Genomic DNA, 72,089 nt, shown 5'->3' on the forward strand with positions numbered 1-72,089 from the left:
ACTTCGAGTGCAGGGAGGTCAGAATCCAACAACATCTGCAGTCCTTTTCAGTCTCTGAATCAGATTTTTGCTCAGGACCCTCAATTTCAGCCAGAAAATACCTGAAATCACAGAAAAACACACAAACTCATAGTAAAGTCCAGAAAAGTGAATTTTAACTAAAAACTAATAAAAATATACTAAAAACTAACTAGATTATACTAAAAACATACTAAAAACAATGCCAAAAAGCGTATAAATTATCCGCTCATCAGTGTCCCTCTTCAACTTCGTTATTCAAATTGTTGGGATGAAGGCCAATTAGCTTAGTGTTACTAATTTTCTTTTATTTTGATTTTTTATGAAATTTCTTCACACATCTTTGAATAGTTTTTAGTGGAGCAAGTTTCAATGTCACCTCACCTCTACCCAACTTGAAGCATCTGATTTTTGTTAGAATTCCTTTTTTTCAATGAAGTTTTACAAGTAATAGGTTACACACAATTTAGTTGGACCTAGCCCATTGATAAATTGGACCTTGAAGATATAAGATCTATTTATGAGTGTATTATTTAAATCAAGATGGCCCTTTAGGTTTAGCACAAGAGAAAAGTTTAAGTTATCACACAAAATAATTAATTCGTATAAGCATAAAATTCTAGGTATTAGATTGGCCTGGTTAAATTATAAATCTGAACATGAACCTTTTTGTTAGCAAGTTCAAGTTATATTGAGTCCAGACCTAAAATAAAAGTTATATATTTTGAGTCTAGTATAAAAAGAAAATTGATTAAAATGTACTACGAAAAACATATTACAAACAAAAAAAAACATGTTTAATTAAATTGAATCTCTCTTAAATAATTGACTACAAAATATCTATTAGATTTTATGTTTAACATGTAAAATTCATATTCATGTGCATATTTTTTTGGTTAGGGAGTGTTAGGTAGACAATAATCATCTTGAATAATATGAACAACGGGCCTCAAATATTGGCCCAATTAAACTAATAACACAGTGCACTCGTAACCCCCCTCCCCTCACCCAAATCCTAATTTTAATCATCCTAATTACTAACATCATAATCATCCCACCCACTCTCCCTTTTTTTGACCTAACAATAGAAACTTTTCCCTTACCCCTAATTGAAACGGCGATCACGAAGAAGATCCTTTCACAGCCGACACTCCGTCTGTATTGCTTGCCGTTGTCTAGCGTGCTTGTCGCCGCAGCAACCATCCTCCGGAGCGCCTCCATTGGGTAGAGGAGCAGCGGCAGTCATAGCCTCCCGTCGCCGTCGCGTGGACCTCGCCCAGCCGCAACCCGCGTCGTCTTCTAACGGCTAGCTCTTGAGCTTGAAGTCCCAGCTTGTTCGCGTCGCCTGTGGTCTTCTGTCGACAAACCCAGAGCAACCGTCGTGTGTGCATGTTCGCCCGCATCGAAGGTAAGTCCACGGTTAATTATTCCTTCACGGATTAGATGTTCATAGTATTTTTTGTTATGGTTGCATTGAACTGTTTTGCTGCTTGTGGGCATTGTTGGGTCAATTTGACTTCTGGAAGTGTTTGTTAACATAAGGAAAAGGAAAAGAACAATGACTAGTTAATATTGTTCAGAAGCCTATTTTTCTCATCTTGTTTTTTAGTGGTTAACTGAATTTGGGTTTGTTTTGTCTCCGTGTATTAGTAAGTTAGCAATTGGTGTGAAGCACGTGCTCTAAATTTGTTGCGTTATGAGTTGTTTATTCATTGTAAGTCGGATGGTATCTCTACATAAATGGATGGTTGAAATTTTTCACAAGTGTTTGAAATTTGGTTGAGTCTGGTGAATAACCGTTAGCTCACCTAACAGGGTGTCACATGTGAATAACCCTTCAATTTACTAATTAGGCATCTTTGATTTTGAAGAAATAAGGTTTAATTGGTATCATGTCTGTTTGTTTAAAAAAAAGTGCAAGTATAAAGTGACAACACTTTTGTTTTTTAATATCGGCTGAAAGTGTAATATACTTTTTCCTCACATGTCTACTTGTTATATAAGAAGATGTTGATGCATTTGATTGGATAGGATGTAAAGGAAAGTAGTTTTGCTATTGAGTTTGATTACCTAAAGTCTTTGTTTCCATTCTGATGACCATCTTCATCTACCATCGCAATCCTTTTTTTGGTACATTCTAAACATAACCGCTTTTGATTTTTAAAAAAATTAATAAATTAATAAGAATAGTCCTTTTGACGCATCAGATCAAAGTCAACAGGGCGTTGCATAGAATTTGCAAATTATTTGGTCAAATGCATAACCAACATCACTTATTAGTTCTTTCATTAATGATTTGGTGATTATTCTCCCCCAACAGCTCAATGAAACAAATTACCTTTACTTTCTTTCTTTTTTCTCCTTTTTTATTGTCACAAGTGGTATATTTTAGAAAATTTAATGACTTTAATTCAAGATAAGAAAAGTAGGCAAGGAACTATGTTTATGGTTACATGTGTAATCAATAATTGCAAGATCTACAAAATTAGATAGCGAAGAACTTTGAAGTGCCCTTTCACGTCTTATCAGACAAAAATATTACAAAATAGTAATGCTATGAGTTAGTGAACTATGACTTTATTATTTTGGATCATGAATGTTTTAAAGACACATATTAAAATTTTAAAAATAATACGTATTTATGTAGAAATAATGTTTTTATGCGTGTGATATTTTTAATACATGAGAGGGGACAATTATACTAGATAAATGTTAAAAATTTAGGGTTATAAAATGATCTAAAGCATTTATGAAGCAATTTTTATTATTACTAATTTCTAGTGCCTATTAAGCAATTTTTATTATTACTTGTTTTGGTTTCTTTCGTCATCGGAAGTTCAATTTTGACTGCTTCCTTTCCAAGAACCTTGTTACACCTGATTTTTGGTTTTTTGCCTGTTTACTCGCATTGCGCATGACTGTTGTTGTTCCGTCATTGATTTCCATTTTTTTTGAAATTACAACACAGTTAGTAATATCATGGTGCATGGATGATTGGATTAAAGCGAATAGTATGGATTTTGTTGGAGTTTGGTGAATGATATTTTAGAATTCTTTTGTTTATGTATATCTGGTTCAGGTGATTGACTTTGAAATTCTATGCATTAGGGATGTTTAATTTTGTAAGAAACCTTCAAACCAAAAGGAGAAGGCTTTTTGTGGTGGCTTAACTAGATATGAATTAATTTGGGCGTAAATACTACGGTAGCATAATTGCTTATGGCAACATATTTATTGGTTACTCCTTTTAGTATCATGCTGTTGTGTGTGTCGAGCTCTTCAGATTGATGGTTGGGTTTGAAATTATAGTCCTATGATTATGTGTCATTGGTGTCAAGACTTATGATTGAATGTTTCCTGACAGGCAAGAACCTGCTCTGAGTTTCAGTTGCTGAATAGCATTAAGATGGGGAAAAATGTAATCTGCATTTTGTTATTATTGTCTTGATTCTATTTTTTTAACTTGTATTCTATTTCTTAATAGAAATTAGTTGAGACGCAATGTTCTCCATGCTACATCAATGGGATGATTATCCGCTTGGAAGAAATTAATGCCGATGCGAAGCTAGCTGAGATTGATGTAATTGGGTTTGGATTTGTGAAGAAGATTTCTCACTGGGCAATGAAGCAGAGAATAATGATTCAATTGGCCAAGGCATATGATGTGGAGACAGACACACTTATAATGGATGTCAAGAACATCCGCGTTAATGCTGAGTTGATAGGGAGCGCGCTAGGGATATGCTCCGGTGGTAAGCTGTTGCTGTTTCCTTTTGATTTTTTTTGTTATATATGGTTTAGTGGGTTTACTCTTAGCTTTTGTAAAATTTATTCTAGATACTTGTTTCACTCTGAAATGTAGGTGTTGACATTCCGAAAATAGACAAAAAGAATCCCGCCCTCCTGGAAATCAAAGCGCAATTTAAGAAGAAAACAATCACTCAGCTGTGCGACTTTGTTTATGCCTGCCCTTTGGACACAGAAGCGCATAGGATGAATTTTAGGAGGCACTTTATATTGGTGGTCTTAAAGATGTTTCTATGCCCAACTAGTCAACAAACCATTTCTCCGTGGCACATACCTCCGATTCTTGATGTCTCAGATCCCAGCAAATTTAACTAGGCACATAAGACATTCAAGTGGTTGGGGAAAGCGATACAAAAACACCAAAATAAGAAGCTTGAAACTTGTGGTGGCTGCATGTTTGCCCTGCTGGTAAGTTTAATTGTTAAACTGTTATTTATCCTACTTGCGGTTATGTTGAACTAATTAACCGTTCAACCTTTCCATCCAATTGTTGTACTTTCAGCGTTTGAGGTATGGTCCACTAGAGCACTATCGAGAACTAGAGCCATGGGTGACTGCATGGATTGCCTCATAACTTAAAAAAGGCAACTAATGTTGTTGATGAGGTACTAAGCTGGACAATTTATTCTCTTTTATATTCTAATCAAATTAAAACAGTTAGAATTTTCCAACATGGGATTTCGGATGATTACTTTGTAACCTCAGTTGACTTTTCCATATTAGGGTTGCATCGGAAATAGAGCAACAGTTTGTGAGGAACCCAAATTTCAAACCAGAAAGAAGGGTACAGAATTTGCATAAAAAAAGAGTGGAAAAAGAGAATGCAGGACTAGACCGGTTCACAAGGTAATGTGTTTGTTGGAATGTAAAGTACGTGCAACATTAAAGACATAGGCGGTTAGATCATATGCTAGTTTAAAGTGTTTATTTGTAATTGCACAACTGGAGGCATGCTCCTATAGTGTTTGGAAGTTTTCTAGGTTTAACATTAGTGTAATTATATGTCGAACTCAGTAAAATTGTTACATGAATTTTTCGCTAAATGTACACAGAATGCAAGGAGGGATCTATTACAAGCGGAGACCGTAAGAAACCAGCACAAACACCATCAAGGCCATTTGAATTAAAACTTCCTGAAAGCATACAGGGGCACAAGAGGTGAGTTCATATTCTTGTAGATATAGGTTGGCTTCATGAATTAATTACTCTAATTTCATGTAAATGTTGTTGGGGTTGGATGCCGAATATTTTTTTGTGCCATGTTAGATGTATTGGATGTTCAAATCTAATTGTATTTGGAATGGATATTGACATAGTGATGTATAGTTTCATCTAGGAACCAAGATAGCCTTTTATGAATTGAATTTTCTATTGTGGTCATTGATTTGTATACGGAGTTTATAACATTGTTGTTTCTTTCTAATAACATGATAACCCGGTCGATATTCCATACCCAGGAAAGTAAAATAGGCATGCGAAGAAAGCTGCCCGTCGTCAGAGGAAAATCCAGTAAAGGCAGCAGTACAGCACGTGTTGCCCTGAGGCGCAAGGAGAGACTTGTAGTTGTTACCGACTTCGACGATGACGATAACGTGCCAATTGCTCAAAGAAGGCGTCGGCTATTTCAAGACAACTCAAACTCGCCTGGCGAGCAGCTAAATAAGGATGCCAAACCGTTAGATGTGCAGTAATTGGATCCAGTTACACTTTCTACAGCACTTGTGTAAGTTACTGAATATGATTTTGACAGGCAAGTTCTATCAGTTAACATCTGTTGTAGATATAAATTGGCTGTATCTTGATCTTCGTGTGATTTCAATCTGAGTACTAACTGTGTTATCTAACTTTGTTACTTTCGATGCAGAGACTTTGACTTGAACTTTGTACAGTATCCAAAAATGGAGGAAATATTGTTAAAAGTTGAACAGAGTAGGTTTACCAAGCCAATAAACATGGAACCCCTGAAGACCGTGATGTCGAAGAAGTCACGCTGTCAAACCCCGAGTCTTGGAAGGCTTAGCTTTTCGCTTGGCTTGACACAGCTTGAGAAGTCACCGACCACACCCTCTATCATAGCAGTACATCCGAGTCTTAAGGATGTCAAGTTAGGAGAGGATAAGGAGGACATAGTCCGAGGTTGGATTCTGAACTCTTCCCTCAACAAAGAAGCGGCGTTGGCAACCTACGAAGGTAGGCCGCATTTTCGGCTGTTGAGGAAGGATCTATGGACATTAAAAGCACGTGGCTGGGTCACTAATAATGTAAGTGATTAATCTCCATGTTCTAGTTTCACTCATTGTGTTCTTCGTACATTTTATATCGTACTTCTTAATTTTACATCGCAGATCATTCAATGGATGTGTTATACATTCAATGATGCACTGTCGTGAGATTCAAATGTGATTTATACTACATGTGTCTGGGAATATTGGTATGAATAATATACTTTTTTCGCATCTTAATGTTGACACTTTATAATTGACTGATGCTCTGACAACAGGAAACAGTGATACGATAGCATAACCTCGATTCATTCCATAACGGGCCAGTTCTGGTGTATGAGGGCTTGGGTCCAAACTTTGGAGAGGATACCAGATTCTTTAAGAAAGTAGACATAGCCAAAAGAAAATGGGTGAGACATTGTTGTATTTTATGTCTTCCATGGTATAGCATATTTAGACAAGAATGTATTTGTCCGTGTGAATTATTCTGCATACTTTGCTAGGTATTAGTTGAATATGTTGGACAATTCCTCATATGTTTTCGTCACTGGCTTATTGAATAGTATTTATTATAATTGGGATGACAGTTGTATCTTCTATTGGTTCCCGTAAATGGGGATGATTGTTTCAATTGTGAAAGGTTTGATCTGTTTGTCATGCATGGTACACCATGCGGGTAATATTTGACCCTGTTGTTATTCGTGAATTCTTGTTGCAGTGGTTTATTCCAATGTGTTCAAAAGGATATTGGTGGTTGTATGCGTTTGACGTGGCAAAAAAGGGTTGTTGGTAATCGATAGTATTCATGATGAGGCACCCGTCGATGCACGAAGGAAACTAGAAGCATATGCGGTAAGCTAAAACACCCCCTTAAGCACTATTTATGAATACACGAATCACATAAAATATATGCTAAAGAGATATTATTGAGTGGTTTATAGGGACGACTAATTGAAGACATGGCTAAAGTGGCCATCCCGACATATGACCGAAGTACGAACGGCCCAAGATGTGCATATGCCAAAGTCCCCATGTAACCAAACTGGTAAGTAGTACCAAACAACAAACCCAACAAATGTATCCATTAGCAGTGGCTTTAAAATTGATATTTTAGTGATAGCATCATTTTTACTTGATTATGTAGTTGAGATTGTGGCATCTATGCCATTAAATTCATGGAGACATGGACAGAAGATTGTAACTTAGATGAATGGAATGATGTAAGTTAACCGGTCGGTCTCTTTCTAATTTGTTATTACCATTTCATGTTACTTTGACACATTAAACGACGCATTGACATTGTAAACACCATATAGGAAATGCTTCTATCAATGAGTCGGGAGCTGATGTTGAATATTGTCATGGGAGCACATAATGAATCAATTGAGCAGGTGCGATCTTTGTTGGAACAAAATGATAGACATATACGTCGCAACCATCAAAGAAACAAGAAAAAGGTGGTTAAATCACCGTATACAGCACTAAGCACAAGCACATTGATGAAAAGAGTGGGAGGATTACCTGTAAGAAAGAACCGAAAAGGGAGAAAGCAATAGATGTACTTAGTTTTTAAACCAGACATTCATTTTTTGTCAGATTGTTTTTGTGTCTATAGGGTGGAGTTTTGTTACAGCAGACAGGGTAAATTTTCATAGCAAATAACATTTATATGGTTTATTAGTTTCTCAAATCCTCTGATTTTCTTGCATGATGTTAACGCTGTCTAAAAGCTAATAGTAAAGAACAACACAGTTAATAAGAGTATCCATCCACATACATGTTGAATCACTACAAATAATAGAAATAACCATCCGCTAACCTATTAAATCGAACATCCACCTTATAGTACTTGTAGCTAAATCACACAAACTATACTAGGCTTATTAGAAATAACCATCGGAACACCAATAGAAATAACTATTTGCTAACCTATTGAATCGAACATCCAAATTATAATACTTGTAACTAATAAAACACAATATGCTAATCCTGTTAGAAATAGCCATTCGGATACCAATAGAAATAACCATCATTTAACTTATTGAATTGAACATTTACCATTTTACCTCATACTACGTGTAAATAATCACACACACAATGCTAAGCCTATTAGAAATAATAATCCAAACACTATAAAAATAACCACTCGTTACCATATTAAATCGAGCATCCAGCTCATGCCACTCATAATTGATCACACACACAATCTCAATCATATTACAAATAACCTTCTAAGAACCAATAGAAATAACCATCCGCTAGCATACTGAATCGAACATCCAGGTTATACTACTTGTAACTAGTAACACACAATATCTCAAGCATGTTACAACTAACCATCTGAATACCAATAAAAATAATCATCCAATTACCTACTAACGACCATCCAGACATTACTACTTGTAAGTACTCACACACAATACATCGAGATTGTTTCAAATAACCATCCAGAGACCAGTTAAACTAACCATCTGATAACCTACTGAATAGAACATCAAGGTTATACAGCATGTATTCATTCAAACATTATTCTACAACCAATCAAACCACATCAAAAAATATAAAAACGCTGGTCACGTACACGTAGCAAGAAGCTAAGGCCACAGAATACCAGTTTCAAAATTTTTCACCATAGACAACACAAACAAAAAAATAACTATCAAACATACATATTGAGTTGTAACACCTAACAAAAGAGACCTCTAATTTAACATAATGGATTCTGTATCCTAAACACTCTAGGTATTGTTGAATGAATTTAATAGGGACATGAATCCACCAACTCCTTGCTGAGCAATCTGCAGAGCGGGAGCATCCAAATTTATATTTCCCACCAGATTCTACACGATTATCTTGAAAGAAACAAACTAAAACAAAAATAAGTCACTATCGATATAATCAAACATATAGTAAAGGTGAACTTTTAATTTAATTCCGATACATACCTTGCATGAACTCTTCCGCTTTCTCTGCATGGATTTCCTAATCGATTTATCCAACTCATATCCGAGCCTTTTACCTTTTGGACGACTCTTTGTGGTTACCTTTGATGGACCCCGAATGTCCTCTGTGTCCACCACGGATGAAGTCTTTGTGGCGATGCTATTGTGTGCATTAGCGACGGTCTTATTTCGCATCCTGCCACGATAATCTACTTGCTTGGCCCTTACATCATCCAGAGCAGTATGCAAGATATCTACTTCATCATCACAATCCACAAAATCCTACGCAACGTTGTAGAAATATGCACAGAACTCTTTGAATATGTTGTGGCTTTCATCTGAATGGCTAACGTCATAGCTACTCTTAATGTAGGTGTGCTTGTGCTTTATGTTCTTGCTGCAACGAGGGAGAACATAGCAGGAAGGCACCTCATTCACTTTGTAAGATGAAAGTACTATAAGACAGTGGCAACACAATATACCTGCACTCTCGAACAAGTTGCAATCACATCAAACCGCATGAGTGGAATGGTCAAAATGGACGTTGTACGTAACATACCAGGTCGTCTTATAGACTAATATTTCCTCTTCCACCTTTACCCAAGCTGAGTCACCCTGTTTGTAAACGGCACAAATACTGCAATCAGCCTTCTTGCCAAACTCTGTTTGGACATCCCTAAACATATCGTTGATGTACTCTTATTGAAATCGTCTCTTAATGGCTGATCTAGTTGCACATGGAATTAGACCTCTCGAGTCTGCAATATCATCCTCCAGTTCCTTCTGCTTTTTGGTTCTTAGCACATTGTCGAACTCGTGGATGAACTGTACTAAACTAGTCTTGCAATTTAAGAATCCACCAAAGAATGAATGCGTACCCTTACTCCTCTGCGTACTCCTCATGGAAGCCCAGAATTGACCCCTGAAAAAGATCGGCACCCACATGTGTCGTTCCTCAAACAGATCTAAAAAAAACCACCAAAAACAAAACCATGCATAAGGAACATATTCTCAAAACAGAATACAAGAACACTACAACATCTAAGCACTTATCACACATGATTTTACTTAAAAGACACGAACCTGATAGCTATCTGTTGTGATGTAGGTTGAACTCATCGATGAACTCAGCCCAATGATCCTTGAAATCCTCAACCGACCGAGAGTTTCATATAATGTGATTTAACTCAGCATTCAACTCTCTGAACCTAGCATAACCTCCAAGCTTATTCTGTATCTTTTTTGTTATATGCCATATGCACCAAAGGTGGCGTGTATTGGGGAGGACCTTCTTAATTGCATCAAACACAGACTTGCCTTGGTTTGTGATGATGCCCTGCGGTGCAATCCCCATGCATTGCAGCCATTGTGTGAATACCCACTCAAAACTTGGGATCTTCTCGCTATCTAGTAGAGCACAGCCTAGCAAAGTAGACTTACCATGGTGGTTCACACCGATGAAAACGGCGAACGACAATCCATGCCTAAAGGAAGAACAACCACATTTAGAAACATCCAACTAATACAAAATAACAAAATAATTAAATAATGTGAATGAAAATATATTTTACCGGTTCGTGCTATATGTGGTATCAAATGACACCACGTCTCCATAGTATTCATAAGACGCCCTACACCTTGCATCCACCCAAACTGCACTCGTAAACTTATAATCGTCATTCACATTCACTGCATAAAAGAAGTTCAAATTTAACTCCTTCATTCGCATAAAGTAATTCAGCATCTCCTTGACATCTACATTGACATACGTGGATTGGAGTCTTGATGAAATGCAATTCCTGACGTCCTTCTCTGAGAAGTCCAGGTTCGAAGGCCCACCAACTTCATTAGCCAATGCTAGAAAGGTCTTGTTGGATTGAATGTCCGCCTCATCATTAACCTCAATGACACACTTCACATGCATTGTCAACTCCCTATTCTCGTGGTAGTGCACCACCTTTTTAGTTGAACACGGGTTCGAGTGTTAGTTCAACCTTCAACAAGACCCAATCTTGCTTTTCTCTGTCAAACTTTGCATATATTGTTGCTCTACACCGCACAGCTGCAATCGTGTCCTTCCGTGTTGGTGCTTTGACACGAGACCTGCGGAAACCCTCCCAATTGCAATGAATAGATTGATTGATCGGTTGCTTTGTCATACTGTCAAAATTTGTGGCTCGTATCTCACTTATGAAGCTAACTTTAATTTCTTTGCATAGCTCGCATAAAAATCCTGGGCTAGCTTCAAATGCTCAAACTGCATCCCAACTCTTGGTATTTCGTCTTGAGCAAGGCAACTATGATCCGGTAACTGCGAATCAGTTCAAAACAGACATCATTCGATGAACACGACGATTAATGGTCATTTCAAACATGTGGTTAATGAAAAAACAACAACAAACTAGAGTTCAAACCTCATCAACAAGATCCGTGTCATCACATCCCAACTCAGTAATGTCTGTACATTCTATGGCATACAATCAAACATACACAAACTAAATAGATTCTATAATAAAATATCAACTAAATAGATTTTATTAATACTCTATCTAAAAATATCATAATAAAATTTATTACTATACATGAATTAAAAGAAATCATAACAATGAGACATATACTAATACAAAGTGCCACCTAACTAGTTAGGCTTATATTAATTATTTATATAGAGAATGCATAAGTCCACCACATATAAAATATAACTACACAAACTAAAAGAGAGTCTTCTATTATGCTGTGAAAAGTCTCATTATTAGCTCATATAGTTTTCTTACATATTTAGCCACATTTGTTAGTGCATGCATAGAATGAGAGTATACGGGTGAGGATTCTTAACATTCTAATCGCAACCATGGGCAGAATTTTCTCATTTAACACTAAACATATATTGAAAACATTTCAGGGTAACATATTAAAAAGGTAATGTAACAATTTATCAGCTCTAGTAAATAAATTTTCATCTTCTATCTTCTTTAGAACTTGAAGTATGGTTCATTGTAACAAGTTATAAAAACCTAACAAGCAAGCAAGCTGTAGCTAGTAAGTAGTAACTACTGACTAGTACGTAGTATTACGACATCCCACCATTCTAAAAATGTAATTCTTTTTAAATAGAAAAAATTGAAACAATTTTTTTAAGGGAGCATCTAATTATATAATACACTTTCACAAATTACTACATGGACGGACAAGAACACTATCCAAAATTTTGTAAAAGAATATCATTATGGATTAAGAATGTTGAGCTTATAATAACCATCTAATTTATATGAAAATAAACATACGTCCAAAAGAACCAACATACATTGGCTACCTTGTTAGACTGTTCACCTTCCCCGTCGAACGAATTGAGAAGGTTGTCGACTGAATGCGTGGTAATGTCATCAGTGAAAGAAGCTGGCGCGAGACAAATAGGTTCAACAGAATTGGCCTCCATTGAAATAGCTGTGAGAGGTCACGTACGTATGAAACAGCAGCCGCAACTCTCCCGTGTATTAAGGCGGATCAGTCGGAGATGACGATGCGGCAATGGTGGACGCCGTGGGCTGCAGGGCCTGCACAGTGCGTGAACACGCTGACCTATGGGGGGCTGCACGGTGCGCGGGTTGTGGGCTGTGGAAAAAAAATTTTTGCGTGGCTTGGGGGGCTGGTCGGACGTTGGCGCAAAGGGAGGCGGCGTCGGTTGTGGGTGTGCGGCGATGGCTGGCTTTGTTGTGGGGAAGGTCCACCGAGAGTGAGAGAAAATATGGTGAGAGCTGAAAGGAGAAAAAACGTGTAACTGATCAATATTGCAAAACTTGATTTTTTAAAATTTGAAAAATAGTTATTATTATAATTAAATTAATCAAATCATTAATTAAATTTAAGATTAATTAACTTTTTTAACCTCATTATTCATATTGTTCACCAGTATTGTTGTTCGGTTATTTTTTTTGTTATGGAAGTAAAAGTAGCGATATTCCTTAATATTGTAATTTTTAGTATTTTTTAAAATTGTAAAGAGTATATAAATTGGAGGGTCTAATTTCTGTATCTCAAATTTTTTAATTTTTTAACACAAATTAGATGGTCTGATTTATATTCCTCTAAAAAAATAACATTCTAACAATTCATATTTTAAAAAATATCATTATTACTCCAATATTAAAAATAAAAAATTTTTGTTGTCACCTATATTTTTCCTTTTTTATTTTTATCATATTCTCTAATTCGATGGTCCAATAATTAATTCATCTTGAATTTAAATTTTATTAAAAGTTTATTCGTCCGTCAATAAATTACTGAAGATAGAAAAAATATTCTTGTGTATATTGCGCACCAGTTGATTTGACCGAATTGATTCAACCACTTTTGAGTTTGGTTGCCCAATAAAAAAAAAGGGTTCTGATTTAGCTTGCTAAACCAAGCAAATGTTTTACTTTTACGGTTTTACCCTTAGTATGTTAGCTAATTAGCTTAGGTCTTTAATGAACGAACTCCTTGTGTCTTGGGGAGGCGGTGGGGTCCACATTTCATTGATCCTCTTCATCCATTCCCCGTTCTCGAAGCACTACAAGAAGGCAGATCCGCACCCATTTCTCCCTCGCCTCGTGCCTACTGCCTTCCTGGACAAACCCTGCCTGCACTCTTCCGCTTCCGCTCCCGCTCCCCTCCCCTTATCTTTTTATTTTTTAAAATTAATTTTCATAGATTGTATTTACTATCAATTTGTTTATCATAATTTCGTTACAATTCGGTTTTGCTTTCTTCCTTTTTGGATCCAAAGTTTCTCTGTTTCCATCTTTTCTCAGCTCACAGGGTTCGGAATTCTTATGAGGCGGCTGTGTCAAATGTTATGCTATCTCAGTTTAATATACTCTCACTGAATTCATAATACACCAGAATTACTTCACTTCTTTGATCAATATATAGCGCTTTCGTTGGAATTAATTGTTCTACACTGATTGCCCCCTTCCTTTTCGAATCGTAGATTTAGGGTTTCTATAATCTAATATTCTATTGTTGCAATTGGAGTTAAACCAAAAGGAAAAAAAAGAGGCGCGGCAAGAACCGCGTGGATTTTATTTTTTATTGGTGTGTTTGGATCTTCGTCACAGAGTAGGGTTCAGGTAGTGGTATATTAAATCGTTTTTGGGAGAATGGATAAGAAAAAGGTTGCGGTTCCTCTTGTTTGCCATGGTCACTCTCGCCCGGTGGTTGATCTCTTCTACAGTCCTGTAACTCCCGATGGATTCTTTCTCATCAGTGCAAGCAAGGGTACACACTCTCTCTCACTCTCTTCCACCATCACCTTCCCGTTAAATTCATTGTATTCAATGATTTATCGTAAATTGTTTAGAAATGATCTCGTGTGTGTAAATTAAGTTGTAATTTATGGATCTGACTTGTGAAATCCGTATTAGTGTAGCTGAATGAACGGATTGTTATGTTTCCTGATTTCTCTACCTTTTTTTTGGAGTGTGTTGATATTATTAGTTAGTGTCAATGTTGATTTTGTCGTGTATGGATGATGATGATGATGTGATGATATGTGTGCTTTGCCTGTGTTTTTCAGATTCTAGTCCTATGCTCAGGAATGGAGAGACTGGGGATTGGATTGGAACATTTGAAGGGCACAAAGGTGCGGTGTGGAGTTGCTGCTTGGATACTAATGCGTTGCGTGCTGCTACTGCTTCTGCTGATTTTTCAACGTATGTTATTGTTAAGCTTGTTCGTTATTAAGCTTAGTCACTGCTCGTTTACATTTTGGTCTGCCTATAGATGGTTTCTTTTAAGCTCAACCTGCATGAACAAAAAGGGACTGATTGTTAAATTTGATTCAGTGCACATTAGTTACATCCTATTTAGTTGAACAAAAAGGGACTGATTGTTCCCCCTGTTCTGCATTCGCCTTCTTGCCAGTGCACACTGTTATGACGCACAGACACAAACATATACGTAACATACATATGAATGAAATTGAAGATTGAAAGAAATAAAGATTTATTAATTCGTAATATCATATATATAAATGTTACCAACTTTATCATTGTTTAAGATTTGAAAAGCCAATGTTGGGTTCGTTTTATCTTTTCAAATTCTAAATATGCTAGTTGATACTGGATTTCACTCGTATAGTTGAGCTTTATGAAGATAGAAAATTGAACCCCAAATATATACAGTTGATGTGTCATATGAGATCCAGTAGAGACGTTAGTCCAAGATGTTTACATGACAAAATGTTACACTCCCTCCGTTTCATAATAACTGTCACTTTCACTTTTTTGGTTCATTGAAAAATTAATATATTTAGTCAATGCCAAAGTCTACATACATTAGTTTTTCAGTGAACCAAAAAAGTGAAAGTGACAGTTATTATGAAACGGAGGGAGTATTTGTTTTTCATAAGTTGTTAGCTATTTATTACCTTAGAAACTTGATCATAGATTGAGACAGTTATGTTAATCATTGTGCTAGCTGCTAGATTTCTTGTTCTTGTCTTGGCAAGTTAATGATTGTATATAGGCGAATAATTATTATATCTTGTCTTTTAGTTATATGTGTGAGTCAAAGCATTTGTGCTTTTTCTTTTATTTTTTTATCGGTGCTTGCTATTTGCAGTGCGATTTAGACCCAACAGTTTCTGGCTTTACACTATGTTGTAGAGATTGTTGCGGATTTATTAAACATTTACATATCATCTTTGTTCCTCATGCAGGAAAGTCTGGGATGCATTAACAGGAGATGAGTTGCATTCTTTCGAGCATAAACATATTGTTCGAGCATGTGCTTTTTCTGAGGTAGGCTTGGTGACGTCATTATTTTCATATTGATTACTGTTTATGTTGATATACTTTTCTGTATAAGGAGAAATGATGTACTGGTTATAATTTACAAAATGATAAAACTAAATGGACATAAATGAATCATAAAAAAGGGAGATTGGATAATGATTTTTGAAGCATCAACACACAATAGTTTATTAAATCTAAATACCAATATTATATTTAGACGGATGGTATCATTACTTCCATTCCTAGTTTCAAAGATCTACTTTTCCAAATTTCAAATGGATATTCTACGGTGGTTTTTGTCAAATCCAATCTTGTCATGTCAAAATAGGTTATGTGTAGTTAAAATTCTGTTCCTGAATGCCTATACTTAATATTATAGATAATTTGAATTTGGGGATATCATCAGGGATATCATCAAGTGTTCAAGATCTGGGTCTTGCCTTTAAGTGCTTTGTTTTCATATGCATTGATGTGTTATTTGTATACTTATCAGGATACACACCTTTTGCTCACTGGAGGAGTTGAGAAAATTCTCCGAATTTATGATTTGAATCGACCTGATGCACCACCCAGGGAAGTTGATAAATCTCCTGGTTCAGTGAGAACTGTTGCATGGCTTCATAGTGACCAGACAATATTGAGTTCTTGTACTGATATGGGTGGAGTCAGGTACATGCCCATTTACCGCCCATTTGATTTTGAAGACGTGGTTTTAATTTTTTTTTTCTTGTTTTAACTTATAAATCTAGCAACACTGCTGTATTTTGCACTGAATCTAGCTGATTTGACAGGCTATGGGATGTAAGAAGTGGTAAAATAGTACAGACACTTGAAACCAAGTCATCTGTTACAAGTGCAGAAGTGAGTCAGGATGGCCGTTATATTACAACTGCTGATGGTTCTAGTGTGAAGTTCTGGGATGCTAATTAGTAAGTTCAGGTGTTGTTGACATCTTTTCATGAAAATATGTGTAATGGGTACATGATGTTACCTTTGTTTTTCAGCTATGGATTAGTAAAGAGCTATGACATGCCTTGTACGGTGGAATCTGCATCCTTGGAGCCAAAGTATGGGAACAAGTTTGCTGCTGGAGGAGAAGACATGTGGGTTCGTGTGTTTGATTTCCATACAGGCAGTGAGATTGGTGAGTTACTGACCATTAGTTTTCTTAACCTTCTTGTGTTATGTGTATATAAATCTTTTGATGATCTATTTGAATGGCAGCATGCAACAAGGGCCACCATGGTCCTGTCCACTGTGTCCGTTTCTCTCCCGGAGGAGAATCATATGCCTCAGGATCTGAGGACGGAACCATCAGAATATGGCAGACAGGTCCATTGACTCAGGAAGACTCGGAGGCTTTACCTGCAAATGGATCAATTGAGAAGGTGAAGGTAACTGCGGATGAGGTTTCACGCAAGATTGAGGGATTTCATATTGCAGATGAGGGGAAATCCAAAGAGAAGGAAGAGGCAGGGGAGGAGTAATGCTCTAATAATAAGCACATTTTGTTTGGCAGAGTGTCGGTTTTCTTATATCAAGAGACCTACTTTATATAGCTGATAGTAAACTACATTTTGTAAATTTTTAGATTGTATTGGACATTTACTGAACGGAACGATCTTGTTCTAGAAGCTTTATGGTTGCTTTCGTTTCAACTCTATTTTGGGAGTTTTGGGGATATAGGAATGGACGTGGTATACTTGTTCAAAAATCATGACCATTGAAGTGACTTTAGAGTTTAGTCTATTTGTGTTTGGATTAGTTTTACAAATTATGGAGTTTTGTTATTTTATTTCTTCTTTCATCTGCTTAGATTAAGTATAGGAAACTCAGAAAAGCTTATAGACAATTAATAAATGATATATAGGTTTTAGTGGTTCGATAGCTGAGTATCATATGATAGAATATTATCACATTTACCCTGCCTTATTATAGTAATTATCTCAATCATCATATTAAACGAATTGATTCTTTTTTAACGAATTGTGGTAAGCAAACTGAGGACTTTCGGAAAGAGGGGGAAAAAAAATAAGAATAGAAAAGACACACACAAGCACGCAGTCTCACTGAGGACTCGGGTACTGAGGGTGCAACGAGTGTTGACGCACTCTGGCGATCCTTACCAGTTACCATCTCGTTGCAAGCGCAAAAACATAAAATCGGTCTTCTCACAAACGGTCATTGTGATTTGTGACAATTTATCCTCAATTTGTTTATAGAAGAGTTAGAAGATAAGAAAAAACTGTACTTAAACATGTAATAATTAATTAAAAAAAAGCACAAAAGCAAAAGAAAAAGAATAAAAAGGTAAAGTTTAAGCGTCACAAACGAGCTACCGAGCAACCTTTAACAACTGCAACGGCACACTATTGTGGACTACAAGGATAGAAGCGTAATTTGAGGAGATAACAGTATGGTTAAGTAAGAGGGACGGGGGCAAAGATGTAATTAAAGAGAAGTAGAAGGGCAGAAGGAGGAGTGACGAATAAAAAAGGGGTTGGTATTGAGAGAAGCGAGAGTGGGGGGATTAAGATCCTGATCCGGAAATCAAATCCCTTTGGGTTTGGAGTCTGAGACCGCATTCGCCTCCTCTCTCTTTCTCTCTTTGTGCGATTCTTCTGCGAGCTCGTTTTGGCGGGAAAAAGATGTCGGGGAAGGGAGCCAAGGGTTTGATAACAGGGAAAACCTCCGCCGCCGCCGCCGCCAGCAAAGACAAGGACAAGAAGAAACCAATCTCTCGCTCCTCTCGTGCCGGCCTTCAGGTATCTCAGATCCCACCTTCTCTTCAATTCCTTTTCCGCTCGCTTTTTCTGATCGAGCATTGCGTCGTTCTTGCCGTTGTAACCATTTCAATTATGTTGCCGTAAAGTAGATGTTATTAACTTGAAGGTTTTGATAGAACGGAAAGGCTTTGGTGCAAAATGTCTTCTGTTGTGTTTGGGACTTTGTATTCTTCGCAAATTGATGGCATGCTTGCGATCTGCAAACTTAGCATAGCACGCTCCCTTTGACTTTGTTAACTTGTCATGCGGTAATGGTACATATTTGCTTCTTGTGTGATTGTGGACACTCTATGCGCTTTGAAAATTCTTCCTGTGAAGCTACTTACTGTGATAATTTTGTTTGAGACATTTATTGTGTGTTTAGTGTGTAATTGGGATTTAGAGTGTGTCTGGACATATACTTTAAATGTGAATATACTACTATGTGTTGATTATGATAGAAACTGCTTTCGCATTACTTGATGTGCATTGTGCAGTTTACCTCACTGGCTTTAGATTGCTGCAATTTAACCCAGTCAAACTTTTTAATTGTGTTGATCACTTGATTGAGAAACCAATCAATTAGCTTTTCAAGCTGATAATATAGGTTTAGCAATTTGTATTTACCTTATTCTGTTATCGTTTATAAATTTAAATGATTGGCATTAATGGAATGCTCAATTTAACCGATTGATAGTTGATTGCGGTAGCTTATATATTGAGTAAAATTGAATTCCTATGTATTTACTTTTCTTTCTTTTTAGAATTATCCTTTCTGTTCTAGGGTATGGACCATGTTGGAGATAAGCTATGAATATTCATTGAACTTCATAACCTTGTTGAGTTTACTTAGCATGTTTTTTTGTGTTTTTTTCCCATTGAACTGTGTCAGCCAAGTTTGCCTCAGGCAAGTGACGTCTGCTACATGTTCTTGTTCTTATGTGATATTCTGTAATGTGATCTGCAGTTCCCAGTTGGCCGAATCCACCGTCTTTTGAAGTCGAGGACTACAGCTCATGGTAGAGTTGGGGCCACAGCTGCTGTATACTCTGCTGCTATCTTGGAGTATCTAACTGCTGAGGTTTTGGAGCTTGCCGGGAATGCTAGCAAGGATCTCAAGGTTAAACGTATTACCCCAAGGCATTTGCAGCTTGCAATTCGTGGTGACGAGGAGCTTGATACCCTGATTAAAGGAACAATTGCTGGAGGAGGTGTAATTCCCCATATTCACAAGTCTCTTATCAACAAATCTTCCAAGGAATAGATTGCTGAATGCTGATGGATTATTAATAGCTTGTTTGATGGAAAGTGGAAATTTTCTGTCTCTGTTAATTGTGGATTTGTTAGGGTGCTCTTTCTAGACAGTAGGGCCTGCTATTTATGTTTTAAGTATCTGTCTATTATCAGTGTACTTGATATTCTGTTTCTCTACTTAGCATGGTACTAATCTTAGTCAAGGATATAATGTCACTTTACTTCAATATTGGAATTTGCTATTTGATCATCATTTCATGTGGTGCTGCCTGTTAAGTAATGAATAATTTGCCTTGTACTTTAATTCCTTTCCTTACACGCTAGTATGCCCGTGATTGCTAGAGATTGCAGCTTATCGGCACTGTGTTTATTCAGACAAAATCATTAGTTTTATATATTTGCGGGTTGCATGATTGCACCCATCCTGCATGAGGATAAGAAGTTTGATGTTTTTACCACTCCAACACTTCCCATCCTTTTCCATTAATTAATTAATTATAATTAATTTCCCATTTTCTCAGAAAAAATGTTTTTTCACCGGTAAAACCAAAACACCGCACAGTAGCAGCAGATCAATTTTCCCGAGAAAATTTAGACGCTTGCTACCATTTTTAACTTTACAGAGCTTAAAGTTCAGCTCAGTAGTATAGTAGCTGAGTTAACTTTTCCGACAGCGATGTGGAACCTGGCATGATTTGGCGCCACCGCCGTTGCCAGATCAAGGCGGCCGTTCTCGACGGCGATTCCCGGGCCTTTCATTGTTCACAAGCGCGGTGCTGATATCCTCCACGATCCTTGGTTCAACAAGGTTGGTTTTTTTTGTTCAAACTTCAATTTTTCTTTCTTCAACTTTCTCACATTTTTTTGGTTTGGGAATCTGGAAAGTTTTAGTTTAAGATTTACAGAAAGGAAATAACTTCCGTTTAGTTCCACCAATTTTTATCTTTAGTTTGTCTATTTATAGTTTATAAAGCTTCTGTTGAATGTTGTGAATTGCTGTTCGCTTGAAAGTCAATATTTTCAAAAAAGAAATTGGGTTGATGATCCATGTTGAAAATGTTCCACAAAATTTTGATGAAGTTTTCGTGGTTGTTTGTTCTTTCTGAAGACTTGAATGGCTGAGAATTATTAGTTTTTTTTTATTAATAAATGCTATGTAGGTTACTACAGACGTGTAGTTTTATGGAATTACACTACTCTTGTAATGGATTTGAATATGGTGGTTATATGAAAGTGGAGGCTTGTGTTTGGATTGGTTTAAAATAGGCCACACACTAGAAATTTTTGAAAGTAAAATGTTTATTTCTCCAAATTTAACCAAATCCAAACAAACAAAAAACAAAAACAATTCAAAATAGTCTGCACACTAGAGAGGAAAAAGTGATTGCTTGATCATTAATGTCATCTACTTTTTACTTGTTAGTGGTGTTTATGTGTTTTAAAGTTTGGTTAAATGTTGAACATGAATTCATGTATTACACATACAATTTGACATTAGAATAAAAATGTAAGCTTCTCATAGAATGTTTTACATAACTTTGGGATCATGTCAAATTGTTCATGTCATCACGGTTTTGGATCTAAAACTCAAGTTTTTCTCCAACTCCGTTTCCAAATTCTTGAATGCAGGATACTGGGTTTCCTTTGACCGAACGGGACCGATTGGGGCTTAGGGGACTCCTTCCTCCTCGTGTCATTTCATTTGAGCAGCAATATGATCGGTTCAGTAAGTTTAAGCCTACCTGTATCATATTTTATGTCTTTAGAATTTTGGATGCTTTACTCTCAGTCATTTTTCCTTTATGCTGAAAATTACATTATAGCTTTTACTTATTTGTAAATTCCCCTTTTTGTTCAGTAATAATTTCATAGCAATATGTTGTTCTAGTGAATTCATACCGGTCTTTGGAGAAGAACACTCATGGACAACCAGATAAAGTTGTTGCCCTAGCCAAATGGAGAATCTTGAACAGACTGCATGACAGGAACGAGACATTGTACTACAGAGTGAGTTGACGATGAAGTTTTCCTCTTAACATGAGAGTATATATTATTATCATGTTGATTTCTTCCATTTCGCTACAGGTGCTTATTGATAATATTAAAGAGTTTGCCCCTATAATATATACTCCTACAGTTGGATTAGTTTGCCAAAATTATTCTGGGTTATTTAGACGTCCACGTGGAATGTATTTTAGTGCCAAAGATAAAGGAGAGATGATGTCGATGATCTATAACTGGCCAGCTCCCGAGGCATTGCATTAATCTTGTTTATGGCAGCATCCTTTTCTTTTGTTTATTAAAGGGAAAACTCTTTTCCTTGATGTTTCTTGGTACATTTGATGATCTATAACTTTTTTCATTTTTTCATCTTACACCTTTTTGCAGGTAGATATGATTATGATTGTCTTGACAAACGGTAGTCGAATCCTTGGCTTAGGTGACCTTGGAGTTCAGGGCATTGGAATACCAATAGGAAAACTTGACATTTATGTTGCTGCTGCCGGTATCAGCCTGCAAGGAGTATGCTTTCTTTTCTCCGTTTATCTATTTGCTTCCTACCTCTTTTCTCTAGCTCAGTTTTGTTTCACGGTGGCCCATGCTTGGGACTAAAATTATTATCAACACATACTAGTGGATAGGATTACTATCCATGCTAAGATACCTTCGGACATATAATCTACTAATATACTTTATTTAATTATTTCAGTTTTATTACCTTCTGTGATAGGTGTCATTTACAAAGGGGCTTGACTATCTTAAGTTCGTTTTGACTTCATTAAGATCATCTACTAGGTAAAAACCAGTAACTTTTTCTAAGTTGTTATATGTTAAATTTCTTAATGTGGCAGATACTTCCAGTTATGCTAGATGTTGGAACCAGCAATCAAAAGCTACTTGAAGATCGTCTTTGTGAGTAAAATGTTTCCCGCCAGATCTTTGTTTTCTTGTTTAAAGCTTTCATTTGTTGATTAGTTTATCCTTACTTTGCAATTATATTTAGAAACTACTAAGACCATACCAAAAGCTAGCATGTGAATTAATCTTAGTTGATCTTGTTAAAGGTATTGGTGACTGTTCTTATGCCATTTTCATGTGATAGATTTAGGACTTCGACAACCAAGGTTGGAAGGCGAAGAGTATCTATCAATTGTGGATGAATTCATGGAAGCTGTTCATGCTCGATGGCCTAAGGCCATTGTGCAGGTTTCTTCTTTCTTTCTTTCTTTCTTTTTATTCTTTTGGGCACATACCTGTTATCAATTGTATAATTAGATGGTTGTGATAATTTCTTCAGTTTGAGGATTTCCAAATGAAGTGGGCTTTTGAAACTTTGGAACGATATCATAAAAGGTTTTGCATGTTTAATGATGATTACAGGTGAGAAAATGATTTAAGACTTTATTAATCAAGAAAATCTTGAAGGTTGTTATCTACTGGACTGTTTTATCGACGTAGCTACTGAAACTTAATTTTTCCTTCATGTCCTTCAGGGCACTGCTGGTGTTGCTCTTGCTGGAATATTGGGATCTGTAAGAGCCCAAGGTCGGCCATTGTCTGATTTTGTAAACCAAAGGATAGTTGTGGTTGGAGCTGGGAGGTAATTGCAGAACTTATTATGATCAACCTTAATATTGGGTGTCTGATTTCATTTTGTTGTTTCATCACATTCATTATAGATTAGCTACTTTTGTGCCAAGAACATTTCTTCTCTGGCTTGCAGTGCAGGGCTTGGTGTTCTGAAAATGGCCATTCAGGCAGTTTCAAAGATGGCAGGGTGCAGTGAAACAGCTGCCAAAAGTCAATTCTTTTTGATTGATAAAGATGCATGCTTTCACATATTTACTAGCTTTGTCAGTTCTTTAAGTTGTAATGCTTGAAACTATAACTGTTTGCGATCATAACTATACGAAGATACCCAATTCTGATTTTGATTGATCTTCTTGTAATGCTATATTATTTGTACTCTTTTTTTCCATCATATTGTTTGTCTTGATATGACTTAATATAAAATGCTGGAATTATAAAATAAATAAATGTGTGCAATCAAGTGTTGGATGCTGCTGTTTTGTATTTGTATTTATTTGCATTAATCCTGATGACAATGCCATTTCTGTATGCAGGGTCTTGTCACAACTGATAGGAATAATCTAGATCCAGCTGCAGCTCCATTTGCTAAAAACCCAAGAGACCTCGAAGGGCTCACTGAGGGTGCTAGTATAATTGAAGTGGTAAATTTAAAGGGTTCATTGAGCAAAACTCGTGTCAAGGGCTATGTTATGATATTGAAAACAATTATTTTGGTATAAGATTACTTAACCATCTACCTATGGTGATGCTGATCTTGAGTGTTCACGCATAGTCATATTCATACATCAAAATTGATTGTTGAACATATTGATGTTTAGGTGAAGAAGGTTAGACCACATGTTCTCCTTGGTTTGTCTGGGGTTGGTGGCATTTTCAATGAGGAGGTAATTATCTTGTACAATTCCACTTATATCATGTCCTATCCATGAGTGAACTATATTAATAATATTTTTTTATTGATACGTTAGGTGTTCTGTATGTGTTATTCAGCAATTTCTTGTTTTAATAATTGTGATTAAACTCAGGTGCTTAAGGCAATGAAAGAATCTGTTTCAACAAAACCTGCCATCTTTGCCATGTCTAGCCCTACCATGAATGGTTTGTCTGCACAAGGCTTAATAAACTCTCACAATTTCTTAATGTAATGACTGTTTTTAATTGACATTGTCGTTGGTGTGACCTGGACAGCTGAGTGCACTGCTATTGATGCTTTTAAGCATGCCGGAGGAGATATCGTATTTGGAAGTGGAAGCCCTTTCGAAAATGTAGATCTTGGTAATTAGCTCTCATTGGTTTTGAGTTGAGGCTTCTTGTCTACTTTACATTATTCCTTAGGTGTGAAGAAACGTCTGATTAAAATTTTATGCAGGTAATTGGAAAAGTGGGTCATGTAAATCAGGCCAACAACATGTATCTGTTCCTAGGGTAGGACATGCTTTCAGCTTTCTTGTGTCTTATAAATTTTCATGATCATTCTTATGATTGGAAATATTGATTTAGTCTCTCATTTTAAACTTCCATTTTAGAATCGGTCTAGGATCACTTTTGTCAGGTGCTCAGCTAATAACAGATGGAATGTTGCAGGCTGCTGCTGAATGGTATGCACATGTTAATGTGGACTACTTTTATTAGCATTCATGGAAGTTTGGCAAAATCTCTTTATTTGATATTTATAGTGTTGCATTCTAGAATTCAATAAGCTGCTAAAACCTAAAGCGATTAAGCATATTGCCCTTGTTTTACATGCTCAAACATTTATCTGTTCGCATTTCTTTGATGGATCAAATCAAATACTACCATATTTCTATGCTGTAGACCATATCCGTGTTTATCCCGTGATAATTTGTGGCATCTTCTTGCGGACATGCTGACATGACATTCAATCTTTTAAAATAAAATACTAACAATACTGTCTTTCTCAGAGCCTTGCTTCATACATGTTAGAGGAAGATATCGCGAAAGGAATCTTGTATCCATCCATTGATAGGTAATATTTTCTTGTCACTTGGTATATTTAATTTTCCGTTTTTGCTTTGTTGATTGATTGTTCTTATAGCTGATATTATTGGCTTTCTCTGATCAATACGTGTGGTTGCTGTAGCATTCGAAATGTAACAGCAGAGGTTGGCGCTGCTGTTCTTCGAACAGCAGTTGAAGAAAACTTGGCAGAAGGGCATGGTGATGTAGGGCCCAAGGAACTTGGCAGAAGGCATGGTAATATATTTTTTGAAGACCCCTGTGCAAGTGTTCTCTATTTTTTACTGAGAAATGTTTTTAGTATTCATTTTGCTTTGTATGGAGTCCACACAACTTTCTATTATTGGATTGGATATGAGACTTATGTCATGTGCATCACATATTTCATCCAATAATAGAATATATATCAGTCTTATGTGACAGATGAGCAAGAATAACACATACACATCTTTCCATTTTCCAAGCTTAATGTGTATACCATATTATTGCGATGTGAAAGAAAGTGTTCATTATCTTCGACAGTTTTAAGTAATGGTAACAATATCAATGCTATATTATATGTCCGTTATCAATACGAGCTATAATTCGGTATTACCCGTTATAGCTCGGTTTTTACGAGCCATAACTCGGTCGGATTAATGTTTCCATGATAACCGACGATCAAACGGCAAAGCAGTCAGTTACGTCATCCATCATTTCAAAACCGACGTTAATGCCAAAAGCGTAACAGACGAGAAACCCATCATAAGGTAAAGTATTTTCTTCTTCGAATAATATATTATACTGATTAAGATTTGGAGTGTCTTTACAGGTATATTTTCTCTCCCTCTCCATTGCAGAGAAGCTCGGATTCAAGGACTGGACGTTCAGCCTCCAAGGTGGTAGTTCGGTAATCGTCCGTCATTAGAAGCCGAGCTATTTCGCAGACAAGAACACTATATATTGGTAAATATTCTTCAAGGAAAAAAAAAATTAAAAGAATGATATATCAATACTATTTAGTTACTATTTTATTTAATTAATGAGTTCAAATAATATTTCATGTATGATCTAAAAAGCACATTGAAGTATGACATTAAATAGGACTAAATTTTATTTGGTTAAAGAAAGGAGATGTGTGAATGCTTTAAAATGGTCCATCTAAGTGAATTATTAATTTATAGGCTCAAATTTTTTTGTAAGTTACAAAAATCATTTTTATATTTTTGTTTTATCTTTTATTTTTTTCACAAGTGATGAATTTTTCTGTTTAAATTAAGAGAAAAATCCAAAACAGCCCTGACAATAATTTCAAAAGACAACAAGGCCCTTGACAAAAAAAATACCAATCCGACTCCGGAGCTTTACTTTTGTGGGACGGATTAGCCCCCGTGCTTTTTTTGGCACAGGGGCCGGATTGAGTATTTTTTTTCTTGGGAGCTTCGTTATCGTTTCGAAATAATTGTCAGGGGTCGGGTGAGGTATTCACTGTTTTGCTTTTTGAAGATTTTAAAAATAACTTATTGATTTTTTAAAAAAATTTATTTTATTTTTTACAAGTTACAAAAAGATATTATGCTATAATAAAAAGTCAAATATGTGACACCTCTTTTTGTAGTTTAGGAAAATTATATGTCAACTTTTATTATATAAAAAAGTTTAAAGATAGATAGAATTTATTATTTTTGTCTTGTATTTTTTGTCTAACAGTCTAATTTTAGACTATATTTTTATACATTATTAATTAATAATTAATCAAAAACAATAAATTATGTTTGTTTTTTATAAGTTATAATGTGTGATGTAAAATTTTAAAATTATATTTGATATTTTGTTGTTAGAAAAACTTACCTCATAACTAATTTTTTTTGTTATACAATTAAGAGAAATAATATATGTAATTTATTTTTGTTATATTGCATAATAAATTTAAGTGTATATATTTGTATATGTATACAAATTTCTTTTATCATTAGAGCGCTTCTAACAATCATATACATGAAAATCTTGTGTAAAATAAATACTTTTTTTATACAATATAATTTTTTATTATGTATTAAAATTATTTTAAACATTAACCTTCAAAAGAATTTTCTACACTCTTAGAAATTTACAAAAATAATATAAATGTAATTTTAAATTTTTTAAAAATTATAACATAAAAAAATAGCAAACTTATTTATTATAAAAGACTTAAAATTCAAGTTATATAAAAAAATTATTATATATTTATTAAAATAAAAAAATTCCACACTTTCTATAATATGTGTTTAATATCCCATACATGTTAATTAATTAAACTTTAAAATACAGAGTTTAAAAACAAGAACAAAGATATTTGTTGTAAAGTCAAAAGACTTTGACTAAACTTAAAAAAAATTCATTGCTGTAATATAAAAAATCACCCAATAATTACTCATTCTTAAAATTTAATTAATACATAATCTTTGATGTTATCACTCCAACACTTTTCATCCTTTTTTATTAATTAATTAATTATCGTGACATTTTGCACAAAAATAATTGACATTTTGTTATAAATTTTTCACCTTTATCCCCAACCCTAGATCTTAAATCTAGAGGAACGCGAGGCAGAGGCTACTTCAGAGGTTTTGGAAGGTTTACGTGGTGGCAAGGTAGCAAATCTCAGTGCTAATTATGTGAAAAGATAGGACACATAGTTATACAATGTTACCATAGGTTTAATCCAGAATTCATGAATCCTCAATTGCAATCCTTAAACACAGCTCAACCACCTTCGATGGCATTCCACAATACCTCAGGCAATCAGCAACGTTACCAAGATCCAAAGATGCAGTCACCTACAGCAGCGAATCCACAAGCACTCCTCTCGCTGCCATCAGCTCTCCCTGACACCGCCTGGTATCCAGACTCAGGAGCCTCGCACCACATCACATTTGACCAAAGAAACCTTGCCACAGGATCAGACTATGAAGGCACAGAGAAAGTGTATGGAGGTAATGGCCAAGGTATGAAAATTGAACATATTGGAAGTTCATTTATGCATGCATCTTTGTCCAACAGACCTTTCACCCTAAGAAACCTACTACATGTACCCACTATCTCTAAAAACCTTGTCAGTGTCGCTAAGTTTGCATTAGACAACTGTGTCTTTTTTGAATTCTGGCCTTATTTTTGCAATGTCAAATGCCAGATGTCCAAGAAGATACTCCTTCAAGGGCTACTTAAGGAAGGACTATCCAGATTTGAAGGGATCCAAGTCATCCCAAAAGCCATTGAAACCAAGCCTTTACATTCCTCACCCATTACACCAACCTGCAACATCACCAATATATCTGAAAAACCAAAATTCACAACCTATAATCCCAAAGAAAAACCAATTACACCTAACCAAGGTCCCAAGTCTTCAAGTTTACCTACTGCAGAGCTAAATTCACCAATCCAAGTTATCCCAAGAGCCACTGACACCAAGCCTTTACATTCCCCACCCTCTATACCAACCTGCTGCATCACCAATATATCTGAAAAATCAAAATTCACAACCAACAATTCCAAAGAAAAACCAAGTACACCTGACCAAGGTCCCAAGTCTTCAAGCTTACCTGCTGCAGAATCAAATTCACCAACCTCAGCTAAAGTCACACCACATACTATGGCCAGCTTAGGCTCAACTACTGACAGCCCTCAAATTTTCCTTTGTAATAAAATCTCTGTCCTACATGAAAAAGAAAAAGAAAATTCAGAAAACAAAGGTCTTCTTAAGTCTATAACAAAGGAGTTTGATCCTATCACAACAAACATCACTTGTAAAAGAGTCAGTGACATAACTCGGCAGTGGCATAGGAAATTAGGCCACCCTTCTGATAAAGTAGTTACACTTGTAATGAAACAATGTAATGTGCCAAAGCTGGCTGATGCAATAAATAAAAACAGTCTTGATCCTTCATTTTGTCATGCTTGTTGCATAAGCAAAATACACCAATTGCCATATCCTGACTCATGTACATCTTATGCACCTTTAGAATTAATATTTTCTGATGTTTGGGAGCCAGCACCAGTATATAGTAGATCAGGTTTTCGTTACTATATATGTTTCATTGATGCATGTACCAGACACATCACCACTTACCTGCTTAACACCAAAGCTCAGGCCTTTAAAGCCTTTCAACAGTACAAAGCAGCTATTGAACTCAAAACAGGACTGAAAATTAAAGCATTACAGACAGACAATGGAGGAGAGTACATGTCTTTGGCATTCAACCAATTTCTTACTAATCACGACATTCAACACAGGCTTACCTGTCCCTACACCCACCAACAGAATGGTACCGTTGAAAGAAGGCACAGACACATCACTGAAACATCACTCACCTTACTAGCTCAAGCCAACCTACCTCTCACATTCTGGGAAGACTCAACCATGACTGCCACCTATCTCATAAACAGATTGCCCACCCAACTTCTCAACAACAAAACCCCATTAGAAGCCCTCACCAATACCAAACCTGACTATGATTTTTTAAAACCCTTTGGCTGCATTTGCTATCCTTTGCTAAGACCATACAATGGACACAAGTTTGATCACAGATCTGACAAATCAATATTTATTGGTTATGCCACAGACCACAAAGGATATAGGTGCTTATTCCCAAATGGAAGAGAAGTTATCTCAAGAAATGCGTACTTCAACGAATCAGAATTTCCTTACCCACAACTATTTCGGTCCCAACCTCACCACACTATCCCACAACCAATCCCCAATCCCACTTTCAATCTCAGTCCTCTTCCCATTATTCAACCTCTTCCTCTCACCACACCCCTACCCCCTCCTAATGCACCTCATACATTGCATTCTATAAATGATACTTCCAATATTCCCAATGACATACATGCATCATTACCTGCCATACCTGTATCTGTGTCTGATTATTCTGTTCTTTCTGATGATACTACTGTTGTCGCTAATCCATCTCCCAGCAATGTCACTCCTAATGCAGGTGCTCATCAATCACCCAGGATTGAAGCTTTTCTGCCAGCCCCAGCTGCCTTGTCAACGAACCAGCATCCAATGCAAACAAGAAGCAAATCTGGAATTTTCAAGCCTAAAACGTATGCAGCAGTAGTGCAAGAGGGTACCACTGACCTCTCGGAGACCCTGCCACCGACAATAGCAGAGGCTCTCACCTGTCCCCATTGGCGAAGAGCAATGGAGGAGGAATTTGAAGCTCTTTTGAGGAACCACACTTGGCAGCTAGTCCCCAAACCCACTCCTAATGCTGCCCCTGTCATTGGTTGCAAATGGATCTTTAGAATAAAGAGACATCCCAACGACACCATTCAAAAGTACAAAGCTAGGCTAGTGGCAAAGGGTTTTCACCAAAAGGAAGGCGTGAATTTTGACCAGGTTTTCAGTCCCGTAGTAAAGCCACCTACTGTGCGAATCATGCTAACTTTGGCTTTGGCAAAAGGATGGAAAATAAGGCAATTTGACTTCAACAATGCCTTTTTAAATGGGGACCTTGAAGAAACAGTATATATGACTCAACCGGAAGGCTTTCTCTCACCGAACCATTTGCATCATGTGTGCAAACTTCAAAGGTCACTATATGGGTTGAAGCAGGCGCCTCGTGCGTGGTTCACTAAGCTCAAGACAACCCTCGATAGCTTTGGATTCCATAACACTATCTCAGACACGTCTCTCTTCACAAGATTTACAGCATCCTCAGCAACTTATATTCTTGTCTATGTCGATGACATCTTAGTCACAGGGAGCTCAGACTCTGAAATTGCCACACTAATCGGCCAGCTTAACTCAATCTTTTCTCTAAAAGACCTAGGAGAAATGAATTATTTCTTGGGTATCGAAGCTGTTAAGAGAAACGACAATGAAATACTCCTCTGCCAAACCAAGTATATCAAGGAGCTGCTTGCAAAAGCGGGAATGCATGATGCAAAAGCCATGCCTACCCCAATGGCTTCCAGCTTGAAACTCTCAATGCATGATGGTGAAGCATTTCAGAAGCCAGCGCTGTACAGATCCATTGTAGGAGGCCTCCAATATATGCAACAATCACCAGACCAGATATTACCTTTGCTGTCAATAAAGTCTCACAATTTATGCACCACCCTCTAGAAACTCATTGGAGAGCTGTCAAAAGAATACTGAGGTACCTGGCTGGCACAACCCAGCATGGCTTAAGGTTTCAAAGGTCGAGTGACTGCAGAATTTATGGCTTCAGTGACTCAGATTGGGGGAGTGATGTTGATGATAGAAAATCTACCAGTGGTTTTTGTCTTTACCTTGGACCTAACTTGGTCTCTTGGTCAAGTAGAAAGCAGACAGTGGTGTCTAGAAGTTCCACAGAAGCTGAATACAGAGGAGTGGCATTGTGCCTCACTGAAATTATTTGGGTTCAAAACCTGCTGAGTGAGATGAAAGTGCCATGCACCACCAAGCCAAGCCTTTACTGTGATAGTCAAAGTGCTGTGCTACTTGCAGCCAATCCTGTTCTTCACAACAAAAGCAAACACTTTGAGCTAAACCTCCATTTTGTCAGGGACTTTGTGGCCAACAAAAAGATTCATGTGCTTCATATTCCTTCCCACGACCAAATAGTTGACTGCCTTACAAAGCCACTGTCAAGTGCATCCTTTCTAAAATTCAAACCACAACTCATAATTGCTGGTCGAGAACTGGAGACAGACAACAGAGAAATTAGTAGTAATGTTGATGTTAGTAGTAATAAAAGATTAGAGTCCAGTAGCAGGGTTGATGTTAGTAGCAATGACCCTGCACTTGCAGAAAACACGTGCAGTTAGTTAGAACTATTGAGCCACATCAGCAAAGTTGTTAGAAGTCAGTTAGAGCCAAATTAGCAAAGTTGTTAGAAATCAATTAGTCTTTCCGTTTAAACCCTATGTGTATATATATCAGTCTCTGTACTAACTTTTGTGTGATTGAATTCATTTTACAATTGCTCTTCCAAAACCTTCCAGCATCTTCTAGATATTCTTCTTCTTCCTCTTCTCTATTCTTCTTCTTCCTCTTCTCAAGGAGGCTGATACCTTCACACTAAGGAATAATGTAAAGTAGACAAGAAGCCTCAACTCAAAACCAATGAGAGCTAATTACCAAGATCTACATTTTCGAAAGGGCTTCCACTTCCAAATACGATATCTCCTCCGGCATGCTTAAAAGCATCAATAGCAGTGCACTCAGCTGTCCAGGTCACACCAACGACAATGTCAATTAAAAACAGTCATTACATTAAGAAATTGTGAGAGTTTATTAAGCCTTGTGCAGACAAACCATTCATGGTAGGGCTAGACATGGCAAAGATGGCAGGTTTTGTTGAAACAGATTCTTTCATTGCCTTAAGCACCTGAGTTTAATCACAATTATTAAAACAAGAAATTGCTGAATAACACATACAGAACACCTAACGTATCAATAAAAAAATATTATTAATATAGTTCACTCATGGATAGGACATGATATAAGTGGAATTGTACAAGATAATTACCTCCTCATTGAAAATGCCACCAACCCCAGACAAACCAAGGAGAACATGTGGTCTAACCTTCTTCACCTAAACATCAATATGTTCAACAATCAATTTTGATGTATGAATATGACTATGCGTGAACACTCAAGATCAGCATCACCATAGGTAGATGGTTAAGTAATCTTATACCAAAATAATTGTTTTCAATATCATAACATAGCCCTTGACACGAGTTTTGCTCAATGAACCCTTTAAATTTACCACTTCAATTATACTAGCACCCTCAGTGAGCCCTTCGAGGTCTCTTGGGTTTTTAGCAAATGGAGCTGCAGCTGGATCTAGATTATTCCTATCAGTTGTGACAAGACCCTGCATACAGAAATGGCATTGTCATCAGGATTAATGCAAATAAATACAAATACAAAACAGCAGCATCCAACACTTGATTGCACACATTTATTTATTTTATAATTCCAGCATTTTATATTAAGTCATATCAAGACAAACAATATGATGGAAAAAAAGAGTACAAATAATATAGCATTACAAGAAGATCAATCAAAATCAGAATTGGGTATCTTCGTATAGTTATGATCGCAAACAGTTATAGTTTCAAGCATTACAACTTAAAGAACTGACAAAGCTAGTAAATATGTGAAAGCATGCATCTTTATCAATCAAAAAGAATTGACTTTTGGCAGCTGTTTCACTGCACCCTGCCATCTTTGAAACTGCCTGAATGGCCATTTTCAGAACACCAAGCCCTGCACTGCAAGCCAGAGAAGAAATGTTCTTGGCACAAAAGTAGCTAATCTATAATGAATGTGATGAAACAACAAAATGAAATCAGACACCCAATATTAAGGTTGATCATAATAAGTTCTGCAATTACCTCCCAGCTCCAACCACAACTATCCTTTGGTTTACAAAATCAGACAATGGCCGACCTTGGGCTCTTACAGATCCCAATATTCCAGCAAGAGCAACACCAGCAGTGCCCTGAAGGACATGAAGGAAAAATTAAGTTTCAGTAGCTACGTCGATAAAACAGTCCAGTAGATAACAACCTTCAAGATTTTCTTGATTAATAAAGTCTTAAATCATTTTCTCACCTGTAATCATCATTAAACATGCAAAACCTTTTATGATATCGTTCCAAAGTTTCAAAAGCCCACTTCATTTGGAAATCCTCAAACTGAAGAAATTATCACAACCATCTAATTATACAATTGATAACAGGTATGTGCCCAAAAGAATAAAAAGAAAGAAAGAAAGAAAGAAGAAACCTGCACAATGGCCTTAGGCCATCGAGCATGAACAGCTTCCATGAATTCATCCACAATTGATAGATACTCTTCGCCTTCCAACCTTGGTTGTCGAAGTCCTAAATCTATCACATGAAAATGGCATAAGAACAGTCACCAATACCTTTAACAAGATCAACTAAGATTAATTCACATGCTAGCTTTTGGTATGGTCTTAGTAGTTTCTAAATATAATTGCAAAGTAAGGATAAACTAATCAACAAATGAAAGCTTTAAACAAGAAAACAAAGATCTGGCGGGAAACATTTTACTCACAAAGACGATCTTCAAGTAGCTTTTGATTGCTGGTTCCAACATCTAGCATAACTGGAAGTATCTGCCACATTAAGAAATTTAACATATAACAACTTAGAAAAAGTTACTGGTTTTTACCTAGTAGATGATCTTAATGAAGTCAAAACGAACTTAAGATAGTCAAGCCCCTTTGTAAATGACACCTATCACAGAAGGTAATAAAACTGAAATAATTAAATAAAGTATATTAGTAGATTATATGTCCGAAGGTATCTTAGCATGGATAGTAATCCTATCCACTAGTATGTGTTGATAATAATTTTAGTCCCAAGCATGGGCCACCGTGAAACAAAACTGAGCTAGAGAAAAGAGGTAGGAAGCAAATAGATAAACGGAGAAAAGAAAGCATACTCCTTGCAGGCTGATACCGGCAGCAGCAACATAAATGTCAAGTTTTCCTATTGGTATTCCAATGCCCTGAACTCCAAGGTCACCTAAGCCAAGGATTCGACTACCGTTTGTCAAGACAATCATAATCATATCTACCTGCAAAAAGGTGTAAGATGAAAAAATGAAAAAAGTTATAGATCATCAAATGTACCAAGAAACATCAAGGAAAAGAGTTTTCCCTTTAATAAACAAAAGAAAAGGATGCTGCCATAAACAAGATTAATGCAATGCCTCGGGAGCTGGCCAGTTATAGATCATCGACATCATCTCTCCTTTATCTTTGGCACTAAAATACATTCCACGTGGACGTCTAAATAACCCAGAATAATTTTGGCAAACTAATCCAACTGTAGGAGTATATATTATAGGGGCAAACTCTTTAATATTATCAATAAGCACCTGTAGCGAAATGGAAGAAATCAACATGATAATAATATATACTCTCATGTTAAGAGGAAAACTTCATCGTCAACTCACTCTGTAGTACAATGTCTCGTTCCTGTCATGCAGTCTGTTCAAGATTCTCCATTTGGCTAGGGCAACAACTTTATCTGGTTGTCCATGAGTGTTCTTCTCCAAAGACCGGTATGAATTCACTAGAACAACATATTGCTATGAAATTATTACTGAACAAAAAGGGGAATTTACAAATAAGTAAAAGCTATAATGTAATTTTCAGCATAAAGGAAAAATGACTGAGAGTAAAGCATCCAAAATTCTAAAGACATAAAATATGATACAGGTAGGCTTAAACTTACTGAACCGATCATATTGCTGCTCAAATGAAATGACACGAGGAGGAAGGAGTCCCCTAAGCCCCAATCGGTCCCGTTCGGTCAAAGGAAACCCAGTATCCTGCATTCAAGAATTTGGAAACGGAGTTGGAGAAAAACTTGAGTTTTAGATCCAAAACCGTGATGACATGAACAATTTGACATGATCCCAAAGTTATGTAAAACATTCTATGAGAAGCTTACATTTTTATTCTAATGTCAAATTGTATGTGTAATACATGAATTCATGTTCAACATTTAACCAAACTTTAAAACACATAAACACCACTAACAAGTAAAAAGTAGATGACATTAATGATCAAGCAATCACTTTTTCCTCTCTAGTGTGCAGACTATTTTGAATTGTTTTTGTTTTTTGTTTGTTTGGATTTGGTTAAATTTGGAGAAATAAACATTTTACTTTCAAAAATTTCTAGTGTGTGGCCTATTTTAAACCAATCCAAACACAAGCCTCCACTTTCATATAACCACCATATTCAAATCCATTACAAGAGTAGTGTAATTCCATAAAACTACACGTCTGTAGTAACCTACATAGCATTTATTAATAAAAAAAAACTAATAATTCTCAGCCATTCAAGTCTTCAGAAAGAACAAACAACCACGAAAACTTCATCAAAATTTTGTGGAACATTTTCAACATGGATCATCAACCCAATTTCTTTTTTGAAAATATTGACTTTCAAGCGAACAGCAATTCACAACATTCAACAGAAGCTTTATAAACTATAAATAGACAAACTAAAGATAAAAATTGGTGGAACTAAACGGAAGTTATTTCCTTTCTGTAAATCTTAAACTAAAACTTTCCAGATTCCCAAACCAAAAAAATGTGAGAAAGTTGAAGAAAGAAAAATTGAAGTTTGAACAAAAAAAACCAACCTTGTTGAACCAAGGATCGTGGAGGATATCAGCACCGCGCTTGTGAACAATGAAAGGCCCGGGAATCGCCGTCGAGAACGGCCGCCTCGATCTGGCAACGGCGGTGGCGCCAAATCATGCCAGGTTCCACATCGCTGTCGGAAAAGTTAACTCAGCTACTATACTACTGAGCTGAACTTTAAGCTCTGTAAAGTTAAAAATGGTAGCAAGCGTCTAAATTTTCTCGGGAAAATTGATCTGCTGCTACTGTGCGGTGTTTTGGTTTTACCGGTGAAGAAACATTTTTTCTGAGAAAATGGGAAATTAATTATAATTAATTAATTAATGGAAAAGGATGGGAAGTGTTGGAGTGGTAAAAACATCAAACTTAAGAACACTTTCTCCAAGAAGCAGCAAGTATATTCCTGTTAACTCCATCGTCATTCGGATTTGGGTATACGTTAACGGATTCTGGGTAGACGAGTTTGGAGTAGGTCTTTTTATGCAGTGTGTATTATTTTATGTGAGAACTCCTTAGAACTCCGAGAAATGAAATAGAACATTTATCATGCCTTTAATTGAGACGATAGAACTCGGAATATCGAACTGTAAAAACAAGGAATACATTGACAAGGAAGTATATTAACTATTAAGGAAATTTATTGAAGAATTAAATGCATAATGAATTAAAAGTTTTTAATATATTGAAATTTTAAGAGTTTGTTCTCTATGAAGAGAACTTTATTTTTAGTATTTTAAATTACTCTTAAGGAACTTTGTTTACATTTTCTTTTTCTTCTTTTAATAGCTTTACTGAAACAAGAATGAAAAGTTATCAAATATCAATCCTGCTGTGCGTGCCCTCTTATATCAATTTTGATTGTTTGCAGTTTTGGTTTTGTTTTGCTATGTTTTATTATTTCACATACTAAAGACCTCATCGGCCATCACTAATCACAATAACAGCCTTGGATAAATGAGGGACCCTCTATATCACAATCACAATCTTCAGAGTCTTTGGATGCTTATTTACTATTTTGCTTGCATTGCTTCGCTACCAACACAAGAGAATACCACAAATGGGAATGCAACAAACACAACCTAAGTTAATGCATACCACTGCCTTAGACACACTCATAAATCGTGTAAATATGCTAACAAAAAACACATCAACTTAGAACAGCAACTCAACCATAGAAAACGTTAATTCCAATCTTGTAAGAGAAACCATGGTTTGGAATTGCATTTCACCCCCCCGGTCTAGACCCATCACAGATATAGTCCTCAGATGTCAGAAGTCACAGTAATCAAAGCTCAAGCACCAATTAGATTTAACATGCCCCAAAGCAAAATAGAACTCCTAAATCTGAACATGACTTTGAAAACACAAGTTTTACAGTAGATCAGAAGGAAAATTAACTTACAACTAACACCTAATGGTGATACACAACATTTAAAAATTCCATCCTTCAGATGGCAGATACCCTTGGAACTTCCACTGGAAATTTGTGTATCTCATCCATCCAAGGGTTCTTCTCCTTAGCAGGGTTGATGGTCTTGAGAGCCTTCCATACTGCACTGTTGCACTTGAATCCTGAGCCAAATGCAATCTGCCATGTTCTATCTCCCTTCCTAATCCTTCCTTTGGCCTCTGTGTATGCCAGTTCATACCAAAGTGAACTGCTAGAGGTGTTTCCAAATCGATAAAGTGTCATCCTCGATGGCTCCATATGCCAAGGAGATAGCTGCAGGTTCTTCTCCAGTTCATCCAAAACAGCCCTACCTCCAGCATGGATGCAGAAATGTTCGAAAGCTAGCTTGAAATCAGGGATATAGGGTTTGATCTTCATCTTCAGGAGTTTCTTTCCAACCAATGTGGCAAAGAATAGAAGCTGTTCGGACATAGGAAGTACAAGAGGCCCCAATGTAGTGATATTGGTTTTTAACGCGTCCCCGGCAACTGCCATCAGATCCTTTGACAAAGTAACACCAATCTTGCCTGCTTCATCTTCTTCTTGGGTGACACAGCTGAAGCACTTATCATCAGCACCCTTGTTAGTGCGAACAGTGGTGACTAATCGGTATTTGGATCGTCTTCTGTCGGAGCTTTTGTTCGACAGCAGAACTGCAGCTCCTCCCATACGAAACAGGCAATTAGAAACAAGCTTTGATCGATCATTTCCAAAATACCAATTCAGTGTGATATTCTCCATGCTAATGATCAGTGCATAGGAATTAGGATGGGCCTGGAGAAGATCTTTAGCAAGATCAATTGAGATTAGCCCTGCACTGCATCCCATCCCACCTAAGTTGTAGCTTCTTATGTTCCCTCGAAGCTTGTAGTGATTGACAACCATTGCTGAAAGCGATGGAGTTGGGTTGAACAGGCTGCAATTCACAATTAGAATCCCAATGTCTTTAGGATTTACAGAGGTCTTAGCGAACAGCTCATCAATGGCTCCAAACATCACAGTCTCAGCTTCTTTTCTAGCTTCTTTCATCGTAGGATTGGGAGGAATGTTGAGAACAGCTTCCGGAAGGTAAGTGTTCTCTCCCAGGCCAGATCTCTCAAGGATCTTCTGCTGGAAGGCAAGATTTTCCTCAGTGAAGGTGCCAGCCAACCGGGAGTGCTCCATAAATACCCTCTTCGTGCATTTCCGGGATTCTTCAGGCTTGTAGCAGGCAAAATTGACAAGGTACACAGGTCGAGGGCGAGTCAAAAAGTAAAGGGTGGACAAGAACACAAGGAGGGTCGAGCAAAGAATAACAGAAATCAAGTTGTATTGCAGATGCTGCCACAGATCATGGAGGTCTTGTAAGGAGAAAGTGGAGAGCTGTGCAGAAATCAGAACCACAAGTGGGGAAAGGAATAAGTACATTCCATGGGAGATTAGGTAATGGTAACCAAGCTTGACATACTTCAATCTAACGGATTTCTTGAAATCAGGAAGGTTCCTAGATGATGATGGCACCAAGGGTGCATCTGCTTTTGCATCAGCCATTTTCACCCTGTCATAAAAGAGAAAAAAATGAATCCATTTTAGTTAGATAGCTTGCTAAAATGAAAAGAAAAAAATGTTGACAAAACAAACAAACATCTTTTGAGCATAGAACATCTTTATAGTCCAGTCCTGGCAAAAGATCCCTTTACAAAGAATTCTACCAAAGCACATTACAAAAAAGCAAGTTTTTTGTTAAGGAAAAAAGCTTGCTTTCTCTAACTTGAGGCACAAAGCACTGAGAAAATCAAAATCAGATGTAAAGGTAAAAAATCTGCATATGTGAATCAGTGAGTGAAATTGAACTGAAGCGAAAGCACATTTTGTCCCCCTTTTCAGTAAGACCCATATGTGATCTGTATTCAAATCCATTTAGCTTATTCTATCTCTCTATACATGAAACCCAGGAAATCTCAGCTAGGAATTTGACATGAATCCATTTATTCACATGCAGATATGTGATTATGAATTTTTCAAAAATAAAAAGGAAAGACATTGAATCGAAGCAAGATTTCGGTTTGAGGAAGCCCACTCCAGATGAAGAATAACAAAAATAAATAAATATATATACATAACCAAAAAAAAAAAAACACAGAAGCGAGAACAGCATAAAAAGCAAGCAATGGGGGGAGAGAGAAGCAAGAATTAAGTTAAAAGTAAAAAAAAAAAAAAAGTTAAGGGAATTAGCAGAGCATGGGAAATGAAAGAGAGGGCAGTTGCAAAAATTGTACCTTGGAATGCAACGCGAACAGAAAGATCACACAGGAATGAATGAACGAATGAATGAATGTCGAAGGAGAAGAGAGGAAGTGAGAAAAAAGAGGAATAGAAACAATAATAAATAAATAACAATAATAATGATATGATTTAAATGGTTACTTATAGTGCTTAGTGATACCCAGAAAGAAAGTAGGAATGACAGGTATTAGTTTCATAAATTCGGTTCCGTTTTAAATCAAAGGGTTAACGTGATTTCATTTTAAAGGTGAAACAATTGTAATAATAAATTAATTGTGTTAGAACAAGTTGCGGAAATGGCTTCTACAGTCTACACTGTACAGCTGCAATTATTTTTTGGTATCTTGTACATATTTTGATTTTCACAATAAAATAATTTTTTTTTCATATTAGTTTATAATGCGGATGTTAGAGACTAATATTTTTATATAAAAAAGAAAAGTTGATAAGTATTAATTTAAATATAAGATAAATATTAAAAATATATATTTGTTCTAACATTTGTGGTTTATAATTTAAATATAAGTTATCATTCATATTAGTTATATTTTAATATTTTCTCTTTTTATTAATATTCTTATTTTTCAATTCATATTAGTTTACTTTAATATTTTCACTATTAATTTTTTACTCTCTCGTTCCTCTTTTTTAAAAAATAATTTCAAATAAATATAACAACAATTAAATAAATATACAAAACAAATTCACATTAATATTTGATAAAAATTCAGGTGAAGTCGACTTCACATGAAGTTGATAGTTGAGAGCCGTTAAAACAAAATTTAGTCAAATTAATCAAATCATCTAATGACTCTCAACTATTAATTTCATGTGAAGTCGATCGCATTTGAGTTTCCACCTTAATATTTTCTTGTGTTGTTTGTTTTCTCACACACAAAACATTAACGTAACATTTTGTTTCTAAAGTTTTTTCTTTTGTTGTTAAGTAAAAATACATATTCTTGTAACAAAAATAAATAAATAAACTGATAGTTACTTCATTATAGTTGTGAAAAAGAGAAAATAAAAATAGTATAATATTAAATGGTTCTGGGATTAGTCAAAAAGAATTAATGAGAAAAATGAAAAGACAATCCAAATACATAGTTAGTTAAAGAGTTAAGGCGTGAAGATTTCAGACTATACTAATAAAATAAGAATGAATGAGTAAAAAAATTAAGAATAGGGAAAAAATAATTAATGAATTAAATTAAGGAAGCTTCTTTATAGCAACATGAAGAGCAGGCGGGCGCCCACTAAGTTGACCACCATATATTATCGCGTTGAATGCATTGGTCATAGTTGGCTTAGCCGTTTGGTTACTTCTTTCAAACTGTTAAGTTTTTCAAATTGAAGAGGTCATATGCAAATGCAGTTAGCCATTAATTAATATTATTATCATGTTAACAGAAATTTGTCAATTGTTTGTGATAAATTAACAAAATAATTTAAAAAGTTAACTATATATTAAAATAAGGTGAAAACTCAGGTGAAGTCGACTTCACGTGAAGTTGATACTTAAGAGTCGTTAGATGATTTGACTGATTTGACTAAATTTTTATCTAACGGCTCTCAGATATCAACTTCACGTGAAATCGACTGCACTTGAATTTCCATCTTAGAATAATTATGCGTACCTTATAAAATAATTTCCATAAAACAATTTTTTCTTTATTTTCTCACTAATATTAACAAATAATATATCTGTATAATTATTAAAAAAATATTAATTAATTTTCAAAATTTGAAAACATTTAAAATATCAAATTTAGACTTTATTTAACCTTTTCTTTAAATGATATATTGTTACTCGAATATCTTAGAGGTGCTTGTTACGGTTGTTATTAGTAGTTACCTAAGTTAGCCCTAAAATCAATGTCCCTTTCTCTCTAAGTTGAAGAAAAAAAAGCAAAGGACAAAATGGGGAGAACAGTTATCTTGGAATTCGTACTTTTGTTTGGTATGAGGGATTCGTTGCGAAATTGCGTTTCGTAGTATTTGTGTTCTGTCTGGCATCAACAGTAACCGTCCGATCATCACAGGATGGGATTTTCTCCGTCGTTGGATTGGACTACAAAACAAAAACATGCATAGGACTTCGCACCTCATGTCCTCATGCTTCATGCATTGCATTCTCTCTTTTTACAACCAAGACATGTCACAACACACGCTTATTCTCATTTTTTACTTCTCCTATTTTAGAAGATAAACAATATTTCTATCTTTTCCGCACAAGAATAATATTCAAAATTATGATTAAATGAGAATTTTACGTTATTAGTTAATAAATATGTTATATTATTGGTTAATAGATATATTATTAAAATTTTAAAATTATGAAATTGTCAAACTATAACATTAAATATATATGTTAAAAATAGTAAATATTTAAATTGTTATTTCATAAGATGTAGATAAGAGAAAAAGAAAATTTTGATAGATAATTTTTTTAATATATTATAACTTAAAATACTATTAATTTAAATATCGAGATATTTTTTTAATATATTATTACCTAATTCTAACGTTGTTGTCAGATTAAAATTTATAAATCTCGGCAGTTCATCACCTCAATAAAAAGTATAAATATTATCATTTGTTTTAATTATTTTAGAATGTATACCTTTTTTACTTTAATTTTAAGATTGTATAGCAATAAGAGAAAAAAAAATGCAATTATATACTGTACATAAAAAGAAAAATGGTGTATTTTTTATTTTTCTCTCATAATTTTTTTATGAAAATAAGATACGTAACATTTGATTCGAATTAAAAATTTACGATTTATTTTACTATGAGAATATACGTGACAAAATTTTATCTTTAATTTCTCTCCCAATTGTTCTCTTAGCTCCCTCGATTTTAATATTAACTGTTATTAGCGTACAAAAATTTTTTGCAAGCTAATCAATTAATTTTTTTTCATGATGTTCTCAAATTCGATAAGTTAATAATCAATTTTTTTGTAGATTAAAATTTTATTAAAAAATTTATTATTAAGTAATAAATTATTGCATATATAATACGAAATTTAAATAGACAAACCGAAATTGGTTATAACTATTAATTACTCAATAAATATACTATAGAAATTAATTGTCGTTAAGCCGACAATATAAAAAATTTAGGTTTAGGGACCAAAAAAATTTATAACTAGTGTTTGAACTTCCAAGTTTATAGTTATAACTAGGTCCATTATTAATGAACAGAAACTCTAAAAATTATGGATGAACATAGTCCATTATGAAATCGGGCAAAATTTGGCTGATATAGTGGCAGGTCTTGCATGGAAGAATCGGTGCATCGGAGTTGGAGCTCCCTCCCACCACACCTCCAAGTGGTATTGTTGCTGCCACTTCGCTTCTTCTTCCCTCATAATGCTGCCTCATCCTCATTTTTTTTTTTTGGTCGGTGGATTGGACAACCCCCAATCCTAGGTACCCCAATGGAGTACACAACACATCCACACACTCCTCACATATTTATCACATATTTTCTCAATTGCATCCTCTAGGATTTGAACCCTAGACCTTGAGGTGGGGAGAAGGGAGAAATGCCACTAGAGCCAAGGCTCATTGGCGCCTCATCCTCATTGGTGTTAGCTCTACACTCCTCCATTTTTTGTTGGGCTTTGGCTCGTCCAGCCCATCACAAAAAACATTAGATCAACACACCCTGACCAACAAAAGGAAAAAGATACATCTACAAGCATAAATTAATTAAAATATTCGTACAATATACCTAATTTATAATAATGTGTTTCTTTGTATCTCTATCGAATTAGTCATTCACAACTATACCCTTAGCTTGTTTGAATAAAGGGGATCCAGATTTAGTTAAGCCCCATGTTAAATGGAAAAAACAGCTCTTTAGGGTTTGAAATATTTTAAAAATAATTTTTTTGAGTTTTTGACTTATAAAAAATAATAATATTAATATTTAGTATAATTTTTAAAATTAAATTACAATTTTTTAAAAAATTATATACAAATTTATTAAAAATTAAAAAATAAATTTTTCTATAATATTATTTTTTATTATATTTTTATTATATTTTTATAAAATAAATATTTTTAAAATTAAAATTTTAAATATAAATAAATTATTTTTAATATAATTATTTATTATTTAACCTATTTTATCAAAAAAAATTAATTAAACTGTTTACTTAAACCAGACCTAAAAATTTTGGGTCCACAGAATTAAGAAACTCCAAATATGATTCTCATTACAAAGAGAGTACAGCACATGTGACAATGACATTCGGGAGCACTTGCGTTGTTGATGTCCTAAGGTTATTAATTAAGATGCTTCTCAGTTCTCATCACATGTAATAGTAATATATATATATATATATATATATATATATATATATATATATATATATATATATATATATATAATTTTTCGCCTTTCTTTCTCACGTTGACCCCCTATATTATTTTATTAAATTTGAGATTTATCCGCTTGCTTATGTATGTTATTTAATATTTGATTATGCTAAGTTCATTATTCTTTTTCGGAATTAACGGGGTAAATAGTGCAGCTGTAGTACAGCTTCAATAATGCGAATAAGTTTATACAAATATAATGTGAATAATATAATCTATTAAAGATATAATTATTTATTTTATCTCTTTTTATCGATTTAAATTCTTAGAATAAGCGTTTAATACATAATATTAAAATTTTATATTCAAAAAATCTAAAGTTCGATTTTTTGGTGAACCCAAAAACAAAAGAACATAGCATACGATATACGATAAATGTATTATCCAGTATAACCAAAAGTTTAGCCCCCTCATTTATTTTATTTTATTTTATTATAAAAGTGAAAGTTATAGTTCCTGATTTCTTGCCGCTCCTCATTCCTCAATATGAACCAAGCAATCATCCATCACGTTGGCATTATTATCTTATTTGAGAAGTTATAGTGGGAACTATGATGTACATGCACGTATAATACCAATCTTAAACGGAACTGCTTTTAATATTTGAAATGATATTTTTGGAAATGTTATATCCGAAATATTAGGTTGTTATAAAAAATAATTTATTTGTTTAACATTAAAATATTTTATCATTTTTTAATATTACCAAAAAGATATTTCAAGCATATATAGTTAAAAATATATGTAATAATGATCAAAATGCCTCGGACAAACATATATATTCAGTTAATTAAAGTACATATGATGTGACTGAGGAATACATATTGATCGTTGTGTGTAATAATCTTTGTTCTTACGTCATGAAATTGTGTTATTCTAAATCAGTATGATAGAAATAAAATCTCATTTTAAATAATACATTACATTCTTATGTGAATATATAAGGAGTGTCTAAGAATAGTTGTTTAAAACCGTAAATAAACTACATTTTGGGAAATATATAGACTCATATTCCAAATTGAAGGTCTGCGTCGTAGTAGCGTGAGTAATCTGGGTATGACCTTTCTTAAGATGATCGACTGATTGCTACTCGTTGCTTCATTAATTAGGATTTCATATGTTGGTCAAAATGAAAGATACAATCGTACATAGGCTCAATAAAATAATCAGAAAAACAAAAGGAAAACATCACCAATTCACAAGCTATGGGGATGACTTATTTTCTTGTGACGAAGATTGATTAGTACATACGGCTGCATTGTTTACAGGACACTATAAAATATAAAAATATAAAATCGTGTTTAAAAAATGAGATATGGATAGAGATAATATATTTAAGGATACTAAATTAGTATATTTTATATCCATTTTAATAGAAATAATATAGAAACACTAATAAGAGACATAATTTATTTTTTATTTTTTTATTATTTTTATTAATTTTTCATAATTATATTTTTATTATTATATTTTTATCTTAAATCTTTTGAATAAGAAAATGAGAAGTTCATCATTTATTCTAATTTATTACCAAATAGAATATAAAAATATAAAATTTTGTCTCTCTATCTTTTATGTCTTATCTTGTCCTATTCTCATAAACAAACATAGCCTAAAATATTATCGGATGATTTAATTAGAGATAATATTCAATTTAGTCCCTCAACTTACACGCGAGCTTCAATTTAGTCCCTGAAATTTTAATTGTTTTTATTTAATCATCAAACTTTGCGAAGGTGACTCATGTTAGTCCCTAGACTAATTTTCGACGCACAAACATTAATAGAACGTTGACGTGGACAGCCAAATACCACGTTAGAGTCTGTAAAACATCGTAACTGGTCTTTATTGAAATTTTTTCTCTTAAAACAAGTATTCCGACGTTGTTTTGGAATATTTAAGCGTCAAAACTAAAATGACGTAGTTTTACAAGTTCCAGAATGATATTTTGTTGTCTATGTCAGCTCTTCGTTAACGTTTTTGTGCCGAAAATTATTCCGACTAATATGAGTTACGTTTATAAAGTTTTACAAAGTTTGGAGAATAAAAAAAAATAATTAAAACTTTAAGGATTAAATTAAAGTTGGCATATAAATTTAAAGATTAAATTAAGTAATTTTTTTTATACCAGGGTATCTATCAGGCCGGAAAGCCCAATGACTAATCTCTCGAATACTGCAGAGACATACAAAGTGAACTACCTTTCCAAACAAGCAGATTCCATTTTCATCCTCCAATGAGTATGGAACCCGGAAGATATTGTTAACAAATACAGACCCTCACCCATCTGTATTAACTTGCGCTGGTAGATTAAATTAAGTATTAGCTTGTATAATTAAGATGGCGAATTTTTGTCTTTGAAGGCAAGCCCATATGAATGACCTTTCGTCGTCTCCTTTTCAGTAATATTCCAGAAGGAAAATGAAAATAGCGAGTGAAAATTTCAGCCATTCCTATTTTCTGGGTTTCTGTTTTTGGTCAGGTCCCATTTTCTGGGTTGAACAGTCTCTATAATATATATGAAGCATAGGGAAGAAGCTAGAATTTCTTTCTCTCTTTATTTTTTGGTCCATAAGCCCATAATCATAACCATAGGTTGATCCCGGATTTTTTATATTTTAAGAGGAGACATCTTGTCCAAAAATATGAGGAGATGAGGAGACATGGACTAGGCCCAAAATCTCGTGCATATATGTATTTGACGCATCTAACTACAAAAAAACAATGAAGCTGGATTGGCCTCGTAATTAATTTATAGTGAAGTTAATATCTGATAGTCATTAAATACAAATTTAGTTAAATTAGTTAAATCAGTTAAATTATCTAACGACTTTTAAATATCAACTTCAAGTCGATTACACTTGAGTTTTTACCTTAATTTATTAGTCTATTTAACCAAATATTAGCCGCTCTTTCATGTATGTGCTGCAAAAAGTACATTTTCATGAAATAATATGATTAAACAATAAAAGGCATTTTAGTATTTGATTAAACTTGATTTTATGTTCAACTATATTATTTTAATTATAAATTTTGGTCCGCCACTTTATGGGAACACTCACCATGTAAACGGCGTTATGTATTGAATCCTGTACGCCAAATAATATCAGGAAGACATATATAGATAGATTCGATTTGTTGGCTTTATGAAGTGCCACCTAGGAACTTTATCTCCCGGGTATGACACACTCATCAAACCTAAGGCCACATTTCTCCACGTTCCTTACACGCACTTTTTACTTTCTATATGGTTGGTAATTTTGGTAAAAATAGTGTAATATCATTATTTATTAAATTATGATATTCAAAATTTGTTATTGACGTATTATGCTTTAAAAAAAATTCTTAAAAAATGAAAAGACAAAAAGATATTTCGGCATCAGCAAATTCACTTTTTAAAATTAAAAAATAAAAAAATAATTTGTTATCAACAAATTTATTTTTTAAAATTTATAATTTGTTCGGTAAATTCTATTTACTTTCATATTTTTAAAAATAATAAACAATTATCCATGTTTTAGGATTTGACCTCCCAAGGAATCACATAAAGATTTTTTTTCCTCCTTACACGTCCTTCCAAATTCATCCTCCACGAATGTTGTTAACCTTTAATTTAATTAATTGTAATTGAAAATCGGAGAGTTAGACACAAACAAGTTTCATGGGTTTACTAATTAGTAATTACTATCAATTACAAAGCCTTAGAGAGAATTATCACCGACCTTTTTCATTTTTGATTAAAATTTTTAGCATATCATCTTTTTCAGTTAATAAGCTTTCAACAAAAGTAATAGATGAGATTTTCTGATTTTGAAAGAACGAAAAGTAAATTGAGAGAATGAGAATACTAAATAATGTGAACAAAAAATATGTTGGATATTCAATTCAATAGATATACAGATGATTATATTGATTATTCTTAATTAAATTGTTATTTTTTTTATTCGATTTACTCATATACAATTAATAATAGTTGGATGTTCAATTCATTAGATGTGTAGATAGTTCCTAATGTTAGGATTTAGGATGTAATTCGAGAGTGAAATATTTTTTTACTTTACTAGATTAATTTTAAAGTCTATTATTTAAAATTTTACAAAAATCATTGTTTACCTAACAAAACCGTTGAAAGAATTATCACTAGTTTTTATATATAAAAAATCTAAAATTTTATTAAATTCTTCCCCCAGATTATGACTATTTTAACTATATTTCTTTATATTTGTGCAAAAGTGAACTAGTGTTAACTTAAGTATTGTGTTAATTTTTATAATTTTATCAAAAAATTTTAAATATAACTCTATGAAATTTGTCATTAAATCTTTATATTAGATAAAAACTATTAATTAAGTCTTTTCTTAATTATTTTTTAAAAAATATAAATTTTTAAAATATTTATTTTTATATTTGATATAAAATAAATTATAAAATATTTTATAATTATCATATTTTTATTCATAAGAGAGAATTTACTTACAAATTTTAAATTATAAAACTTTAATTAAAAATTTAATAAAATTATAGAAATTAACATAATTATTAAACCACTAATGATTTTACTATTGCGGAATGCGGTAGAATTTCCGCTAAAAGGAACGGAGTTAATTACCAATAACTCTGTATATATATACCGACCTAGCTCCCTTTCATATACCTGAATTAACTAAGCCGTGTTGAGCTATTTTATAGTATTAAGAAGTGAGAAACGATGATGTTGCAGGTTCTTCTCCAGGCCAATAATCTGCACGAGGAAGAAGTTGTTCCTTACCATCATCATGAATGGTCTACTTCCAACCCCGTAATAGTACTGCCTGAAGGAGATGACGACGACGACGATGACGATGATGGTGGCTACGATTACGCTCCTGCAGCTTAAACTATAACAGATCACATGCTATAGTGATGAAATGATTACTGACATAATCTTATGCTAATACTGTGTGTATGTATATATATATGTCAAACCCTAGCTAGTTGTTGTTTGTTTAGAAACATAGGGTATGTATATATATAAATATATAGTTTGCTGCCATAGTCAACAATCTTTAATATATAGAGAGTAGTGTGCTTGAATTGTGGAAAATAAACTTGTATTGTTGTGCTATAATGTATAGCATATAAACTTGTTATAAATTAAATATAATATGCGACATACATACGTGCGTCTTTATAATTTTTTCTTAATTAATTATTTGTTGATAGCTCTGTTTGAAAGTTAACTGCTTGCGTTTCCGTCAAAATAAAACCGATAGAATTGAAAAAATATGAAGTGAGGTAATCAAATTAAGTTTTGTTAATTTTTTCTTATAGACGTCCAACTACTGATGATGATGATGATGATGATGATGATGATGATGATGATGATGATGATGATGATGATGATGATGATGATGATGATGATGATGATGATGATGAGTGGAACGCATTATATATGTAGAATAATACAAGGTTTCTAACCTCCTCAGCAAACACCAGTTATATATAACTAGGGCACACTTGCATGCAAAGTGTGGCCATATTTATTAACTAGTGTATATATTATTAGTTTCAATCATTTACCAATATATTAAAAACTGATTCTCTATTTCTTTATACTCTTAACCAGGAAAACAACAATTCTTTAGTTAATATTAATTAATTTTTTAAAATTTAATTATTCTTTAATTTTTGATCCGTTACCTAAATCTTGACCCATAACAAAACAGCAATCTCAAAACTTAGTATAATTGGGAAGACAATTTCTCAAAGATAACCACCTCACTAAGCTTATCACTGTCCCGATAAATCCAGACAATGGCTACGATAAACTCCATCCAAACCGCAACAGGATACGAATAACAAACCTGATCTAATTAAGTAACAATCCTTTTGAACAACTCACTATAAGTACCAACGGTCACTAATCTACAGGTATGCAGTTTACTCTTATTCCTACTCTAAACTCTCTCAAACTCATATTTACTTAAACGTTGGAGTCCCTTTGCAGGTACCAAACGCCGCCTCCCCACAAGAAGACAACGTTTTATACTCTCTGCCCCGAACAAAGCTAGTTCAAACATTAGCAAAACGAGTTATATTTTGGAGTTCACTCTCACACAGAAACATTTTTAAATTTTAAATCTTAAATCTTTAAACTTTAAAACTTGAATCATAAGGCTAAATTACAAAAAATAGTTAGTCTTATAGCTATATATATAGAAGATTTATGGTATAGTCAATGGATATAATTCATTCCTATCAATTCTAGTCATAAAATATTACTCAATCACTTCTTACTTTTCTACACTTATATCTCAGCAAACCTAACATCTTGTTGCAGAATTCATCTTAATTTTTTGTTGCATCAATCTAATTAACTCATTAGGTAAACTTCACATGGATAATATTTTTAGTGAAAAAATAGAGTTAGTTTGTGTCAAATTCAAAGATTTGGTCACCTAAAAATTTTCAACTGATTTCTATATGTTTATAGAATATATTTAATGAATAGTTTATAAATATTTATAATTAATTTTTTGTTTTTTAAATAATTTTTAAGCATTAAATGAAAATGAATATAATGAATATATAAATTAGAATTAGCTAATAAGTATCTTAAAGGAACTCGTTATATAACTAGATAAAATTAGTGATTTTTTAAATCTTAAATGCATTTAACATATAAAAATGTATTTAAAATTTTAAATTTTTAATATGTTTTTATCACAAATATTACAACCTAAACATTTTTTCTTACATTTGTTTTATATTTGAATCAAATCAGTCAATTTGTCTAACATTGTCTTATTATAGCAATTGTTAACCAAACCATTTCAATAATTAAACTAGTACGATGCATGTAAGTAGTTCTAAATATGGGAACTTCAAAACAAAATTATTTTCTAACTATTAAAAATAAATAAAATAAGTTGGCTAAATGATTGAATTGAATTACTAATAATCTAACAATGCAAGACAATAATTTCTATTTTCTCTTTCTTTTTCATTTCCAAACTAACTGTTTCCTTTTAGTTTTTAATTCAATAAAAATTTAGCACATATATATCGACAAAGTGTGTTTGGATATATCAATTCTTTTTAAACGTGAAAAAAAATAATTTGATAAAAAAAAAGGTGATATAATTCATATATATATACATAAATAGATTACAGTTTTGATTGGTGACTTTAGGTCAGCAGGTATGTATATATTAACGTCCTCGATCTTTCGATAACCGATAAGTTGGACCTTTGAGTCTTGGAAACCCTTCTATCTTATATCCATCTCTACGATGATTCCAAAAGCCTAAACATTCGGTGCCACACAAGAAAGATCTAAAAGCTAAAAAAAAAAAAGTAGTGTTTTCCCGGAGAAAAATAAATAATTTATTTAAATTGTTAATTTCTTTTATTTGGTAATAAATAACAAGGAGCATCCAACAAATAATGTATGATGTTAAGTAATTAAACTATATGAGTATGCTAATTCTTCTTACTCTGTAGATGAAGGTGTAAGCAAAAGTTTTCGAAAAAAGAAAAAGCGTGGAAGCAAGGATAATTTACCTACATGCGTTCATTGTTAGCTATATAAAGCAAGTGGTTAATAAATTCCAACACTACTATACATATGCTTTAACAAACGATCAAAGTAATGATGTTAATGAAAAGTGAATAATGATAAAGATTCCATTCTACTTGATATACAAGCCAAACATTATTAATTACATTAAGTGCCAATGCAAATCTAGTAGCATTATACATATCTAATAACTAAGCATACACTTTCACTTTAAGTGGCCCAACCTTACACTGATGAAGAATTGTGTGTGTGTGTTATGTTGGCACGCTCCAACAACATTAACAACCTGGCTTCTATGTGTCCCAATCAAACGTGTATGATGAGTTGTATGAATTGGTCTACGTGGATGCAGAAACCAAGCACCATGCATCTTTGGAATTAGGGAGATGCTCAGGTCCGAACCCTAAATCCACATGCCTGGCTCGTGGCTAGCTAGTGGCCAAAACGATTGAGTCCTTCCACTTTCTATCTCCTTTATATAGAGAATAGAGTGGTCTCTCTCTTCCCACCAATTCAAACTCAACACATACACCACGCTAACCTCTTACAGAGAGATATAATAATATAGTAGTAACACATACACTTGTATTATTTCTTGTTCATCAACTACTTACTCTAGAAATGTGTTCCACTTCCAAGGTTAATGTTGCCCCTTGCTGCAACAAGCTTGAAAACGATGATCATGACGGTGGCTATGCTGCAGCAACTACTAATTGGTTTCGACAAGGGGATAATAATGAATATGATCATTCAAGTTTCATGGAAGGTGATGATGACGATGATGGCTATGACTACGCTCCTGCAGCCTAATATGCCAAAATTTTCGATTATAGTGATTCTAACAAAATCCATCTCTTCTACTCTGATTATTAGTTCTTTGGTGACTCTTTATGCTGATGTAGGCATATCAACCATCAGTTAGTCAGGAGAGCTTTTGTTGTGAAGAGAATGATCAACAATTAATTAATTAAGTATATGCATATGTATGTTAATCACCAATTAATGTACTAGTTGATTAATTGATATCATCCACAGTGACGTAACTGCTTCACTTTGTATTAAAATGCAACTAATTAACATGATGTTTTCGTCCTAACTAATAATGCAAGAAGTTGACTTTGGAGAACCAAAGTAATGCTAAGGAATAGTAAATATTATCATTTTTTACTAATATTTGGCCATTGATAATTTATATTTATATTTATAGAATTTTATACAAAAAATATATAATTTATATTTATATTTATCAAAATTTATACATATAAAACAATACGGTTTGTACTCATATTTTTTAAGATTTATATATATAAATTAATAAAATTTATTTATTAAAAATAATTTAATATTTATACTAGTCAAATGATAAAAATGGCTAAAATTTGCTGCCTTTAGAATTTTTTTTTTTTATTTAAAAGCCTACAAATCAGAGAACGCAACACAATGCAAATACACATCTATAGAAAGTTTTAGAGATTCCATTATTTTATTTAAGAAAACTAAATATTTAGATATTATGATAAAGAAATTTTAAAAAAATAAACTAACAATATCTAGTAAAATAATATCTAAAAGTATCTAAGACAATATTTAAAAAGTATTATCTAATTAAAAATTAAATAAATAATAATGATCTATCTAGTTATTTTAAGTTGGTTTGTATTGCACCAATTCGTAAAACTTACATATAAACCATCATAGAGTTTATTATATCAAGCTAAGAGAGATACATCAAGTTTTAAAATGCAAACTCTCATAAAGATATAGTAAAAATGTATTTATAATTTTTTCTTAATCTATCAATAATGTAATTATTAATTTTTTCTATCATTTATTTAAATTATTTTTTCAGTAAAACTATCTCTTTTACTCTACTTGTTATAAAATTCAAGTTCAAACTATACTAAACTAACTCCAAACTACTATTTCATAAAACTAATAGCGATACCATAATTATATTTATTTGATCTATTGGGTTTGAAAAAAAAATTTTAACCTATCAACTATACATATATATGTGCACTATATTATAATTCACTCAAACAAATTCATAACTATGGCTATCTAAATTATAAAATATTTTGGTTCTATATTATTGTCTAAAGGACAATTATACGAATTGGCATTGATAGTTGAAAATTTTTCTATACAAGTACAAGATTAGCTAATGGGAGCTTAGCTTGTCCACGAATGATTCACCATTTCAGATAATCAAGCAATCTTTTTCATTGCAAAAAAGAAGAAATTAAAAGAAGCTTAATAAAAAAAAATTATATTACTCTATGTTTTTTAACTCCAACAAATTAAGACCAAGACAATTTTCTCAAAGTTAAAAAGAATATCATTAGCTAAAGAAGTATAGAAAACAGAGTAAAAATTCAAAGATAACAAGAAGGTAAGAATAATTTTCCTCCAATTTCTAAGAAATCAACATGCAAATATAAAAATGACAGATTTTGAGAAATTAAAAAATAACTATACAAGATTAATAAGTTTAGTAATTAAAATAAAACTTATAAAAATTATTTGTCAGATAAAAAGGATAGTAAAGAAAAGAATAATGGTAGGTAATAATTTTTTTAATTAACATTAGCCAATTTTTTTTAAAATTATTTTATTTATTTTAAATTTTAGATCTCAAATCATAAACTCTTAATCTTACACCCTAAATTATAAAGCCTAAAATCCTGACTAATCTTGACTAACTAAAAATTGGTTCTCTATATTTTTTTTAAAGAAAGTACTAATTAATTTGCATCCAAATTTGACACTAAAATTAAGGATTTATCAAATAAAGCTAACATTAATAGATTTAATAAACTCATTACATGCTTTTGAACAAAAATTGATAAATCAAGACTATGAAAATTCTTTAGAATATGCTTTCAGTCTAAACTAAATATAAAGTCTCAAAATCCAAATAACAAATAAAAAAAAATAAAATTCTCGAAGACAAGAAACTTCTAGAAAAATAAAAAAAGAACTGAAGATGGGAAATATATCCTCCATATGACATATACAAGAAAATCGACTTCTTCGAGAAGAATTGTTGGTATCGTGAAAATTTTATAATGCTGTAATTGCAAAAGATTCAAACAAATTGAAAAAGACTGCGGGATAAAAATCAATTATAATATTTTATTAGTTCCTAAACTTGTTCATAATATACTTAGTTTTGGTCAATAATGAAGAAAGGTTACGCAATACATGCACTTAGCTTTGAAGGAGATTCACAAATCATACATGAGACACTATATGCCTGCGTTTATTTTCAAGACACGGATAGGGATATAGAGATATAAAATCATATTTGACAGATGAGATATGAATAGAGATATTATGTCCAAAAATATTGAATTAGTGTATTTTGTGTCTATCTTGACAGAAAGAACATAGAAACACTAACAATAGATACAACTTATATTTTTATTATTTTTTTATAATTATATATATATTTTTTAATTTTTTAAATAAAAAATAAAAATAAATTAAATTTTCATAATTTGTTCTAGTTTATCACTAAATAGAATACAAGAACACAAAATTTTATGTCTCTATCCTTTGTGTTTTATTCTCAACGTCTTATTATCTAATCCTCTTCTTAAAAACAAACGCAACTTATTATTCAATAACAACAAGTAATTCATTTTTTTTTACTGATAATTATACCAAAATGACATGAAAGATCAGAAATTTTTGACATGTTCAAAAGGTTACGTTCAACTAATATGTGGAGAAATAAAGTAATCGTGTGCATCAAGGTATACATTGTAACTATAGAGAATCTGAATATAATTTCAAATAATTTAGTTAATTCTATAAAAAAAAAAGCATAGAACATCAATGTAAAATTAGATATACTCCTTAGTAAAATGGAGTATCTAAAAGAAAAATAGAATTGTGATAAAAATTATTAACGATAAAGATTCTATATTCTACTTGATACACAAGCCAGACAGTTATTGATTAAATTAAATTAGGGGCCAACGCAAATCTAGTAGCATTATACAACATATCTAATAAGCTTACACTTTCACTTTAAGTAGCCCAACCTTGCACTGATGAAGAAGAATTGTGTGTGTGCTTTATTGACACGCACACTCCTGCAACATCAACAACCTGGCTTCTATATGTTCCCAATCAAACGTGTATATGCTGAGTTGTATGAATTAGTCTACGTGGACGCACAAACCAAGCACCATGCATCATTGGAATTAGGGAGATGCACGTGTCCCAAACCTAAATCCACAAGCTTGGCTCGTGGCTAGTGACCAAATTAAAAGGGTCCTCCCACTTTCTATCTGCTCTATATAGAGTGGTCTCTCTTTCAAACCAATTCAAACTCAACACAACAATCGAATAATAGTGCACCAATTCAGTAACATACATACACTTGCATTATTCGTTCAACTACTTACTCTAGAAAAATGTGTTCCTCCACTTCCAAGGTTAATGTTGCCCCTTGCTGCAACAAGCTTGAAAACGATGATCGTGATGGTGGCTATGCTCCTGCAACTACTAATTGCTTTCGACAAGAGGATAATAATGAATATGGTCATTCAAGTTTCATGGAAGGTGATGATGACGATGATGGTTATGACTACGCTCCTGCTGCCTAATATGCTAATTAAAGCGAAAAGTTCAAGGTTCAGCACAATTTAATGTATTTAGTCAGCACTTATAGCTAGTTATCGGTCTAATTCCTTTAGTTTAGTAGTGATTCTAACAAAATCCATCCTAGTTTGTACTTTGGTGCCTCTTAATTATGCTGATGTAGGCATATCAACCATATGAGTTAGTGAGGAGAGCTTTTATTGTGAAGAAAATGATCACAATTAATTAATTAAGCATATGCATATATATATGTATGTTAATCACCAATTAATGACTAGTTGATTAAAATGCAACTAACAAGATGTCACAAACTAGTTTACTTGATTAGTCTTTGGTTGTTTCTCCTGAATTAAATACAATCTTAAATGCTGTCGTCCTAACTAATAATTAATGCAAGAAGTTGCTTCAGGAGAAACTGAAACTTCCACACATTTTTAAATTTAAAAGCCTACAAATAAGAGAATGCAACACAATGCAAAAATTAATTAAAATAAGAGTTTATCTATTTTAGATTTTAAGAGCACATATTAAGTTTATAAAATAATTTTTTTATTAAAAATATAAAAAATTTAAGTTTTTGATGTATTTATTTTATATTTAATAAAATATTTAAAACTTTATACTAATAAAAAATTTATCATGTATTTTTAGGATACGTATTAACTAAATCCTTAAAATAATGATTTAGTTACTCTAAATTTGTTGTATTATACCAATTTGATGCAAAGCTTATAAATAGGTCATTCTAGAGTTAACTGTATTAAAAGAGATACATGAAGTCCCAAAATATAAACTTTCTTAAACATATAATAAAAAGTCTTTATATTTTTTTTAATCTTAACTTATTAATAATATAGCTATTAATTTTTTTATCATTCATCTATAAAATTTGAGTTCATAATACACTAAACCAACTTTAAACTATGTCATATAATTAATAGTGGTATTAAAACTATATTTGATCTTTTGCTAGACGTAAAATTTTCTTTCTAACTCACTAAAAATTTTTCTATACTCATGACTATTTCAATTATAAAAATTTTCATTCTCATATTATCAAAAGACAATTATGCAAATTGTCATTGTCAGATAAAAACTTTTTTATATAAGTATAAGATTTATGAAAAATTGGCCATAAAATACTCGTCATTCTAAAAAATTAAGCAACACATTTCGTTGTTAAAAGAAGGAATTAAAAAATGATCAATAATAAAAAAATTATATAATTCTGTGTTTTCTCCAATAAATCGTGACGAAGACTATTTTCTCAATGATAATAGGAATATTATTAACTAAGGAATTATTGCAAAACATGAAGTAAGAGTTTAGAGATGAAAATAAAAGCCTATGGAGAGAATTTGTCAAATAAAAAGATAGTAGAGAAAATAATAATTAGTTTGTGATCTAAATTTGATCCTAAAATATCTACAATTGAAAACACTAATAATATATCAAATAAAACTAATACTAACAGAATTAATAAACTCATTATATGCTCTTGAACAAAGACAGACAAGTTGACAAGATAAAAAAATTTTAAAAAATATATTTCAATCTAAACTTAATATAAAGACTTAGAATCTAAATAAAAAAGGATGAGAAAAAAGACAAAAAATATTAGGCCAAAATTTTTAGAAAAAAATAGAAATAAAACTAAAAATAAAAAATAATATTCTTCATGTGGCATATGTAAAAAAATCAACCACCTAAAGAAGCTAAGGACTGTTGGCATTGTGAAAAAATCACAATATTGTAATTACAAAAGAATCGACCATATTGAAAAGGACTATAGAAAGAACGATTATTATGCAAATTTCTCAGAGAAAAATAAGAGAGAAGAGTGTCTCTTCTATGCATCCTCATAAAAAGAGTGCAAGAAAAAAGATGACATATGCTATCTTGACAATGGATATAGTAATCACATATTAGGTGGTCAAGTCCTATTTAATAATATTAATAAATATGTTTGATCTAACATTAAATTTGGAGACCAAACCATCACGAATGATAAATCAAAGTATAATCACAGTCAAGATCAAGATAAAAACAAATAATATCCATGATCTTCTGTTAGTTATTAACATTATTGCTTAGATTTTATTTAGTATATATTGATCAAATGATGGAGAAAGATTATGCATACACTTTGAAGGAGATTCATGTACCATACATGATAGAAAAACTAAAATTCTATTTCTCCCAATAATAGAGATGAAGAATATAAATGTCATTAAAATAGAATTATGTCATAGAAACTACATTAAAAATATATGAAGATAATTCTTAACTATCAAATTGAAGATTTTACCATTTTTACTTTCATGAATTAATAAATTATGCCAAAAGCATTTAATGAGAGATTTGTCTAGCATTATAGAAATTAGCCAATCTTGGGAAGAGTTTTTACCAGGCAAATAACATAAGGAAAAGTATATGAACCAACTAATAATCAGCCAAGAATGGAACAATATAATTAATTATAATTAGTTTTATTAATTTATAATTTAATTTATTTGTTAAATTATTATTGACCACGTTAGTGTTAGGAGAGAATTACGGAACAGATGCTTTGATCATTCATTAGTTGATTCCATATAATTAATTATGTTTTATTAATGCGTAACACATAAAACATAGAAATCATATCCAAAACCATCCAATTTACAAGAAAAAGAAACATCCGTGTGCCTATTAGTAGCAACATCCGGTTATCAGTTGGCTGATTCTTGGCTTATATAGAATTGGTTCCTAGCATTGTTGATAACATAATCAATGATTTTCTTTTTGAAAGACCTTAACGAGTTAAAGAGATGTTTGAATTAATTTGTCGTTGACATTTATGGTCTATTGAAGACACTATCACTTAATTATAACAAATACTTCGTTCTTTTCATTGATATAATTATACTGAAATAATGAAATAATGCTGATATATTTTTTACGTAAAAGATCATAAATCTTTGGCATCTTCAAGAATTTCAAGCAATATGTGGAGAAATAAAATAATCGTGTAGTATTAATTAAGGTATATTTTATAGCAACATAAAAATTAAATACATTGCCAAAAATTTAACAAATTTGGTAAGGAACGGATGTAGAATATCAACTCATAATTAAATAGAGATAAATATCAATTTGATATCCAAAAGATTCATATAAAATAGTATTTAACAGATATTATCAATAAAATAGTTTCTGAACGATTTTTAAATTTGACAAAAGTGACTATACATCATTTAACTTTGTTTTCATTGACAAAAAACGTTGAGTTGACAAAAAAATTGATAAAATTCTTAATTTATCCTTGCATGATTCTACTATCACTCTTTCTCTTTCTCACCCTTTCGTTTGTATTCCTCCTTCTTCTTCTTCTTTACATATAAAAATGGAGGATCATCATCATCAACCCCACAACATCACTATCAACAGGTCAAACTCATTCATATTTTAGGAGGAAGATTAATACTTTAACAACTAAACGATAATCAAAATTTATAAACGAACTAATTTTTTTATCCGTAATCATTCACAAAATTCTCGAGAACAGGAAGGTGGGAAAGAAGAAAAACGAAAGTCGCAACAGCATAACCATAATGAAAAATAGAAACAACATGATCAAATATAATAAAAATAAAACACATTAAAGCAACAATCAAAGAGAAGAAGAAAAACAAAAATAGCACCGTAGACAAGAAGAACACCACTACCACCACCACAAGAAAGACCAGAAGAAAAACACAAATATCAAATTCCAACCTCAGAGAACGTGCTACGACAGAAACAAAGAAAACTCCCAAAAGAAGCACGGAGTTACAACCCTTCCATGGCACTGCTCGAAACCTCGCCATCTGTGATGTTCACATCTACTTTCGAGTATCACGATGACGATAGAAAATTCTTCGAGGATCCCTCCTGTTTGGTCCTTCGCAACAAATCGAGTTTTGCCGTCATAGGGTTTGATTTGCTGGCGAAGCTTCTGAAAAATTTTACAGAAAATTGTTTAACCAAGAGTTTGAATTCGAAATGTAGCCAGATCTAGCTAGAACCTCTGTCTTTTTTATTTCTTGTATATAAAAAATTATTCTTATTATTGTTGATAAAGAATAAGATAATGATAATGATAAAGTTGTGTGGTGAGAAATTAGAATGATGGCAGAATTGAGATAGGGTGAGAAGTTGGTGACAGAGAGAGTTGGGGGTGAGAGAGGATGGGATTAGAGTTTGCGACTAAGGGGTAAATTAGGAATTTTATCAATTTTTTTTGCCAACACAGCGCTTTGATTCAATGAAAGCAAAGTTAAACAACGAAGATCACTTTTGTCAAATTTAAAAATCGTTCAAGGGCTATTTTATTGATAACATCTGTTAAGTACTATTTTGTCAGTGTCTCAATTTTTCGAATTTTGAATTAATATTTATCTCTAGTTAAATATATTTCTGAGTAAAATGAAAAAATAAAATTATGATGAAAAATTAAAAATAACATGCTCAAATTTTAATTTATGTTTTTTTACATAAAAACATCTTTATATAAATAATTATCGACTAATAATCTTAATGAGAATTATACGTGAATAGCAATAAAGAAAGTATAAGAACAACATTTTTTTAGAATAATGTAAATAATAGGTTAAAAAAATAATTTTAATTTTAAAATTAAATTTTAAATAATTCGATATAATTTTTATTTTAGATGGTTAATGAACCTAAAATGCATCCTGTTATTTATGTTGTTTGTATCTTTAATTGTTTACCCAGAGACATTGATAACAATAAAGTTTCCATCTTCTACTCGATACACAAGCCAAACGTTATAAATTAAATTAAGGGCCAATGCAAATCTAGCAGTATTATAGGCATCTAATAGTAAGCATACACTTTCACTTTAAGTGGCCCAACCTTGCAGTGAGGAAGAATTGTGTGTGTGTGTTTTGTTGGCACGCTCCAACAACATTAACAACCTGGCTTCTATGTGTCCCAATCAAACGTGTATGATGAGTTGTATGAATTGGTCTACGTGGATGCAGAAACCAAGCACCATGCATCTTTGGAATTAGGGAGATGCTCAGGTCCGAACCCAAAATCCACATGCCTGGCTCGTGGCTTGCTAGTTGCTAGTGGCCAAGACGATCGAGTCCTTCCACTTTCTATCTCCATTATATAGATAACAGAGTGGCCTCTCTCTTCCCACCAATTCAAACTCAACAACAACACAAAAACACATACATCACTAGCCTCTTACAGAGAGATATAATAATACAGTAACACATACACTTGTATTATTTCTTGTTCAACTACTTACTCTAGAAAAATGTCCTCCACTTCCAAGGTTAATGTTGCCCCTTGCTGCAACATGCTTGAAAACGATGATCGTGATGGTGGCTATGCTCCAGCAACTACTAGTTGGTTTCGACAAGGGGATAATAATGGAGATGATCATTCAAGTTTCATGGAAGGTGATGATGACGATGATGGCTATGACTATGCTCCTGCTGCCTAATATACTAAAATTTTCGGTTTTAGTAATGATTCTAACAAAATCCACCTCTTCTTCTATAATTCTTAATAATGAAAAAGAAGAGTCTTTCATAATCTGAACGTCCTATTAAAATCGGTTGAGTGAACGCGTATTTACATGCGCGCTAATGTAAGGGTTGTTTTTGTTGGGTTTGACCCAATTTATATAACTTGTAAACCAAAACGCTTGCATATATAGCCGACTTGTTTTGAAAAATTCTCTAATCTCCGTTCATTGATTATAATAAAAATATATACATATTTTAATGATTGTGTTACTAATTTTGAAAAAATATTTTTATTTTGATTGAGTAATAAATTGTATAAAATATTTTTAAAATAAAAACGTTTTCACAATTTGTACTCTTTTTTAAAATCATTAAATCATATAAATAATTACTAAAAAGACAATTTATAAACCTATTTGACCGTTTGAATGAAATATAGAATTATAATGATAATTGTGATTTAAAACTTTTTACTAATTATCAGTAATTATCATATAACATTTCTTTAAATGAGCATTATTTCGCTAGTGAAAATTCTATGTGCTTTAAAAGTTAAATTAATATTTTTTATTGTTCACAAACTTATAAATTTGATAACCTTTCTAACTTACTTGTGTGATTAGGAAAAAAAAAAATTAAAACACAATTCAATTCGCTTATAATGTTTTTTAGCCGTATAAGGGAGCTGAAAACTTGTATCATATTTGATTTATTTCAACTTCTATCTTTATTTCTTATTTAATTGTGTGATATTTGATTTATTTCATTTTTCTTGTTTTAATATTGCAAAAACTTATTAAAATTGTTCATCCTTATTCATTCACCTTTTCTTAAATATTTTGTACTTATTGAGTATTAAATTTTAGATTTATTTCATCTTTTTTTTTAACTTTTATACCTAACATTTATATGATTAATAAAAGATTTCAAATAAAAAATTAGATATTTAATTTTATTTAACTTTTTTTTAATTACTTTAAACTTTTTATCAATTATAGAAAGAATTATTCTCCATATCTAAGCAATTCTAGCATCCAAGTTTATCCAAGTAATTTAGAGTCACGCGCTTTTTTTTTCCGTCTTCCTTCTTCTTCTTCTTCTTCTTTCTTTTATTATTTTTTACTTTCGTTACTGTCGTCACCACCACCACCCTCCTCCTCCTCCTCTTCCTCCTATTTTTTCTTCTTTTATCATTTTTTGTTCATGATTCAATTTTTGTTTGTATACTTGTTTTTTAATTGAGTTTGTGTGCAATCATTAACTAATTTCGATTCATCCTAGATTTAAATAAGGTACACTTGATCTATACTTGTTTTAAAACGAGTTTATATTTTGAATTTAATTTTCAGTTCATTTCTGAGTGAATTATTTTATTATAATTCTTCTTGTTTCACTATCTTAAGATGAATAAAACCAAGAAAAAGAGAAGACAAATCAAACAAAAAAAAAACAAGAAGAAAAATTTTCTCAAAACTTCTCATCGTGTTCTTCTTTTTCTTGTTTTGTTCATATAAACAAACAAAGAAGAAGAAGCACATAATGATGCAAAATCACATGATGAATTTGGATGTGTTTTTTTGTTCATAATTCAATTTTGTTTGTGTGTTTGTTTTCGAATTAAGTTTGTGTGTCGCAATCATTAAGTAATTTCGATTCATTCTAAATTTAAATAAGGTGCATTTGGTTTATACTTATTTTGAAACGAGTTTACATTATGAATTTAATTTTAGATTTATTCTAAATATAATTTCGGTTCATTTTAAATATAATTTCAATTTATTTTAAATATAATTTCGGTTTATTTCTGAGTGAATTATTTTGTTATGATTCTTCTTGTTTCACTATCTTGCGAGGAATAAAACCCAGAAAAAAAGAAGAAAAATCAAACAAAAAAAGAAGAAACAAGAAGAAAAAATTCCTCAAAATTTCTCATCAGGTTCTTCTTCTTGTCTTGTTCATCTAATCATATAAAGAAGAAGAAACACATAATGCTGCAAAATGACTTTATGGATTTGGATATGTTTTTGTTCATGATTTAATTTTGTTTATGTGTTTGTTTTCGAATTAAGTTTGTGTCGCAATCATGAAGTAATTTCGATTCATTTTAGATTTAAATAAGGTGCATTTAGTCTATACTTGTTTTGAAATGAATTTACATTCTGAATTTAATTTTCGGTTCATTTTGAATATAATTTCGGTTTATTCTAAATATAATTTTCGGTTCATTTATATTCTGTACAATTTAAAACTCTTCCTCCTCACCTTTTACTGCTTTTTCACTAGGGAGAGGAAAAAAGAAAAAAATACAACAACATCAACAACAAAAGAATGACGATAAGGAGAAAACACGTGAAGAAGAAGGAACGCGGAAAAAGAAGGAGGGGGAAGAGTAGGATGAAGAACATGAAGAAGGCGAAGAAGAAGAAAAAAAACGCTCCGTGCGTAAATGTACGTGAGAAGAAGAAGAAGAAGAAGAAGCTCCATGCGTAAATGAGCTAGCGTGAGAAGAAGAAGAAGATGCGCGTGTAATCATACTCTTTTAATAATAGTGGTTTTTATAAGTGTCGGACTTACTTCAATGAACTTGAATAAAAAATACTTAGATGTGTATAAACCCTATTATAAAAAATATCATTCACAATACACTATATTAACTATAATTTTCAACTATAAATATTTTTCACGTTCAATAATGATTAATACTAAAGTAACAATTCAACTATTTAAAAATAAAATCCTAATTCATCATTCTAAAACAAAGTCAAATTATCCCAAAAAAATTTATTATCTTTATAATAAATATTTAACTAGTAATTCAATGCTAAATAAATAAAATTATGTATTCAAATACTAGTTAAAATATTAATTTTGTGTTTTCATATGTAGATATATATTATAATTTTAATTTTTTTATTATTATTATTTGCATAAATTTTCTTTATTGTAAATTTTATTTTTATTATAATAACATAAATTTAATATTTGTTAGGTGTAACAAAAAAGATGTGTCATGCATATTTGACTGAAAAGTATTAAAATTAAATTTTTTAATTTTAAGAATAAAAATTAATATTTTTTCGATAATCTTGCAAGTAAAACAACATTTTTTTAAAGAAAAAAAATTCTTCGAATTAACTACATAATATACAAGGTCAAGATAACTTGATTTTAGTACCAGAAGTTCAATTCAATGTTTTTCATGGACTTACAGTAGCATTTTTTATTCTTGGTTATATTCAAATTTTATTATTATTATCCCACCATTTCCATGAAAAAGGAAAAAAAAAAAACTGATTCTCATTGTACACATTTATCAAGAAACGTCCAAGCTCATTATTCATGTTGGCTCTTGAGGAAATTTTTTGAGCCACTTTAGTGTTCATTGTCAAGCTCCCTCTCCGGACCTCTCTGCTACACTTGATACCACGTGTCACTATATTAGTGATAAATATTTATATATCTCATATATGTATAGATTTAGTTTTTTATTGTATAATTCTCTAACAATAAATATAATAATATTAAGAAGATAAAAAAACTAAAATTTATTTTATTTAATATTTATTAATTATTATAATAATTAATTAATATTGAATAAAATAAATTATAACTATTTTTTACTAATTTTTTTTTTACTTACTAAATATTTGTGCAATAAATATGAGATGAAAGTGAGACCCAAAATTATTGTCCTTTTTCCCATGACTGGCAGTAATCTCACTGGCTGCTCAGCTGGGCGCCCAATTTTACTATTTCAACCCTGACACGGTCTTCGTTTCCTTCCCTCCATTTCTTTCTTGGTCTTCAAGATCTCCCACTGCTCCTCAATGTGTCCTCAATGTGTCGGTGATCTAAATCATAAACCCCAACCCCAATCCCAGCCCTCTTTCTCACTCCGCCTCCAATGTCTTCCATTCGAATCGACGCATCGAAGCAGCACTACACCACCACCTTCCTCGTGGTCGGTTACGCACTCTGCTCCAGTCTCCTCGCCATCATCAACAAGTACGCCATCACCCAATTCAACTACCCCGGCCTTTTAACCGCACTCCAGTACCTCACTTCCGCCCTCGGCGTCTATCTTCTCGGCAAATTAGGGTTCCTCCACCACGACCCCTTCACTCTTGACACCGCCAAGCGCTTCTTCCCCGCTGCACTCGTCTTCTTCCTCGCCATCTTCACCAACACCAACCTCCTCCGCCACGCCAATGTCGACACCTTCATCGTCTTCCGATCTCTCACCCCTCTCCTCGTCGCTCTTGCCGACACCGTCTTCCGCCACCAGCCTTGCCCCTCCAAGCTCACATTTTTCTCCCTCGTCGTTATCCTTGCCGGCGCCGTCGGGTATGTCTCCACTGATTCCGCTTTCACCCTCACTGCTTATTCTTGGGCTTTTGCTTATCTTGTCACAATCACCACTGAGATGGTTTACATCAAGCACATGGTCATGAATCTAGGGTTGAACACTTGGGGTTTTGTTTTGTACAACAATTTGTTGTCTCTCATGATTGCGCCCTTGTTCTGGTTCCTTACCGGTGAGAATCTTGAGGTTTTCGATGCTCTGAGATCCGGTTCCGGGAGCTTGTTTGATCCCAGTGCTCTTGCTGCTGTTGGGCTATCCTGTGTGTTTGGATTGGCGATTAGTTTCTTTGGCTTTGCGGCAAGGAAGGCCGTTTCCGCCACGGCGTTTACTGTCACTGGCGTTGTGAACAAGTTTCTCACTGTGGCTATCAATGTGCTCATTTGGGACAAGCACGCCAGCCCCTTCGGATTGCTTTGTTTGCTATTCACCATTGTTGGTGGAGTTCTTTATCAGCAGTCAGTTACAGGGCCTGCCCCGGTGCAGCGTGATACAATGGTGGATGTTGAGAAGAATCCTGGTGATTATGATGATGATGGTCATGATTTGGAAGCTGAGAGACTATTAAAGGGTAAACTTGCTTCATGAGTAATGTTTTGTTTGTAGCATTTCAGTGATTTGGTGATTATGGTGTATTATTATTGCTGTATTGTCTCAACAGCCTTGACAAATTTTTTTATGGAATATGAGGTATCTTTCTCAGAAGGTTATGAAATTATGGTGTTGCTTATTGCTTCTTTCTTTGCAAGGCTTTGATTTATTGTTCTGGGTTTTCCAGTATGTGGTTGCTTTTGATTAATCATCAGATCAGTGTTCTTATGACAGAACTATTCCTCTGTCTTTAGTATTAACCGCGTTCATGATGGATTACTTGTAGCTTGGTTACTTTGGCAAGTGCTTTAAAATTGAGCCATCTCTTTACTATTCTTATGCGAATCTTCAGGGGCATTGCGAAACCAAAATGCTTCTGAGCATTTATGAACTGAATACCAAAAAGCAAGCTTAACTAGCCAAGGTTTTAGTGCTCCTCATGTAGTTCTAGTCACAGCTCTGTCTTTTGTTAGGATAGTCCTCTACATATGTACTACAAACTGGTACCATTCTTGAGTTGACAAGTTTGCATCCATAGCCCTTCATGATTAATAATGCTGCATTGTGAACTCATTTTTATACCATTCTTTGATGGTATATAGAGTTTAATATATCTGAATACTGGGGACCTGATTTAGATTGAATTCAACAGTTATTAGTGTCCTAAAACCACCGATGAAATTATTCTTATTGTCAGGAAGTCAAATACTTGGAAGCAGAGAAGGTTCTGCACTGTTTTGATTTTGAGTTCTTTGGTTTAACCAAAGAGCGTCCTGTTTTCCAAGACTTCTAGAGGTCATTGTAACCAAATGCTGGACATGTGCATTATTTGCTCTTGCTAAGTCACTGCCCTAAAATAGCCCTGAACGGTTATTTTACCTTCTTTGTGATATTTACCAATGGAGTATGGATGTCTGCAATCAATTATAGATCCTAACTCTCTTACAGTGGGTTTTTTTCCCCAGAAGCCTACCAAATTTAACTTTACCGACAGGTATTTTTATTTCTTGAAAGGGATTTCCCTGAATGCCTTAGGAATTCGCTTAAATATCTTGTGAACTTGTGAAGAAGGATGTGGTGGTGGTGGGAACACCTTCTGTTGAAATGTTACCCAAAATTGTTATGATGTTTGATGAAAAAGATAGAATCTGTTTGCTCTATCTGTGTACTGGTGTGATGCGGGAATGCTACCATGAGGTCCTTACAAAATGTAAAGGTTTTGTCAAACGATCAAGGGTGCGGCTTCAAGTTATTTCAACACTGCTATCTATTATTATTCATATTTAGTGCAGGGCAAGATTGTATCTGTCTTGGCACTTCAAAATGCGGAAGATGGAGATAACTTCTTCATATTGTTCTATAATGACAATTACTTATCAGTTATCATTATCGTAATCATTCTCTCTCAGATAGAAATAGCAATTTTTGTTTATCCCTTCTAACTTCATGCCTCGGCTGATGCACTTGTAGCTGAACTGAATGTTAAGGATAGTACGACGAGAGAACAAGAAGATCTTGAAGTTGTGCGATCGAAAACTTAGACTACCATTAAGAAGGACACATGTTTACAATGGCTACAGAACTTGGTTAGAACTTAGAAGTTAGAAGGATGAAGATATCAAAGGAAAAGAATAGTAAGGATAATGAAGAGATCTGATGAGTTTCAGTCTCCCTTATTTATTGGCTTAAAACAAGTGTAATAATTGTGGCATGCACGGAGATTATTTTATAATCAATATTATTATATACTTTAGAATAAAAGTATACATAGATTAGTTAATTTGTTCAAACAAAAAAGAAACATTAATATATTCACAAAATAAATTTGGACAACGTTTAACAACTCAAATAATCATAATAGTTGTGATTATATCATAGTAATATGACTTAATAAAGATAAATTGTTAGCTTTTTAGCAATATAACATGTTAGTTTTACATAGGGTTAAGTACAATTTTAATTTTTAAGGTATAGGTCGAAAATATTTTTTGTCTCTTAACTTTTTTTTTTTTACATACAAAATTGTTTTAAGATTTAACTTGGTTTTAAAATCGTTCATATCTTAAAAACTAAAATTGTACGAATGTGGCGCAGGAGCAGAGACAGGGGTGGATCGTCGTTGACAATTTTTTCTTTTTCTTTCTTTTTTTCTTTTTCTTTTTTTTCTCCATTTATACGAGCAAAAACACTCTTTTTCTCTTATTTTTTCTTTTTTTTTATTTTATAATTTTTTTTTGTTATGAGTAATTTGATATAAAATTTTAATATTTAAGTAAAAAGAACGATTTTAAAATTTAACTTTAGGTCCATCTACTGTACAGATGCATGTTTGTACAGATTTACAGATTTTGATTTAAAAGCGTGTCACTAAAAGTGTTGCTTAAAGAGAAAGTGTTACCCTTAATCGTTAACTTGGCTCTGATACCAATTTTTTAACTTCGACTTTTCTTTTGATTTCTTTTTCGAAATTTCTATTAGCTCTTCATATTTTACTTTGAATAAGTTTATAATTTGTATAAGTGCTTTATTTAAAGGATTTTGATAAAAAGTATCGACCATTTCTACCAGTTTTGATTTATAACTTTTCAATCTTGTTTATTTTATAATATTCTTTTTTGCATGGATTATTGTATATAAAATCTTTTATCTGTTTGTCTTTTTCTTTAATATAATTTCCCAAATCCTCAATAACTTCTTTTATTTCTACACTTTCTCCTGTTTCTAAATATCTATTTAATTTTTCAATTTCATTCTCCATTTTTTCTTTCAACAGCTTTAATTCTTTTAAGTCATAATATGGTTTTCCAGGCATTTATGAATTTTTTAAATTTAATTTCAACTTGTTTATATTTATTCTTATTTCTATCCTTTTTATTATAAGATCATTAATTTCAATCTGAAAGATTGTTTAATTTCCTTTTATACTCCTTTATTTTACCTTTTAATTTTCTCATCCTATTTCTTTTAATTTTATTTTCTGATTTTTCAATCTTTTTATGCTTCATTATTTATTTTAAAATTTCTGTAAACTCTATCATTGATTCATTACTATTTTCTAGAGATTCTATTAATTTCTCTAGCTCTTCAACTTCTCTTTTCAACTTGTCATAGATTATTTTTAGGGCTTCAAATGCTCTTTGATTTATTTCAGAAAACTATAAATAATTCAAACGATTTTTTCTTTCAAATAGCTCTTGTTTCTTGTCTTGATAAGTTACATATATTTCTTCTTTATTTATTGTCATAATTTAGTGTTTAGGGTTTCATTTAATTTTTCGACCTTTTTTGTTAGTTCTTTTATTTCAGAATTTTCTTCTTTGATTTTTAACTTAGATAAACTTAAAGGGTTATTAATTTTAGATTCTCTTATTCGAAAATTCGATGAAACTAATTTTCCTGATGGTTCTTTTAATAATAGAACTGGGTTTTCAATAGCTTTATATTTTGGTATTTCTGTTTTTACAATTTTCTGAAATAATTCATCAACATAAATTCTTTCTCTGTTTTTAAATATTATACTATGATGGCTATTTGTTAAAGCATAATTTATTGCATATGTAATTGAAAATGGTTCATCATCTTGTTCCATTAGATTATTTCTGTGAAATTTATAAGCTAAGCTTATAGATCTTCCAAGATTTTCAGTTGATAAAGGTATAGCGTATCCAAGATGGGCATTGAATTTAACATTTACGTTTGCCAAGTTTCCATGAACAATTCTAATTATTTGATCTATTGGGTCATCAGTAATTATTTTGTCACAGATTGCTAAGCTTATTGGTGAATTAATTCCTTTCATATATGTAGATTTGATTAAGACTTGTATAGTAATAATATGAATCCATCCAATTTTACATCTTTTTTGTTGATCCTTAATTTTCTCAATCTGTTTACTTAATTCTTCATCATTTATCAAAGCTATTTCAAGTTCTCCATTGGCAGATTTTATCTTTATAGGGGCTTCAAGTTGAATTTTTCCATAGTATATTATATTTTTTCTATTAAAAACTTCTTTTAAAAGATTTTGTTTATTAAAATTTTCATTTGATTTGAGATTTAATTCTATTTTTAGAACAGCCTGTTTTTCATTATCTAATAAAGCAGATAATCTATAATAATCAGATTTTTCTGTTAATTCTAAACTTTCTAAATAATTCATAACTAAGAGATTAGGATAAAGGCGTACTTTTCTGAAGAAAAACTTCCTTTATTTAGAATATTTTACATAAGATGTTTTTTTATCTCCAGAGGGGAGATTGTAGATACTAACTCCAGAGGGGAGTTTAGAATTGGTTTTTCCTAAGGAAATTCTTCTTCAAACTATAGAATCGCCTCGGCAGCTTCTTCCTTGCTCTCCTAGCATATGAGTATTCTTAGCCTCCTGCTTTCTATTGTCTGATGCCTTCTACAATTGCCTAAGCAACCTATTTATAATAGTTGGGTTTGATGGACAATTTCCATCCTTACCCTTCTTATGACGTCATTGCTTACGTCATTGTTTGCTATCTTGCACCAGCTACATCGTTGGTGCTTTATGACCTAAGTGCTTACGTCACTACGCAATAATGTTTAGAGATACTTCAGATGTGTTGTCCTCCTCTTTCATCATGTGACCTTCAGATGCGTTGTCTTCTTCTTTTATCATGTGGGTTGATTCCGTTTTATTATTGCCTTCTTCAGATAACTCTGAGACACATAGCTGGCACTTGTGGTCTTCTCTGTCTTTTATCAAATAGCAGAGATTCCTCTTTATCCCTTTAGGGAGCTTTTCTAAGAGTCCAGATAAGTTGTAGAATGCTGATTCAAATTCCACTAAGAGTCTCATCTCTCTTTCTTC

The 72,089-nt window shown here is 32.9% G+C and overlaps 5 protein-coding genes, 1 long non-coding RNA gene and 1 pseudogene across 7 annotated transcripts; 5 read left to right on the plus strand and 2 right to left on the minus strand.

Annotated features, from left to right (window-relative positions):
• Positions 1 to 13,326: 13,326 nt before the first annotated feature.
• LOC112708148 (uncharacterized) lies at positions 13,327 to 17,557 on the plus strand. The gene is made up of 7 exons (XM_025760310.3): positions 13,327 to 14,245; positions 14,544 to 14,679; positions 15,687 to 15,768; positions 16,256 to 16,431; positions 16,554 to 16,691; positions 16,767 to 16,906; positions 16,987 to 17,557. The coding sequence occupies exons 1-7, from the start codon at positions 14,128 to 14,130 to the stop codon at positions 17,247 to 17,249; spliced, it is 1,053 nt and encodes a 350-aa protein (XP_025616095.1). The 5' UTR covers positions 13,327 to 14,127; the 3' UTR covers positions 17,250 to 17,557.
• Positions 17,558 to 17,948: 391 nt separating this feature from the next.
• LOC112708157 (probable histone H2A variant 3) lies at positions 17,949 to 20,034 on the plus strand. Its single transcript, XM_025760321.2, has 2 exons — positions 17,949 to 18,527; positions 19,495 to 20,034. Exons 1-2 carry the CDS (start codon positions 18,411 to 18,413, stop codon positions 19,789 to 19,791), a joined length of 414 nt encoding a protein of 137 aa, XP_025616106.1. The 5' UTR covers positions 17,949 to 18,410; the 3' UTR covers positions 19,792 to 20,034.
• A 72-nt stretch (positions 20,035 to 20,106) lies between these two features.
• On the plus strand, positions 20,107 to 29,256 carry LOC112769722 (NAD-dependent malic enzyme 59 kDa isoform, mitochondrial-like; annotated as a pseudogene).
• On the minus strand, positions 27,955 to 36,614 carry LOC112708164 (NAD-dependent malic enzyme 2, mitochondrial-like; the record flags this gene model as incomplete). The annotated part of the gene is made up of 15 exons (XM_072233281.1): positions 27,955 to 29,025; positions 30,221 to 32,529; positions 32,620 to 32,692; positions 32,834 to 32,899; positions 33,077 to 33,184; positions 33,482 to 33,584; positions 33,708 to 33,821; positions 33,934 to 34,010; positions 34,102 to 34,205; positions 34,396 to 34,456; positions 34,786 to 34,920; positions 35,056 to 35,223; positions 35,302 to 35,420; positions 35,583 to 35,679; positions 36,501 to 36,614. Coding segments are annotated over 14 exons (1,434 nt in total), but the record flags the coding sequence as incomplete, so codon positions are not given.
• Positions 36,615 to 37,783: 1,169 nt separating this feature from the next.
• On the minus strand, positions 37,784 to 41,415 carry LOC112708140 (3-ketoacyl-CoA synthase 11). The gene is made up of 2 exons (XM_025760300.3): positions 40,210 to 41,415; positions 37,784 to 39,488 (listed from the first exon to the last, which is right to left on the minus strand). The coding sequence occupies exon 2, from the start codon at positions 39,479 to 39,481 to the stop codon at positions 37,949 to 37,951; it is 1,533 nt and encodes a 510-aa protein (XP_025616085.1). The 5' UTR covers positions 39,482 to 39,488; positions 40,210 to 41,415; the 3' UTR covers positions 37,784 to 37,948.
• A 20,275-nt stretch (positions 41,416 to 61,690) lies between these two features.
• LOC112708171 (uncharacterized) lies at positions 61,691 to 64,944 on the plus strand. The gene is made up of 2 exons (XR_011865223.1): positions 61,691 to 64,237; positions 64,585 to 64,944. It is a non-coding gene; the product is annotated as an uncharacterized lncRNA (long non-coding RNA).
• Positions 64,945 to 65,987: 1,043 nt separating this feature from the next.
• LOC112708179 (GDP-fucose transporter 1) lies at positions 65,988 to 69,032 on the plus strand. Of its 2 annotated transcripts, none has more exons than XM_025760351.3 (2): positions 65,988 to 67,232; positions 68,723 to 69,032. In XM_025760351.3, exons 1-2 carry the CDS (start codon positions 66,206 to 66,208, stop codon positions 68,791 to 68,793), a joined length of 1,098 nt encoding a protein of 365 aa, XP_025616136.1. In that variant the 5' UTR covers positions 65,988 to 66,205; the 3' UTR covers positions 68,794 to 69,032. The 2 variants fall into 2 exon arrangements, with proteins under 2 accessions (XP_025616136.1, XP_025616144.1); XM_025760359.3 differs by having other exon boundaries at positions 65,994 to 67,232; positions 67,950 to 69,032.
• Positions 69,033 to 72,089: the final 3,057 nt, after the last annotated feature.

Source organism: Arachis hypogaea, chromosome 1, assembly GCF_003086295.3.
Source record: "Arachis hypogaea cultivar Tifrunner chromosome 1, arahy.Tifrunner.gnm2.J5K5, whole genome shotgun sequence".
In the NCBI taxonomy this organism is placed as follows: domain Eukaryota; kingdom Viridiplantae; phylum Streptophyta; class Magnoliopsida; order Fabales; family Fabaceae; genus Arachis; species Arachis hypogaea.

What these genes read in the sequence shown, in the direction of transcription:
- LOC112708140 (XM_025760300.3), bottom strand. Translation starts at nt 39,481, where the DNA reads ATGGCTGATGCAAAAGCAGATGCACCCTTGGTGCCATCATCATCTAGG.
- LOC112708157 (XM_025760321.2), top strand. Translation starts at nt 18,411, where the DNA reads ATGTCGGGGAAGGGAGCCAAGGGTTTGATAACAGGGAAAACCTCCGCC. An exon ending in CCTCTCGTGCCGGCCTTCAG is followed by an intron (nt 18,528 to 19,494) that starts GTATCTCAGATC and finishes TGTGATCTGCAG; the next exon opens with TTCCCAGTTGGCCGAATCCA.
- LOC112708179 (XM_025760351.3), top strand. Translation starts at nt 66,206, where the DNA reads ATGTCTTCCATTCGAATCGACGCATCGAAGCAGCACTACACCACCACC. An exon ending in AGCTGAGAGACTATTAAAGG is followed by an intron (nt 67,233 to 68,722) that starts GTAAACTTGCTT and finishes ATGCACTTGTAG; the next exon opens with CTGAACTGAATGTTAAGGAT.
- LOC112708148 (XM_025760310.3), top strand. Translation starts at nt 14,128, where the DNA reads ATGGATAAGAAAAAGGTTGCGGTTCCTCTTGTTTGCCATGGTCACTCT. An exon ending in ACTGATATGGGTGGAGTCAG is followed by an intron (nt 16,432 to 16,553) that starts GTACATGCCCAT and finishes CTGATTTGACAG; the next exon opens with GCTATGGGATGTAAGAAGTG. An exon ending in AAGTTCTGGGATGCTAATTA is followed by an intron (nt 16,692 to 16,766) that starts GTAAGTTCAGGT and finishes TTTGTTTTTCAG; the next exon opens with CTATGGATTAGTAAAGAGCT.